General features: G+C 33.0%; 8 protein-coding genes and 1 long non-coding RNA gene across 11 annotated transcripts; 5 read left to right on the top strand and 4 right to left on the bottom strand.

Moving 5' to 3' along the window:
- Positions 1–298: 298 nt before the first annotated feature.
- On the bottom strand, positions 299–7,589 carry LOC122578805. The gene is made up of 12 exons (XM_043750849.1): positions 7,403–7,589; positions 7,176–7,274; positions 6,503–6,587; positions 5,075–5,144; positions 4,867–4,927; positions 4,208–4,261; positions 3,663–3,825; positions 3,479–3,575; positions 3,162–3,271; positions 897–1,003; positions 608–718; positions 299–507 (listed from the first exon to the last, which is right to left on the bottom strand). Exons 1-12 carry the CDS (start codon positions 7,502–7,504, stop codon positions 391–393), a joined length of 1,176 nt encoding a protein of 391 aa, XP_043606784.1. The 5' UTR covers positions 7,505–7,589; the 3' UTR covers positions 299–390.
- Positions 7,590–8,828: 1,239 nt separating this feature from the next.
- On the bottom strand, positions 8,829–10,501 carry LOC122578806 (auxin-responsive protein IAA32-like). The gene is made up of 4 exons (XM_043750850.1): positions 10,228–10,501; positions 9,772–10,059; positions 9,379–9,487; positions 8,829–9,181 (listed from the first exon to the last, which is right to left on the bottom strand). The coding sequence occupies exons 1-4, from the start codon at positions 10,436–10,438 to the stop codon at positions 9,136–9,138; spliced, it is 654 nt and encodes a 217-aa protein (XP_043606785.1). The 5' UTR covers positions 10,439–10,501; the 3' UTR covers positions 8,829–9,135.
- A 7,688-nt stretch (positions 10,502–18,189) lies between these two features.
- On the bottom strand, positions 18,190–20,614 carry LOC122579248 (putative uncharacterized protein DDB_G0274535). The gene is made up of 2 exons (XM_043751372.1): positions 19,458–20,614; positions 18,190–19,365 (listed from the first exon to the last, which is right to left on the bottom strand). The coding sequence occupies exons 1-2, from the start codon at positions 20,546–20,548 to the stop codon at positions 18,444–18,446; spliced, it is 2,013 nt and encodes a 670-aa protein (XP_043607307.1). The 5' UTR covers positions 20,549–20,614; the 3' UTR covers positions 18,190–18,443.
- A 2,865-nt stretch (positions 20,615–23,479) lies between these two features.
- On the top strand, positions 23,480–27,989 carry LOC122578917 (lipid phosphate phosphatase 2-like). The gene is made up of 8 exons (XM_043750969.1): positions 23,480–23,665; positions 25,296–25,516; positions 25,612–25,699; positions 25,794–25,903; positions 26,011–26,104; positions 26,925–27,113; positions 27,212–27,271; positions 27,537–27,989. The coding sequence occupies exons 2-8, from the start codon at positions 25,301–25,303 to the stop codon at positions 27,737–27,739; spliced, it is 960 nt and encodes a 319-aa protein (XP_043606904.1). The 5' UTR covers positions 23,480–23,665; positions 25,296–25,300; the 3' UTR covers positions 27,740–27,989.
- A 2,894-nt stretch (positions 27,990–30,883) lies between these two features.
- Positions 30,884–35,118, top strand: LOC122580302 (amino-acid permease BAT1 homolog). The gene is made up of 7 exons (XM_043752578.1): positions 30,884–31,188; positions 31,305–31,565; positions 32,631–32,649; positions 32,753–33,154; positions 33,617–33,906; positions 34,281–34,410; positions 34,591–35,118. Exons 1-7 carry the CDS (start codon positions 31,094–31,096, stop codon positions 34,948–34,950), a joined length of 1,557 nt encoding a protein of 518 aa, XP_043608513.1. The 5' UTR covers positions 30,884–31,093; the 3' UTR covers positions 34,951–35,118.
- Positions 35,119–35,489: 371 nt separating this feature from the next.
- On the top strand, positions 35,490–38,636 carry LOC122580563 (amino-acid permease BAT1 homolog). The gene is made up of 7 exons (XM_043752834.1): positions 35,490–35,581; positions 35,692–35,952; positions 36,518–36,536; positions 36,627–37,028; positions 37,374–37,663; positions 38,005–38,134; positions 38,277–38,636. Exons 1-7 carry the CDS (start codon positions 35,490–35,492, stop codon positions 38,634–38,636), a joined length of 1,554 nt encoding a protein of 517 aa, XP_043608769.1.
- A 660-nt stretch (positions 38,637–39,296) lies between these two features.
- On the bottom strand, positions 39,297–40,205 carry LOC122580618 (serpin-ZX-like). Its single transcript, XM_043752885.1, has one exon. It carries the CDS (start codon positions 39,996–39,998, stop codon positions 39,417–39,419), a length of 582 nt encoding a protein of 193 aa, XP_043608820.1. The 5' UTR covers positions 39,999–40,205; the 3' UTR covers positions 39,297–39,416.
- Positions 40,206–41,777: 1,572 nt separating this feature from the next.
- Positions 41,778–46,138, top strand: LOC122579447. Of its 3 annotated transcripts, none has more exons than XM_043751627.1 (7): positions 41,778–41,919; positions 41,994–42,075; positions 42,179–42,246; positions 42,507–42,643; positions 43,142–43,349; positions 43,469–43,641; positions 45,830–46,138. In XM_043751627.1, the coding sequence occupies exons 1-6, from the start codon at positions 41,917–41,919 to the stop codon at positions 43,634–43,636; spliced, it is 666 nt and encodes a 221-aa protein (XP_043607562.1). In that variant the 5' UTR covers positions 41,778–41,916; the 3' UTR covers positions 43,637–43,641; positions 45,830–46,138. The 3 variants fall into 3 exon arrangements, with proteins under 3 accessions (XP_043607562.1, XP_043607564.1, XP_043607563.1); XM_043751629.1 differs by having other exon boundaries at positions 42,182–42,246; XM_043751628.1 differs by lacking the exon at positions 45,830–46,138 and adding an exon at positions 45,384–45,777.
- A 7,993-nt stretch (positions 46,139–54,131) lies between these two features.
- On the top strand, positions 54,132–54,768 carry LOC122609665. Its single transcript, XR_006325363.1, has 2 exons — positions 54,132–54,267; positions 54,537–54,768. It is a non-coding gene; the product is annotated as an uncharacterized LOC122609665 (long non-coding RNA).
- Positions 54,769–64,504: the final 9,736 nt, after the last annotated feature.

Genomic DNA, 64,504 nt, shown 5'->3' on the forward strand with positions numbered 1-64,504 from the left:
TCAACGAACAGTGCCAGACATTTGAAAAATGTAATAGGGTAATTGGCAATCCTCCATGTCATTCCTTATCTTCTCATGTACACATGTGCATCCAAATACACCTAGAACCACCACCAGTGGTGGCAGACTGGTGCGAGTTGCGGTCAATAAATCTCAAATCGACCATCCAGACAAGATTAAGAGCATCAATAAAACTTAGCAATGTGTTTATAAATCAACAGCCATAGAAATGATTTTCGGGGGGGAAGAATTAGTTGTAGCTTATGATTTGCAAACAGGAATGCCAACACAGTGTAGATAACAAAAAAAACATTCATCAATTAAAAGTGGCAAAGTAACTTGGTCAAGTGAATGTACGTATGATATGATTATTTCCGAGCATTTATTTACTTACACTCCACGACTGTTCCTTAATTCTGTTGATGAAATGTCCATACGAAACTTATCGACCGGTATTGAAATAAACATGTCTTTTAACTCATCCGGGATGTCAAAATCCTCCAAAACCTGCAAAAAGGTTGTGATTTAAGTGGTGCATTCCAAACTTTGGTGGGATAAGGGAAGGACACTATGATGTTCAAGAAGGTTTCATGTGATTTGGAAAAACCTTAAAAACGCCATCCATGTTACGACCACCTACAAGAAAAGTGCATCCTGTTCTTTTACATCCTTGGAGTGTCTCTATCATGTTCTCGTAGCTACCACCATAGTACTTAGGCTGTATAAAAGTGTACAGAATAACACAAAGATCATTAAAACAAACAAAATATATGTAATCCTCATATCATATAAAAAGTTTCCAGTATCACATTATGATTTCTTGTCACGGGATAACAACAGGACTAACATGAAAGAATGTGTTGCATGGTCAGCAGATTTAGACAAAAAACTCTTACATTTATTAGCCTCGCTGCAGTATCTGCACCAATTACAAAAGCACTGCCAGGAAAAAGCTCTGCTTTCTTGTAGAAATATGGCTGATTAGAAATAATCACCGTCTTCCCTACGTTTTCAAAAACTAAGTTTATGACAACTTCTAAATCAATCTTATAAAATAAAATAAAATTTTAAAGGGTTAAATGCAAATTTCGTCCCTGTGGTTATTTGAAAAACGGTTCTTTCATCCCTCTGTTAGTTTTTGAGTTTTTTTCATCCCTGTGGTTTAACTTCCGTTAAAAACCACTCGTCCCTGTCGTTAAATCTCCTCACATGCAGGTCACGTGAGGGACATTTTTGTCTTTTCGTCTCATATCATCCTTTTCTTTCAAAACCCGGAAATATATTCATACACCTAAATGAATCTATAAATATGAACCACAAATATATATATATATATATATATATATCAGGCCTATATATGATCTATATCTATATCTATACCTAATCAAGATCAAGATCAAATCATATCTGTATGTTCATACACATCAATCTCAGTCTATATCTACATCTATATCACATACAAATCTATATTCATACCATATCTAAATCTATATCTACATATCTTTTCTCACACACAAAAACACACATATATATCTATTGTATATATATATATATATATACAGTAAAAGAATCATCATCAAATCAGTCAATCGATCAATTGATGTTAGCAAAGGAAGAAGAGATGTCGATAGAAAAAGATCGATGGTACACCTTACGGGGGTTCTTGGATTGTTCTACAGCATCATCAATCGATCGAATTGATGTTTTCTGGGTTTTGTTTTGAAGAAAACTTTGGGTTAACCATTCTTTTTTGGTGAATGGAAGATTTGGGTTAACCACCACAACCGGATTTTCCCCATCGCCGCCGCACCACCATCACTTGATTTCCTCATCGCCGCCGCACTACCACTTCTGGATCTCCCCATCTTTGCTGTCAAATCGAGGTAAAATCCATTCTGTAGTAGTAGTGGTAGTTGACCAATGATTTCAAACATCAAAATCGAGAAGATGCGAAGCTTGTTGAGATGGTGAATTTCTTGAATGTTTTTCACACAGTATTTAGTGTGTGATTATATATATGCATATCTATATAACTTCATAGTTGAAGAAGTGACATATGTATTTAGTTGATGCTTTATGTTTATTTGTATATGTGTATATGTTTGTGGTTTGAAGTGTATTATTTATATGTATGTGTATCTGTACACTTTCATAGTTGCAGAAGTGTGAGATCTATACTATGATGATTGGAGTGAAAATTAAGAAATAGGATATATAGATTAAAAAAATACAGTACGCATTTATTTGAAAGTGTTTGAAGTTATATTTAATGGATTTCTAAGAAGATGAATGAAGAAGTAAGGTGTTTAAAGGTTGAAGAACAAAGAAAAGAGATGGGTAAAATGACAGAAATGCCCATCAGGGACGAGTGTATTTGACGGAAGTTAGACCACAGGGATAAAAAAAACTCAAAAACTAACAGAAGGATGAAAAACCGTTTTTCGAATAACCACAGGGATGAAATTTGCATTTAACCCAATTTTAAATCAATCTTGCAATTTTTAATAATGTCATGTACGGGAAAAATCTGTTATATTTGTAATTGCTGTTGACTCATCACTTCCCATTTATCAAGTGAAATAGGAATAACCTAAGCTTTTACAAGCTAAAATTCACTCCATTATCAATCCTTACCCTATTCTCCCTTGCATGTGTATTAATATTAATCTGAAAAAAGAAATCACCCGAACTAGAGGTAGAAAGATGAGCAGGTGAGGCGGATTTAACAGGTTGGGCTCAATACAAAAAACTTTTTGGTACTAGTCGGCTCACAATGGGCTGACCTGATCACTATTAGCCCTTACTTTTTAAAAACTTTATAGAGAATTATCAGCGATTTAGATATGAATAGAAAATTCTACGGAGTATAAAACTTTAATAGTAATCTAGCATTTTGAATAATGATAAGAGGTTTCCATGCATCAAATGTACACTTTGAGCAACTTTCAACCCAAAAAATAGCAACCCATTTGACCTATTTTCATTTTAGTTCACTTTTATTTATTTCACCTATTACTCCATCAGTAATAATAACATAACCCGAATCAGCCCATTCATCAGTAAATGATCGAAACTGCCCCCTAAAAAAAACCCAAACTAACAACCATGGTCCATCATGAATTTAGAGAACCGTAAAACAGACTTAGATGAAAGGAACTCACCAACTTTTTCAAATTGTTTAACACGATCTTTAATCTGTGTGACAGTGAGTGGAGGTTTGTCTGCATTTATGGCTGACAACTCAAAGCATGGATACCCATCTGTACAGAGGCTGCACACATTAATCAGCCATCAGAATTTTCTTATGAAAACGCCATGGCTAGGTAACAAGGTTCCAGGCATCCATTTAGAAGCATAAGTAGAAAGGAGGCTTAAGAGTATGAATAAGAGAAAAAAAAAATAACACTTTTATGAAAAAAGTTTAGTGCATTAAAGAGTAAGCGGAGTATTGTTACTTGTCAAACAAACATCAATGTACCTCATTGCAACTTCCAACAGCTTAAGGTGGCCATCATGTAAAGGATTAAACGAGCCAGAAAGAATTACTTTCCTTTCTCCAGTTGAAAATTGTGTCCCTACAAAACACTGACTTCATAATAAAGATTAACAGCAAAAAATGTTTCAATCTATGTATATCCAGGAAATCATACATTGAACCTTACCACTTGAAAATGGAAAGACTTTGAAGCATATTTTGCCATGTATTAGTTGTTCTAGCTCCTGGTTTTCGTCAAACAACTCCTCACTTACATCAGAAACTTCACCTTCAGCCAAATCAGAAACAAACACCATTGAACTTGAAACGTTGCAAGCATCTGCAATCGCCTGTTACATAAGCAAAACAAAGAAACATTTAGTTATTGATAGATGCACATAAATTAACTAAGCAACCATAAATTCTAATACTAAGCTATCATATAAGTGATCTACAGGCATCAAAGATCTACAAGTACTGTTTATTTAGTTTTATACTATCAAAAGTCTGCCAATTGAATATACTCTACAAAACTGAGACGTTATGTAGCCTATAAACAAACAATTTTGAAGTGGTATCTTGGTATAGCTTACAAACCAATGACAGGTCTCTTACTTTAAACAAATTGTGGTGGTTGAAATTAGGCTCACTGAGCATTTTCTAATCAATTGGTTCTATGAGAAGTTAGAATCACAATATTTAAAAAATAGTTCAACTCTATTGATCACATACCTTGAGTACAGCTTGACTTGATACTTGTTCTTCTTGCTCTCGACTTCTCAAACCCTACAAGTACCAACTACCAACTGAAATTAGAAACATTTCTGGTAACTTCTTTAACTCTTAATCACCTATTCCTATACATTGATTAAAGATGAGATTTTAAAGGTACATGAGTACATCCCAAAGCTGCACTATACTCAATGAGGAATTTAAAGCACACTCGACTAGATCTACATCGAAAAATGGATAGCTTTGGTAAAAGTCAATGCAAAGACCTTCTGGTTTTTGGCTACACATTTCTACATGTTCACGGTAGATTTTTCTTACTAGCAATTACGTGATCAGTACTATTTCTTGTTGTTATAGGGTGGGGTTCAGGTATCGCTTTTCTTCTTTCGACTAAACAAGGGTATCAATTAATACTAGTCATGAAATTTATCACCAAAGGTGGTCCTCTCATTCCTAAGTCTAGATCAATGCTTTTACTGATATATAACTGATGCAATCCCATGATTGGTATTATTGATCTTAAGTTTCTTTGTGCTGTTATTCTTTTGGCCAAAAGTAGGATCCTCTGCTAAATTGCTAATAAGTAATAACAAGGTGAGGTTTGGTTCAAAGAATGGCAGGTATCCTAATAATAATACATAATATATACTCAACTTTACCTTTGTCAAAGTTACTGAAGAAGCCCAAAGCTGGTTAGAAGTTCGTGTTGACAAATGAAACCTATAAATAAAACAAGAAAGTGAATAAAATTACAAACTATAATACCAATCTAGCTATTACTTGCTAGAGTTCTGTTTGTAGCACTTAACTATAGTATATAGACAAAAACATTTGAAATACATAACGGAGTACATTATAAGGTCATACCTATGATCCCCAAGTTTTGGGTGTGTGGTAGCTAAAGAACCAGTAAATCCCACGCCTACCACTGGAGAACCTGTAAAAGAAAGAGACACTACATATTTCAGAGGCTAAAGTTTTTCTCAAAGTAAGATTACCGAAGGCATTATAGCAGCAACGCACACACAAACAAGCACACGAACAAATATGCAAAAGAAGCTGAGTGATTGGCTTTAAGTCTTTAAAATAATATAGGTCAAGTCATTATACAATGGCATACAGTTCTTCATAGTTGTTCTTAAACTAGACTATTATATGATAACTTCTACTGGTAGCTGGTAAATATCATGCTATAAGAAATTATTATGGTTAAGCAAAATATTACAAAAAATAGTCAAATATATATAAAACTTACTAATTCTTTAACATTTTTGATTACTTACAGAAAGTTCACAACTTTCTTTACCAAACACTTCCAGCATCCAAGAATAAGCTGACTAGCTAATTCCAGTCAAACAACAATATTGAGCAGGAAGACTAGTTTACAGGTAGTGTGTATTTGTTTGAAGTTACAAATTTATCCGGTTTCCCATTTGCACTCTTAGATAATCAAAAACAGCCGCCTTATGTCAATGCCAAGTTGAAATGATGCTTTTCTTCTTTATCCTTATATATCCCACCAATCATGTCCATTTACAGTTTTTGATATGTATAATTTATTATCCAGGAAATACAATAAAGAGTGGATTATAAGAAAATGTTGAGTTTATAATCAATCAGCACTCTACACTCCAGAACAATGATCATAACAAAAACTTCGGCCAACTCACGAAAAGCATTCAAACGCTAAACACATAGAAGCATTGCTTTCTATAAAGAAAAAAGGCATAGGAGAAATCAAAGCATCATGCCTTCTTTTATGTTGAAAAGGCATTCAATTTATTTCCTGAGATCAATTCAACTTTAAATGTTGTTCTTGTGTGTGTATCCAACTTGCAAATGTTTCTGTTGTATGCATATGCTGATACTTTTGTTGATTTGGCAACTTGATAAATAGCTAAATGCGACAGTGGCAACTTATATGAATGCGACTTAAAAATGCCAAATTGCCAATAGGCAACAAACACATATCTAAGCAACATCTATGAGTTGGATACACTCATACACACAATAGATTTTGGACTAAAGTAGACTGCAATCCTAAACAGTGGCCAAACACCCATCTACTATGAAAATGACTATCAGCAAAGCTACAACTTCATACTAGTCACAAACTTTGACTTCAAAATACTTGCTCAATATCTAAATTCAAATCAACCAAGAATTTATCACTTGTCTCCTACAAAGTATACACATTTCATAAAAAAATAAATAAAAGAATCTAACAAAGTTACAAAACTTATAAAAAACACACATAACTATTATTAAAAACAAGATATGATGATATGAAAGTACCTGGTTTAGATAGCTTAAGGGCACGATTATAAGCTAATAATGCCATATCGTCAGCAGTCTCCTTACTAGTGAATTGAAGAGGCACCTACTAACAAATTAACTAATTAAACGTCACACACACGCACACACACACACATATATATATACATATATATCAATATACTAACCATCCTAATGTCATGGGCATACACACACACACATATATACATCACGTCGGACCTTTTGCATTCTACGTTATATCTACTTATATGTATGTATGCCTTGCTGGGAGGGTAATAAGGGGAGTTTTGTACATGTCAATTGTTGCTCCAGTCTCACATACTTGGCTTTATGCACAATATGTGCATAAAGCGAAATCAATTTTGGGGGCCTAGTTTATTAGTATAATAATAGATTAAAGTAAACAGAAAATCCAAAAAAAAAGGTAGCTCGACTTATGTTATTGAACTACTAATAATAAAAAGATGCATATGTTGATGCAAAAACCAATAAGAGTGTTACTAAAATGCAAATTATACAATGATACTTAGTCCAAAGTCCAAACATTAAGTCTGGTATGCTAAATATTGAGGCCCTAGATCTTTGGCACCTATGTGCACATGCCTATGTTTATTATAATTTTCTCTACCTTGGGTACTATTGTTGTTGTTGTTGTAAGAAATAAGAAAAGTACCTTGCCGAGCAATTGGACCATGGACATACGAGAATAAGGAACAATAACTTCAAGAAGAGTGTTTGATGCTCCAGGAACTGATGCTAACCAACCTAACGCCTGATCATCATATTTCATATATAGATATAGATATAATTATTATAATAATAACAGAATATTAAAGAAAGAGAGAGAGAGGGAGGGAGAGATGAATTGAATTGGGTGTTTGGAGAAGGAAGAGAGGTGACCTGAGAAGCACCACCGGAGAAAAAGAGGACGACCTGAGTAGGAGTGGAGTGAATAGCTTCAACTAATGTTCGTATCTTCATCATCATCGGATTCTCCATCATCCCTCTTTCCAATTCAATCCAATCAAATCCCGTCTTCACTTTTCCTTTCTTTTCTTTTATTTTTTTGGATCTATCTGTATACACGGATTTCTTTATTTATTTAAGTGATATTTTAAAATTTAATTGGGCTTTCCGGGCATATATGAAATTTTTTTCTAATTTAAAAATGTAAATGACTTTCCATAAAAAGAAAAGGTTTATATTGAAAGTTTATATTGTTGTGATATGTATGTATTTTTTTTTTTTTTTTGAAAGTAAGTGTAATATGTATGTATTAAGTTTACATTGTTTATGGTTTAACTAATTGTAATTATTAATATTTATTTAAAAACATTTTTTTAAGTTTAAAAATCAACAAAACATCTTATAAGTTAATTCTCAATCAATAGTTAAAGTTAGAAATCTCTCCATCTCCGATCAAAAAGACGACAATTAAGGGCGGAGCCACCACCACTTCCGATCAGCCCTGCCATCACCAATTCAATGACGATCCCCAACATTCACAATCCCGCCCTCTATAAATAAAACTCGAAACGCGTACCACACAACACCCTTTGATCACCTCTACTATCGCCGCTTTGTAAAAAGACTAAAGGATGAAATCGTATGTATCATTATCAAAAAAGATGCCAACGCAATAATGGTGGTGACATCAGGATTTTCGCCAGTTCCACCATTGTTTTCATCTAGATTTAGTGGTGGTGGTGCCATTTTTAAAGTGATTTTTTTTAGACTAAGGACTAAAAATGAAGAATGGATAAATGTCAGTTTTTAACAAATTTATAGTTTCAAAAGATTGCAACCATTTAAAATGAAAATGTCTTTGTCCTTGTATTTGTTTTATATTAACTTGCTTATCATCACTTTACTATACATTTTTTTAATCTCATTTCAATAAGCTAACGTTATTTTTTCTCCAAGATATATTGAAGCACGTCAGTTCAATTGTAATTGTTGTTTGTAAAGATTTATTTGTAATTTTAACATTGTTCAACTTGATAATTAATACTCGTATATTTTAACTTTAAACTAAGAATTTCATGTATCACATGGATATTAGTCATGATGTTACTGTTATAGAATTAAATTTCCTTGCCAAATGTTACTGTAATATGTGTTGCCATATTGTTATATATGCTATAGCTAGTTCTCTCGGATGATAAGGGCCGGAATTGGTATTATCTCAAAGGATTTTTCATATCAAAAGACAAATATGATAGAATGTCGATTCCCTTTTAGTTTGATCTAGCTAGTACATATATATTTTCTTTTCTCAAATTAACATTTATACTTCATGGATGAATATATAATAACAGTAGGTACAGGTACAATATAATTGCATTGCAGTTAATAAATTAAGCAAACTCAGAGCCTACAGTAGTTAAGAGAAAATCGAAAGACAAATATAGCCTTTTCGAATTGTTGGAGATCATACTATATGTATATAATAATTAGTATGACACTGTAAGACGCGACGCACAAAAAAAAAAAGCTAGTCTCATCAACGTCCCATGTGTTATGTTGCCTTCATTCAACTTCAAGTTCCAGGAATGGAATGGCCGGGGACATTAATTAATTTATACCAATTAGGTTACATAGAAATTAATTAAGAAGGTTTCATCGATCCTTAATTAATTAAGCATGATCCGAATCCGCTTTACACCATCTACAAACTCCCTGTTTGATTCATAGAAATTAAGATGTATGTTATTCGTGATCCATGAATATATACGAGTATATAATTTTTATAGACATTTTCAGCTGATCATTAACATATATATACTCGCATGGTATCTAGCAATTAATATATCTCATGACTAGCTAGGTATAAATTAACATATCTTTTGGGAGAAATTAAAAGAGCGAAAACTTACTTCCATGGGACATCACCAACCATCCTCCATTGTCCATCTCTATCTTTATACCATAAGGAAAACTCTGAACCACTTTGGAATAGTCTCAAACCACATACAGATTGTTTTCCTAAAAATCAACAACGTACCCACAATCTTTTTTAATACGAGTATATATTATACGAGTAGTACGTAATCATATATGAAATCGTGCGCAACGGCGGTTGTAAATTTAATTAAATGGTTATTAGATTATTGGACCTTATATCATCCCTTACCTTTTTGTGCTATCATCTTGCTAGCTAGCTAGTTAATTTATCAATAAAATAAAAAAATTGTTTTTGCTGATAAATAAAAATAAAAAAAGTAATCATACATATGAAATCATAAATCAAACGACATTTAATTACTAACCAAACATTTCTTCAAGTTGAGTTGCAAGACTCAAGTAACTCGAATGATTAACAACACATATCTTTCGACCAATGAGTACTCCATCCATGTTAACCTTCACAAATTCGCTTTGTTGTAGTTGTATCCTATGGAACACATCTCTTTCATAAATATTGACAGCATGGTACTTGTTATCTGTCTTCCTGCAGCTAGGATAAATAATGTTGACATCGATGTCGTCTGGACTGCCTTCGTAAGGGTGCATTGTTATTGGGTGGTGGTTCCATTCTACCATATCACGGTAGTCATCTGCAAACAAAGTAAAACAAATCACAATTCGGTTATAATACTTAATTGGATCACAAATTAATTAAACTAACTAATTAACGTAATGTATCTATGTATAAACAATATCGATCGACATGTAATTAAGGAAGTTGAAAAGATATATAGTATCGAATTAGTAAATAATCATACCATGATGTGGATTTACGGAGCCATTAATATACGAGTAATTATTAGTTGGTGGCTGCAAAACTCTAAGGCTAAGCCCCAAGTCAATGATACCACCATTATTATTTTCATTATTATTATTGTTGGCTTGATAGTATATTGAAGGAAGATGATGATCATTAGCATTATGCTGGTTGAGGAGGTAGGTCGTTGAAGATGAGTCGGAATTAGCCATTGATGAATTGAATAACTAGCTAACTAGTTTTTGATAACTTACGTCCTATTTTTGAGCACTTGGGTTAGTTGTGTTAATTATAAACAAGCAGAAACAAACACATGCATATTTATATGCGTATGCATCTTATTAAAATATTGATATCCACACACACTATAATATGTGTTTGAGGTAATCATTACTACTAAAAAAAAAAATTATACGGTTGAAATGGTTATTTTATACAACTTTGGTTATGTGTAAAAGAGTTAAAATACCCCTTTTTTATACGCTTTTTATCAGTACTACTAAAAAGTAAGTTTTTTACAGGGGTAGGTCAAGTTTAACAAATTAAAGCTTATACTTAATATCTAAAAAAAGCTTATTTCAGAACGCTTCCATATATGGTGTTGCAAATTAGGGATCCTCAAACAGTCTAATGTATATAAGAAAGAAATTAAAGAAAACTACTATAATCGTCGATGAAGCTTAGATTTGAGTCAATTGAGATGGTGATATTTAGTTTTACTTACTACCTTCGTGTTAATTGTGTGAGGATATATCTCGTTTCCACATTTTCTGAACTAATATACTACTCCCTCCGTCTCATCAAAAGTGTTCATTTTTGAATTTTTAAAGTTTTTGCTTCACAACTTTGACCTTAAATATTTTTATTTATAATGTATAAAATTGATGAAAGTTATATGAGTTGATAGAGGTTTCAATATGTTTACATTGAATATAACTTTTATCAAATATTATATAATGCAATAAAAAATATTTGTGATCAAAGATACAAAAGAAAGACTTTGACAAAATAAAAGTGAATAGACAGAGGGAGTAGATACCAACAGTGATTAAAGAATATATAAAGGTATAAGCAAAACACATACTTCTGGTAAGTGTCTTATTTTGAATTTTTAAAGTCTTTTTCTTTAAATTTTAACCATAATTACTTTTAGTTGTGTTATATGATATTTGATATAAAATATGTGAACGGACTTTGTTTTTAATGTATTTTTTAATTATATAAATTTCTTCAACGATTATATAATACATAAAAAAAAATATTTACGGTTAAGATTAAAAAAAAAATACAAACTAGAATATTTAAAATAAAACGGAAGAAATATATATCTTAATTGAAATTTTCTATGATATTAATTCGAGTGGACAATTAATTTGTATGTTTCTCATTTGAAGTACCATATACAATCATGATTTGATGGGTATATATAAAAACAAGTCATATTCTTTAAAAGTTTGTTTGCTTAGACCTAGAATATGGGGTCGTCAACATGGTCCCAAAATATATTTTCATTGAATATTACTTTACTTATTATACTATATTATATTAAGGGATATAATAAGTACGAGATTATTACTCGCGCAATACGTAAATGATATGTTAAATTTTTATAATATCATAAGTTGATAAATATTTAATAAAAAAAAATTAAACCACTAAAAAACTTGAAGTTACATTAGTGGTCGTTTAAAGTCCGGTTAACAGTGACAAGACAGTTAAAAAATGGATACATCATCTATTAGAGATCTCCTTAAGTAAGGTTTTCGTTTCTTTTGATGTTTTTCATTCATCCTGATATGTTTGCATTGTCATTGTACTTGTGTTTTAACGTTTTGCTCAAATAATTTGGTTATAGACTAAAATTACTAATCAATTTAAATATCAATCTATATATCACATGTTGTATTAATCTAAGTTAAAGTTATGCATGATATCATTGCAATTTTCATACAATTACTTTTCTAGATATATAATTGTGATAGCTTATTATAGACTCCATATTTGTTTTCCAGTTTTCAAAACATTGATTTAAAAAAAATCTTAATATGATAAAAGTCCTAAACAAAAACCCTTGCAACCAAAATTTTCTGTTATATGATAAAAAAAAAAAATCCTATACAAAAATATAATTTAATAAAAACGTATTACATTAAAAAAGAAAATTTTATTGTAAAAAAATTAAAAACTAATTTTAAGGATAACAAAATGATGTAAAATATAAAATATTAGTTTCCATAACTTTATCATTAAAAACATTACTCACTAATGTCTACAAACTTAAATAAGGAAATAATAATAAATTTACATTTATTAAGATAAAACTAAATCTAAAAATGTTAAATAAGGTATATGACATCATCATTTGATCTAATTGCTCTAATTAAAAGTTAAACTTCATCTAAGGGTTCATATTTCTCCAATTATAAATTAAGATTTTTCTTTTTTATATATTTAGACACTAGAATATTATCTTGGGTATAATTTATATTTGTGACTTTTTCATCGTAAATAAATTCCACAACGACTTTCCTAGTCATCTAAAAGCACCTCCAATAATTGAATAGAAATACTCTGAAGTTAGAATCAAATTAAAAGGTAAACCTGGATAATCCTTAATCTCTTTCATTTTGGAATATGAATCAAAGCTGGCATAACAAGGTTACACGATACTTGTTAATTAAAAACATGAATATGTTATACCTATTTAACACGAACACGATCTGTTAACTAATAGTGTAATTTTTTTTCAAACACGAAAACGACACGATACTTAACATAATAATTCTTAAGATTGCAAAAGTTCATATACATGTTAACTAATAGAAATCATAATATCAATTCTTAGTATTCTATTTAGATAACACAAAACTTGTTAAAACAAGTCATGTCGTGTGGTATTATGTTAATAGGTTTCGTATCAAAATTGTTGGATCTAATATGGATGTTTTATTAACTTTGGGCACTTAAGTTCCCTGTCGGTCGTTTGGTTATCCATCTTTATGGCTCATTGGCTTCAAACTTGACAGCCTTGATCGGTTATTCTTCCATTCACCACCCAAGTATTTTCCTTCTCGAAAAATATATAATGTATAATCGATTTAACTTCGTTACCATTAGGGTATCATTTTGTTCTTGTTATCCTATAAGAAAGGTTGCCGTTGAAACTGAGAACAAGAATCTGTGAATCATATTTGTGCAGCAAAATCCAAAGCAACTTTTGAGCCCATCCTTTGTTTTTGTTTGTTTTTATCCCTTTTGGCTCCATGCATGTAAATACTTGCCGGAAAAAATACATTAACTTTCTTGAATAATAGGTAATGGGATAAAAGGTTTTATGTCTTCCATGTTCCCTTTTCTATTACCAATTTAATACTGAATGTGGGTCCATGGTATATCGTTTCACATAAGATGTCTCCTGTTACGAAGAATCACATATGTTACAACATTCAGATACAAATAAATAAACCAATTTCAAACATATATCATCAAAAAGGTATAGAGTGGTTCTGCGCATAAAAAAAATTAATTATAAATTAATTAATTAATTAATGTTATAAACTTTAAGTAGGGCTAAATATTAAAGTCTTCCTTGATATTCTCCAAATCAACTTAAGCTTCAAGACTTTGTGAAAGTTCGAACGTTTTAGTTAATTACTTACGTACATACAACCTTCTTTTTTTTTAACAGCAAACTAAGATTTTGATGGCCGACCAGCTCATCTTCGCTCCCAAGAGGAAAACTCACCATAAGAGAGGGAAAATCTTTGTCCTAACATAAAACTCAATCTTTTGGTCGCATGACTTGAACCGAATGAATGACCTCCCATTATTAAAGTTATTGAATACATTTACCTCAACCACTTGGATTGAGGGTCATTAACACATACATTATCTACCAATTTCACTATGCATAATGTGATAATGAATCATAGTTAATAAAGGATTAGATAAATTATCAAATTTCAGTTTTATATGGGAAAAAAAAATATTGATGATAGATGCATCATCAAATCATATTACTCTGTTTTGTACTAGTACATGTCTGATGTCTCATAATGTTTTAGCATAAAACCATTTCCCTGCCGTTTTTTTAATCATCATCATGCTTTCCTCGATCCCACTACAAAAAATATCATAAAAATTGAAACCAAAAGTCTAGACCCAATTAGTGTAGAGATCTAATTAAAAACTGGAGTTTTAACAAATTTTTTTACTTTTATATGGATGTGGTTTTTGAAGTTGAATATCATAAGATTACTCACATCGGTAAACCAACTCAATCCAATCTGGAATGAAAAAACTAATTTCTTTCACTTCCATCTATACAACTCATCCAAACTATTTTTTTAAAAATAATAAAAAAAAAAAAAGAAAACAAAATATAATTAGCTTAGGGGTATCTGAGTAATTTACTTCTACAAATAAGCCAAAAGCTACTTCAAGTAGCTTATAGAAACCATAAACTACTATGAGCATGATACCCGCGCGTGAGGCGGATACTTCCTAAGTGCCTAGCTTTCTTTTTGGGTTCCAAGTGGCAGAGTAGCTTCAACGGGTGTTTCATGTCATGATTAATGTCTCAAAAGTCTAAGCTTTTGGTATGTATAAAATAGATAAAAGTCTAAGATGGAAATAGTGATATACAATAACTATATGTATAAGGGCAAATAAATAAATTTGCATGGTCCAAATTTATAAACATTCCAACACCACCTAAGAATCTTTAATAGGAAGTAAAAAGTTTTGGTATCCAAAAAAAACTTATGGGAGTAAGCTTTTAAATCATAAGTTCAAGCTTCCATAAACTCTTACAAGGTTGTTGTCAAAAATCATACCCAGTAAAGTTCTATGTGTTTTATATCTTTGAATATAAAATTCAAACCATTTAGTCCATTCTTATGTGTTATAAGACGGCAAAGCCGGCTCCAATGGGTATATGGGTCAAACAGTTGCTTTGGGCTCACAAGGCCTCCATTTTTTGTAAAGTGGACTTAAGGTTTATAATATTTGGGCTAATATTATACTAAATAGTTAGAAATAAGCCCTAACTCTTGAAAAAAAGAAATAAGCGAATGGCAAAAAAAAAAAAGGAGGGGGGGGGGGGGGTCAAGAATTAAACAACCACTAAAAAAACAGATAAACCAAGTGACCAGCAGAGTAATGAGCAAGAGGTGTTGACAACAACATAATGTTGTATGTTAATCAATTAGGTCTCCAAAATCAATCTCGTTTAAGGTCACAAAAAAACTTGAGCCGCCTCTTACTTATTACATTAGGAAAAAAGTATAGAGTTCAAAACATTCAAGCTCTAATTAACACCGAATTTTATATGTTTATTTAGTATTAGTTCTATAACAAATTAGTTTCAAGAAGCGGTCGTTCATGCCAAGAACCGAAATTGTCAATGTAGTTTCTATTCTTACTTTTTTTTCATGTCGATTAGGAGAGGAAATTTTGCAATGAGTGAATCAAATGTTTGGGCTTGACCAACGATATGAGTCGACCAATACATCAAAGCAGGTTTTTACTTAGGGTGTGAGCCAGACATACGGTCATTAACAATATAAGAAAACTAATCGGTTCTAAATCAACTACAATGATCAAGTATTCAAGTGAGGTGGAATTTGAAAAAAACCCTAGTCAATGAAAGTCAATATTTGCTTATGGAAAACTGCTAACGAAAGACTCTTTACACTAGTTAATCTTTACAATTTACACCTGTTGAATTGTCTTATATTCATTGAGATGTCCACCAAGAAACAGAACTACACCCTTTCATGATATGCCCAGTGTCGGTAGACTTGTGAAGATTCATCTCTAATTGGTGGTAGCTAGGCAATATAACATCACTTCGATCAATGATTTGTTTAATGCATCAAAGATTCAAATACGACGATAATCACAAGTCGAAAAAGTCAGCTTCAGTTTCAAGAACCGAGGAGGTGTCATGGTGACATGATTAGTGACAACATTCAGGTTTTTTATTTTCACATAAATGCATAATGACAAGTTTGGTAAAGATAAAATAAATAGAATGATTTCCATTGTTTGGTAATAACATAAATTTGACCAAGTAATTTAACTAAAGTAATCAATTTAGAAAAATTGTTTCATATGTTTCATAACTAAAACATTGAACTAATGGAGGCATCAATTCAGAGCCTGAAGACCCGGAAAAAACATGAAAAATTAAGTAAATGTTACTATTTAATAAAATTAAGGATATACTAAAGGTTTCTGATCCAATATCATTATAACTTGGTGAATAACTTTATCATTGATCCTTACATATTCTGTTTACGTGCTTATTTATCAATTGCTATCATAGATAGAGTACTTTATACTTTCAAGGGCAGCTAATGAGACGTGCCAATTTTTTTTCTTACTAACCATAAACGAGAACCAAGGCTCAATCCCCGTTACTTGAGATCCACACCCCAGGTTCTTACCTGAATCTAAAGTCTCTACTCTCTAATAAGATACACATTAATAACTGAAAACAATATACGGCATTATACATTATGAAAGTTGATGGTCTGTCTGTGCTCTGATCCACGATTAGGTGATTAAACTAAACAGAGAAGGTATAATGATCATTTTAACATTAATGTGATCTAGGGAGGGCTTGTTTCAATCAAAAGATCCTTGAGTAAAAAATTTCCCACCATAACATTGTTTAATCACAAAATACCCTTCAATCATTACAAAAAAGGAGGATAGGATAGGATTAATTAGCCTCATTAACTATCTATCACCAGCAAACTATCCTACTATATGTACTTAATTAAAAAACTGTATGGAATCTGAGAAAACCTAATAAACACACAAAATAGATGAACCAATCAAATCTGGCCCATCCGTTGGATTTCAGTTCCATTTCAAGGTCAACAACTATGGGTGAGAATCTATTTCACAACTGTCATTAAAAAATTCAAATAAGGTTCTCAAAACAGAACCACCAATGATGCTTTCATCAGAAAGGTGCAAAGATAAGTTCTGTGGATGCCCCACTTGCAATGGTCCTCTTTTGTGGGGTTCCTGCAAGATGGAACACTGTTTTTGATCCATTTTGATACTTATTATCCCCTTCTTCCTATCAGAATTCAGAGATGATTTGTCCAACCCTAACTACTTCAGACGCCATCGAATACAATATCAACAGATGATACAGTAGCAAATGAGACTTAGCGAGCGACGTAATTTGGTGTACATGTTACGCCCCTGTTCTATTTGGGTTCGCTTAGAATAGCATCACGATCTAGTAAGCATACGGTACAACTATATAAAATGACCAAACCACTTGTGCCCCAGTTGCCTTAACCGAATCTTTGTCGTAAGTACCAGATTAAGATATTCGTCAAGCAAAAGAAGATTGTATACGCCTTTCAATAAGAAGTTGCAGGCTTTCTAGAAAGGGAGAAATTTGAGGGAATTCTAGTAAAACTCATGCAGAACCATCAATTGCAACCTCACCCTATTGTAGATACCAAAACTTTTGACTCACAGAAAGGGTGCAAAGATAGCCCACTGGTGTTATACACATTATTACAATATTGAATGAAAAGAAATGACTAAGCATGCCAAGTTTCAGGAGAATGCTGATAAGCGTTGAACAGTTTCTTAGAAATACTAAACATAGGACTTCTAGGTTTAAATTCAATCCAACTCTTTAAGATCCATGTGCACCTATGTGCTAATGAGCTTCATTCAGACTTGCTAACATGAGTCACTCCTTCATACCAGCATATCGAAAGATTATCAAGATATCAATTCATATAACATGACAAGATGCCTCATGAATGTACAAACTTTGTATAGGCATCACATGGACAGATTATGAAAAGCAACTAAACTATCTAAAAGCTTTTGACATAAAAATAACATTACACTCTAAGTCTATACATACACAGCAGAAATCACCAGCAAAATAAACTATAAATTTTCGGGCTTTTACAGAATAAAATTCATAAGGAATCCAATATTCATTTTCACCAATGTTCACATCACATGTACTATATAGATATAGATGTAATTTAACAGATGAATACACAAGTAAAATGAAAGGAACTATTCAAGTTTTTCTTATTACCTACCCACATAATGCATACCAGCAAACCAACCAATACAAATAAAAAGAAAGACGACATATGATCAAGAACACAGAGAAAAGAAAAAAAAATATTACTGCAAAACTTACGCATAAATCAAACTGACCAATCAAGGCTGTTGACCTCTCCCTTGTTGTTGTTGCTGCTGCTTTATGCTAGCATCTGTGGGAAGATAAGAACCCTGTTCACCAGTCACAGTTTGGTATTGTGTAGTCGATTGAGGTGGCAAAGGTTGAGCTGCGTAATAAATATGCTGTCCTTGTGCAGGATCCGTGAATTCATATCCATAATTAGCTCCAGCACTAGCACCAGAAGCAGAAGAAGCAACAGACTGCGAGGGGTGGTGCATCTGTGAATACCCTACATATTGCGGTTGAACTTGAGGCTGATGTTGGCTCGAGGGAACTTGAACAAACTGAGGATTCCCAGAACTCGTTGTTGCATAAACTCCAGCAGGCAACTCACTTTTAGTACCAGTTTGAGCAGGCCTACTAGTGGTATAACCAGTCTGCGGTGCTTGACTATGTGAAAGAGGCATAGCGCCCGCATTAGACACCTCAGCATAACCACTACCCTGCTGCTGCTGCTGCTGTTGATGCATTTGCATATTATACCCCTGGGGCGCCTGCCTAGCAGGCACAGGTGCAGGCATATAATACACAAAATTCTGCTGGTCAAGTGGCGCATGATGAGGATGATGTTGACTCTGCGGCGGATACATTTGATAATAAGACGTCATTGGAACCGCCCCAGACGGATGATGATGAATATACTGCGGTTGTGGAACACCTGTATGAATAAACTGCGGTTGTTGGTGAAGCATTTGTGTATGCTGCGAATCACCAGCTTGAGTATTCCCCATCGACATTAGGTAAGCTGAATCCGCCATTTGTTGTTGCTGTTGTTGCATTTGTATTCTAGCATTCTGATCTTGTAAATTACTCATTTCAGGATTCCGATTATTGTTACTATTAACTTGCATTTGTACTAACTGATCCTGATATATCATACCCGGCTTCTGCCTACCATCACTGCAAAATGTATACTAAATTACACTCTATCTAGTATAGTATCTACACACTTATAACAAACAAACAAACACGATATCGTACAAAAAGCATACCTCAAAACCGAATCCTGAGAAGCCAAATCATACGCTGTCTGTGCAAGAGGAGAATTCGTACTCATCGGGACACCGGTAACAACCACAGGAACCGGAACGGCAACACTTTGCTGTTGCTGCTGCAAATTCATCTGAACAAACTGCTCCTCAATTCCAGGAACAGCTTTATTCTCATCAACGTGTACTTTAATTGGGGGCAAGCTAGCCAAAGACGGCGAAGACGACGCTGATCCAAACGACGACGTTCGCTCCAAATCCGGAACCGAATGAACATCCTGTCCCAAATTATTCCCATTACTACTACTGTTATTATTATTTTGATTATTTGGTTTTTTGACATCTTTTTTATCATTAACCAAAACGTCGTCGTCTAACCCTAACAAACAATTAACAGAAGAAGTATCGGAAAATCCGGAAGTAGTTCCATTCAAAGCATTTAAAAACCAATCTTCAGATTTAGTAGTGTTTTCCAAAAGCGATCCAATAGAATTAACAGATTCCGGTTTTAACGGAAACAGAAATAACCGTAATCTAGAAGAAGAATTACTAGAAAGTAGTCTTTCATACTCATCAATCATATTTTCTAAATCTTCATCAGTAGTAACGGAGATCAACGAATCGAGGTCTTCAGAAGGAAGCTGATACTTGAGAGTAAACGGCGTCGTTTGAGAAGTAGATACGGATATAGATACAGTAGATGATGATAACGAATTATTTGATGAAGATCTGATAAGTGTTTTTGATAAACGGTTAGTCAGGTCAGATAAAGTTGTGTGACGGTCAACAACTACGATCCGAGTATCGCCGCCGACGTAGCAGAGTGATTTGTCGTGTGGCCGAGGGACTATGTGCCCGCCGTAGCTGCACATGAGTCGGAGCTTGGTCAATTGTTGCGGCGGTGGTGGTTGCATGGTGGCGTTTTGGTTGTTGTTGTTGTTATTGTTGTTAATAGTATCCTCGCCCCATGAATCGGTGTTGCGAGAACGAGGGGAAGAATCGAGAGAATCGGGGTAAGCGGCGGCGGTGTTGGTGGTGCCGGCGGTGGTGGTTGGGATGGATGGTGGCGGTGGAGCTGCAGTTTGGTGGTCCATTTTTGGGGATGTTGTGAAATTCGGGGAAAGTGGGTTGGAATTGAGCTGTGTTGTGTAACGCTTGGTTTTATATACTTTCTATTTATTTATGCTTTCTTTTTAGTATATTTTAGTGTAATTTTATGTTAATGATATTTATATATGGTTTTTATTTTTTTAATTACGTGGCTAAGTGGATAAAGTGAAGTTTGGTACGTTCGTAGCTACATTTTGATGACTAGGATTAACTAATGTGAAATTTTATGTTTTGTTTAACATTACTTGTGTCATTGATATTTAGACTTTTGCTTTCTTTTTTATTTGTTTAATAACTATAACTATTGTTGATATTTCGAAATGACACTACAAAGAATTCTATGGATATGATTTTGATATTTCTACACATCAACTTCATCAAAATATAAAAGTCACATATCTATTACGCTACTTTCTTATATTCATTCAGAAATCGGAATTTTCATCCAAAATCATTGCATGTCCTAGTCAATGGCATTTTTTTTTTTTATTTTTTATCATAAGTAATGATAAACAAGGCCAAAATAAAGACTGGAAATAATATTAAATATTTGGTGTCGACAATACTAAAAATTGGTCAATTGTAGCATCAAATATTCAAAGTTCAAAAGGAAAAATAATATCAATACTAGTGACTGATTTAGTCATTTCTTAAATTTATTTTTTAAGACAATCATTTTAGTGCAAATAGGGAATCGACCACTAACAACCTTGTATTAATGGCCCATTTGACTTGCTACCTGATCCATCACATAAAGTTTTGCAGTTTTGCTAGAACGTGAGGATAAGAATTTCGGTAAGACATATTTGTTTTGTTGTAAGTTTGATTTGATGTAATATTGTGGTGTATATTGTTGCCCTCCACTAATTGGTGAGTTCAGACTAACGTGAAAACTAGTAAACTTTCTATGGAAAAAAAAAAGATTAATTTTGATTATGTGTTTTCTTCTTAATAGGTCAACTAGTCGAGCTAAAGGATTTGGCTAAAGAGATGTTAATGAATCAAAGATCCAACTGATCACTGCGTCTGTATTGTAAATATGAAGTAAAGTAATTGAAGGGAGTCAAATAGGTGAATGTCATGTGAAATTCATTCTGTTTATAAAACCTTGTAATTGTCATGATACAGTTTTATAATTGTATGTAACCTATTAATCAATCCAAAAGAAGTAAAATTATATTTAATAAAAAGAAGTTTAAATTGTCAAGCTATCAATTAAGTTTTGATTTTTTTTTTTCTTTTAGCGTTCAGATTTTCAAATATAAAAATGCCAAAAAAAAATCTAACTACAATTAAGAGTCATACACATAATGATCTTCCTATTTCATTTAGAAACTGATTTATTGAAAACCGGACTGGACATTGAACCGGTTTCACATTATTTTACAGGTCAGACCGGTCGGACCAATCGGACCGCGGTCAGATCGGGTATATATAATAAATAATATATAAATTCTTTTGATAATTTTTATTCAATAATACAAAAATACATTAATATATAAATTAATGATAACAAAAATTATATCATTTAGTTATATACATGGTGTCATCTAATCCTAATCCATATACAAAAATTTTCATTTTACTAGAATTTAAAAATGATAAAAAAAAAAAAAAAAATACTGATAAAATTTGTTCTCTTATTTTGTACACACAAATGTATCATATTCTACAAAAAATAAAAAAAAGAAAAAAAATAAGTAGACCCATGATTAGCACATCCCCTTCATTTTCTACATATATAAAAAGATTGATAACTCTGACGATATAGTCATCTCTGACGACATATCTTACTCCGGCGATCTAGCCTACTCCAGCCACTTTTTACCGGCTATCTCCGTCGACCTTTCAACTTCACTTTCCACGGGCTATCTCCGGCAGCGAAGCAATCTCTAGTGTATCGACCCTCAGATCTACTTTTCATCGGTTATCCATCTCATTTTCCGGCGAAATTCAATTGTTTGACCGGTTCATGACGGTTTAATTCCCGAGCCGGTTCATCCGACTCACTCGGTTCTGTCCGGTTCATTCCGATTAGGTTTTCGCATTTGGGCCGGTGTCGATCGGTTGGGCCGGCCGGTTTAAAAACATTGGATTTATGAATTTTGTGAACTTTTTATTACACCACAAAAAATACTTTGTATAAAATTACCCAAGGTCTATTTCAAACAAGTATTTTATTTTCTCGGGACTACATTTATGATTTATGCTTCCATGTTTCATATGTCTATAACATGAACTTTAGGTTGAAGAAAGATGAGATAAATACGTGTAATTTTTCGATTTTGACACACATTAATATACAACATGATAAAGCAATATAAAGTATGTGTTTATGTACGTAATTAAATATTTTAGATGCTAAACAATTAATTCATGGGGAAAAAAAAAAGATTATCCATAGCTGATCCGCTAATAACATTGGACATCTATATCCAAATTCATTATATCTATAATCCTTTATAAAGAGGATTGAAATTAAGAAATTAAGCAAAAAATTTCTTCCCAAAATACCCTTACATAAAACATAAAACTCTTATATATTTCCCTTTCTCCAATTCCCTCTAATCATTACACTCTCTTATCGACCTAGCTTCTATCACCCTCCGTTGTCGCCCCTTTCTCCACTGTCTCCGGCGATATCCACCACCGCCTGCCTTCCTCACTTTCTAACCGCTGCAACGCGCAGTATAAATTTATATTGATTGATATTGAAAACTCGAATAAGTAAACACATTGTTTACGTATAAATAAACATGATAAGCGTGTGAGAATCTTTTTTCTTTTGCGATAATAAAACTAAAATAAAGAAAAACAAATAGAATAGAATAGCACTTTTTAAAAAACAAAAAAATAATAATCTGAAATCCTTTCTTTGATTGGGAGGCTGCTTTAGTAAAGTTGCTTCAGGCCTTCCTTGATTGTGCATGCCATTGCCTTTCAAGTCTCTATCCGTCTCTTTTCTTTTTCTGCCCGGCCTTTTTCAACAACACATATTCTCCTCCATTTCTCTTTCTATCTCACTCACTTACTTACACACAGTGAACGTACGCCTCGTTGCAGAGTCGCTTCTCGCTCTTTCTATATTTCTCTCATTTCAGGTATATATACCATATATATATTTCACTATTTTTATGATTATACCTTGCTACATTATTTACTTTAACAGATTGAAATCAGTTAGGTGTTTGAATTCTTCTCTATAAACGAACATTTTATATACATAACTTCATTATCGGACTTGAATTTAGGTTTTAATAATTATATATATATAGAGCAATGTTAACTGTTTCTCTCTACTTTTAATCGTACGGAACTACCTGAGCGTTTCTTATAGTAATCTAAGAGGATCTCATAGTAGTAGTGGTATCTGCATTTTCACTTTTGATGTTATCGCTCCACAAGTCTAAGTCCTGTCTCTGTTGGATTGAACTTTTAGGTTCTCAATTTTGCCGCCACATATCAGTTTATATGTATTTCTGTATATATGTATATGGTGAAAGGTTTAAAATGTCGACAAGTGCGACACCTATATGCGCTTGTTAATGCATATGCATTCAAAAGGAAAAATAAGTTGATAACAACAAATTGCATTTTAACCTGCTCAAATCTGGTTAGACGGACCATTCACATGTGAACGAATCAACTAACATATGTTTTACCGTATATTGAACCTTTTTTTATTCTCATTTAAGTCTCCATCACTTTTTCACTTGTACTTTTGCATTTTTTTTTTAGTTCTCGGTGTTGTTGTAATTTTAGTTGTGTGTGTATGTATTTACGTACTCAAGTGTGGGTGTATCTATAATCTATATGTTCCTTAGGAGATAAACTTAGATCAATACTCGGTGAACCGGAATATATAGGTCAAGCGCTTGTTGTATTGATGAGCTGGTTGTATTTTCATATCGGATGATACTGTATTAATATCCACATCGTAGTAATACAGTTATACAGATATTATTTTAGCTACTGTGGTAATTCAAGTTCTATATGTTCAGGTTCACTATTGTTTACTAGTCATTGAGCTGAGAGTAGAACGAAATTAATGCTTAACAAAACTCCGATAGAACACCAAATTATCTTTTGGAGCATTATTTTGGAATGTATCTTAATGTTTACATACCCTCTTCCAACTGAAAGGCATGACTCGTGTGATATGCTTGTGAGCTACAACAGTTTATGGTTGCCGTTACTGTTATAGAATGGCCAGTGTTATTCACTAATTATGCTCTGTAGTACCTGGAATTTAGATGTTCATATAGAGTAGCTAGCTGAATCAAGGGACAACGAGTCGGTGTCTTCATTTTCTCGATAAGTAATAAGCATTCTGGTCAACAGATTACACACTTTACCAATACTGTAGCATCTCTAATCCTTTTGGTGAAAGACTGAAAACCACTTCTGGCTTTACAGATGTTTTCACCATTTTGTTTGCCTTATAAGTTGAATTCAGAAATACTATCATCAAGTAAGACATATAAGGGTTCGCATGCCTGCTTTGATGCATATGAGTAAACATGTTGGTCGCTAAAATAGATACAACAATACTATAATTTTCTCTCTTTAAGTCATTGTCTATTCCATTGGATCTTTTAGGGGCATAATTTGATGACTGCTCATAATAGCTTTCTCATCAACAAGTTCATGCTTAAAGTTGTTTTTGTGCCCTTTTATGATCATGACCATATGCATTCATATCATGGCTAATTTTTGGTTTGCATAATTTAGGGGAGATGCCAGAAATCCAACTGGGGGTTCACACTATAAGGTCCCATGGAGCTCAAGTGGCAAGGACTCACATGCATGATTGGCTTGTTTTGTTGTTTCTTGTGGTCTTGGAGATCGTTCTGAATGTGATAGAACCATTCCACCGCTTTGTTGGGGTGGGAATGATGGAAAACCTCAAGTACCCTTTGCAAGAAAATACCATTCCCGTGTGGGCAGTTCCGGTAAGCAGTCTTTGATGAATGTTTAGCAGGAGTCAGTGTGACACCTTTAACTTTAATTGTCTAGAATGAACTGTTTCTGATTTTTTGTTTAACAGATTATTGCAATACTGGTGCCTCTTGCTGTCATACTCATATACTACTTTGTTAGAAAGGATGTTTATGATCTGCATCAAGCCATATTAGGTTAATATATTATACGTAAGATACATATATATGGTTTTAATTTTTAAATGATAATATGACAAAGTGAGTTATCTATCTCTTCATGTTTTATCAGGGCTTCTGTTTTCAGTACTCATCACAGGAGTCTTAACTGATGCAATCAAAGATGCAGTTGGTCGACCTCGTCCAGACTTCTTCTGGCGTTGCTTCCCTGATGGCAAAGGGGTGAGTTCTCAGAATCATTTGTGGTTTTTACCTTTTTGCAGGTTATGAGGCCAAGTATCTATTACTAAGTTTATTCTGTTTCTACGACGATCACATAACACACTCAGGTTTTTGATCCTGTCACGAGCAATGTCATTTGTACTGGATTAAAGTCTGTTATTAAGGAAGGACATAAAAGTTTTCCGAGCGGACACACATCCTGTAAGCTTGTTCATTATTCTTATTTAATTGGTTCAGATTTTAGACTCGCACGAGCAACTTAATTCATGATGGCAACATTCCCATTTCTCTCCTGATATTAATCTTTAATATAGTTTACCTGACTGTTTAATGTAGCACCTCAAAGTTTAGTAGGTTTTAGATGTAATATGATAGGTGATTTTAGTTGCATCAATCTCTCCATGTAAGAGTAAATTATTCTGTGACTATACCCAGTCACCTGTAGCTAGAGGAGTAGAGGTAACAATTTTGTCCCATTTACCAGGTCAATATGTTTTATCTCTAATGGGTCCAATAAAAGAAGTAAAAGGGGAATGGGTCAAATGGGTTGAATGGGCAAAAAGTTACCCAAGGTCTACTCATAAGCCATATTGCATGCTATCTCCTCAGTCGTTTTTCGTCTGACAAAAAAAGAGTACAATTATTACTGTGATCCTAAGTTCTTAACGTTTTTTTCATAATCAAATTTAATTGATAAAGGTGTTTGCTTGTCAACTCTGCCAGTAACAAAAAACCTATATCTTCCCAAATCTCATTAACGGTTACCCAACCCACCCGAGCTGCCCATTTTCCACTTTTGCCTGTCTTGTAGCAGGTGAAAGAAAAAAGTTAGGTGATGTTTGTCATGTACTCTAAGATCATTCAGCATGCAAAATTCATTTTATTAGCAGATGTATACTTTTTCACGGTTCATCTCTATTTTTACCTTTTCGCCGTATTTATATGCCATGGCCTGTTTAAGTGTGAGAGTCCTAGATTTATGCTATCACTGTATTATAATATTTCTTTCTTCAATATGTAGGGTCCTTCGCTGGTCTTGGTTTTCTTTCCTGGTACATGGCAGGAAAGATCAGGGTATTTGATCAAAGGGGACATGTTGCAAAGCTTTGTATTGTTGTCTTGCCATTACTGGTTGCAGCTTTAGTTGGTGTCTCACGAGTTGATGACTACTGGCATCACTGGCAGGATGTATTTGCCGGAGGGCTTCTAGGTTTGTGTTTGTCCAGTTCTTGCTTTTGGAAACCTAATACTCGGTTATCTAAATATTTAATTATGAGCATTTTTAACGTCTATTCTTGTGCTTTGCAGGAATGGTCATTTCTTCATTTTGTTACTTGCAATTCTTTCCACCACCACATGACATTGATGGTACAGCTTCCTTCTTATCATTAACCGATGACTATTACATGACAACAATCTATGCAAATTTTAAAAGAGATAAACATTTTATTTATATTAAATAACAGTTTAATAGAAACAAATGTCTCAAATTTAAATTTGCTTTTGCCCAAACAAAATTGACATTTCCTTTTGGGTCAGTTTCTAAACGTATAGAACTTTATGCTTTCTAGTGATCATTACTTGAATTACTAAATTGAATTGTGCCCCACGAGTTGTTTCAATCAATATGCAGGTTGGGGGCCTCACATTTATTTCCAGATGTTAGCAGCGTCCAGAAATGACACTCAGCCGACCAGTCTCAATGTTTTAAATGTACCACCATCAGAGATTGAGAACGTGTATATCCAATCTCACAGTGGCATGGGCATGTCAGATAACAACATCCATGACAGAAATTCGACCCTCAGTGAAATGGAGAGTGGCAGAGGACGTTAGTCAAGGTTTTATCATCTGCTTATCCTCTTTATGTTCTGCAGAATCATTTAGCTCGTTGGATATATCATCTAGCGTAGTAGTATTTCATTTAGAAGAAACACTCACAACTCATCATATGCCCATATGTGTCTACACTCTACTGACTAGCGTAGTAGTACATTTTGACTTTGAAGGAAAAACCTATTACTTCTCGATGTTTTAAACTAGATATGTAAACAACTATTATAATTTAGTTGCTCTTTAAATCTCACATACTTATTGCTTTTAAATTGATGTGTATCAATAAATCATCACCCATATGCCCGTCAGATGATATATGTCACCTTGAAACAATTGAATACAGAAATTTTTGCTTTAGATTTATAGTGTAATTTTACCTAAGTTACTTTGCCAAAGAAAGTGATTCAAGAAGAATAAAAATCTTAACTTGTCGTCATACAAAACTACCGGTTTAGTTATAAATTAGACATGGAAGTACGCTTCATCAAAGATAGGTGTCAGCTTATCAAAAGAAGCTTGTCTATTCATTTAATTTTAAAAATTATTTTTTAAGCTAATATTTCAAGATGATTTAACTTTTTTTTTCTTTATATAATATATTTCTTGTAGCATTCGCCAAGTTTTAATCTTTAATATTCCAGTTGGTCCAAATTCTAACTCCAAACTCATAAATTAATATAATAACAACTAAAGTTACCTAATGATATTAATGTCAATTTCGATGTAAAATGACTGACTATGAAAATTTGACTCGCTAAAAGTATTGAAAAAGCATATGGTTCCATTAGACAATAGTAATGAAATGTACGGAGTATGCATCAGAATAAAGATGAGAATAGTAAATTAAGAATTATAGATGATTAGGGAGATCGATTTGTGGTTGCTAGCACTTGTGTAGCTGTGGAATACCTTTTCTTTTTGAACAATACCAAAAAGTTAGACAAGGCATCTTAAACTAATAATTCGATTGGATAATTACATGGCTCCATGGACAGAGTTACCTATACGGTATACCCCATGGCCCATACCCGAACGAGTGCAGTCGAACCATTAAAAAAAACTTATTCCATAATTCTTGATTTTGTGTAAAATTCTTGATAATTCTGATGATGAACTCATTAGACAAGAATTTAGTTTCGCTTCTGGCTAAATTAAAATATAATTTTGTTTGGTTTCATAATAGTGATTTAGATAATGACTTGACGTAATAGTTAAAAAGTAGTAATCTTGAAGGCTAAATTTACCAGATCGTTATTTGAATAAACTACCTTAACACTGTATTCTTGAGTTTTTATTAAAAGAAAAGAAATGAGAAAATTGGATAGGGGAGAAAGGATAGATAATTACATAAAAAAGAGGCATTATCGAGTTGAAAGAAAAGAAAGTTGATAGTTAAATGTATTCTTGAGTTAGAAGGGAAGGAAAAGAAAGGATAAAAATATACAATTTTACATTTATAGCCTTGTAGTAATTAAAACCTTTATATAAGTTTGAGGTTATAATAATAATTTCACCAATTTTCCTTCCAAATCTTGCCAAAAGTGACAAGAAAGTTTTGGGATCCAAACATCCTATTTTTCCTTTTCTTTCTCTTCCCTTTCTTTTAAAACAAAAACTCAAGAATACAAAAATTAAAAGTTTTTTACTCTTTCTTTTCTTATTTCTTCAAAATAAAACTTAAGAATGTACTCTAATGTTAACGTACAAGTAGTTCGGTTTACTTGATCTTATCGTGCGATAATATTTGAATCGTCAGCTTAAATGATCGATTTAATGAAGCTCTAACAAATGAATAGTACTGTAATACTAAAATAGATATCAATATATATCATTATTACACTATCTAAAAACCAATTGGGGTAGGCAAGTTATATGACTTTCACATACAATAATACTAAATGATCTTTTAATGGATAGGGATTTTTTCAAGTTAAGACACTAACTTGCAAGGTTGGAGAACTCGTGATTCGGGATCGGATTGGCGAGAGGGAGAGTCACGAGTTTTTAAAAACTCAGATCGGAATCCGGGAGAGCCCGGATCACGTATAGAAAATTTATAGTTTTTGAAATTATATGAAATAAACTTTAAATATAAAACATAATTGTTAAGAAATTTTAATATAACATTTCAAAGTTTATACTTCATTCATTAGAAACATAAACTTAAGCCAATTTAGGATTTTTTTTTTTTCTAAAAAATAACAAAACAAAAAATTTTTAATTTTTGACCAAAGTTGACCCGAGTTTTGACCTGATCCGACCAATTTTTGACCGATCTGGACGATTTTTAACCGATCCAGGCGAGTTTGGCCGAGTTTTAGAAGCGACCAAGTCGTTGGCCGAGTTTTCACCCGATTCTAGCCAACTCGACCCGTTTAACCCCTGATTCCGATTCCAATTCCGAGTTCCCGGCCGAGTTGGTTGAGTTTTACAACACTATCCATTTTGAGTTAGTAACTTGTCAAGTTAGTATAATTTTGACCATTGAATTAAAATGAAATACCAAGATTTAATTATTATCTTTGAATTTTGAACTTTGATTATCTATACTCCTTTATAAAGAGTATTGGATTTCTTAAAATTCAACACTTCTTTTCTTCCCAAAATACCCATATTTAAATATAAAACTCTTATATACCCTCATTCTCACTCTCTCTAATCATTACACACTTTCATCGACCTTTTATCACCCTTCGCCACCGCCCTCCTTTTCCACCGCCTCCCTCGATCTCCACCACTTTCTTTTATATTGACATCACTTTTTAACCGCCGCAACGCGCGAACACTACACTCATAAGCTTAAGGATTATGATTGTTCTAACTTTGATCTCTTTCAAATCTCTATCCTTATTTAATACCCGTAATGTCCCGTATATATAAGATAGTCAAAAGTCAAATATATAGACCATAGAGCAATATACACATGCGAATAGAGAATTAACAATTAAAAAAAAAAAAGAGAATAACAATTCAAACCTCAAATCTCCCACGTATGTGGTGTACCTCTCTCCTCTCCTCTTGTTTGTTTGACCATTTTTTGTATCTCACAATCACAGATAATAAAGATTCCATACCTATTAAATATGCATATATTCACATCATATCATATCATATATAATATGTAGCTTATACTAATAAAATACAATTAAAGAAAAAAAGAAAAGAGAAAGAATAAAAAACAAAAAGATTGACGAAATGAGATTCTAATTTTCAGAGCTTCACACTCACCAGAAAAAGATCATTTCAAAGAAAACCCACCAAAACCTCCAACTAATTAGTAACTAACTAGTCAAATATATCACACACATACACCAAATTTCTCTCAGGATTTTGGTGTTTGTGTAATAATAAAAAATGGTTTCAGTGGTAAATGGAAAGACGCCACAAGATTCAGGCCATTCTCGCTTAAATGAATTGGGTTATAAACAAGAACTCAAGCGTGATCTCTCGTACGTCATCATTCTTTCTTTCTTTCTTTCTTTCTTTCCTATATATATATATACATAGTTCTATAGATATAGATATATTGATACATGCAATTTGTTTGTTGTGGTGTGGTGTGCAGGGTGTTGTCAAATTTTGCATTTTCATTTTCGATAATATCGGTGTTAACAGGAATAACAACATTATATAATAGTGGGTTGAGATTTGGGGGGCCAGTAGTGTTGGTATATGGATGGTTAGTTGCAGGGGGGTTCACAATGGCAGTTGGTTTGTCAATGGCTGAGATATGTTCATCTTATCCAACATCTGGTGGTCTTTATTATTGGAGTGCTAAACTTGCTGGTACTTCTTGGGCTCCTTTTGCTTCCTGGATCACTGGCTGGTAATTTCATATTTATTTTATTACTAATGTTTTTTTTATTTATATTAGTTTATCATAACTAATTAGTATATAAAATTATACTCTGTAAATATATATTAGTATAATAGTATATAAGTATGGACATGGTCCTCAGAATGGTAGTCGGGCTCGGGTGGGTAGCGTAGTGGTAGGTGACATGCAGCATAAAAGCAGAGGTCCTGTATTCAGATCCGGACCCATGTCTTTTTAATCGTACTATTTACCTTTTTCGGCTAAAAAGTGGTGGTGTCCAGATGACCACCCTAAGTATGACCAAAGAACTAGTATATGGATGGACTAATGTGTGCATGTGTATAGAAATGTTGTTTATATAAACATAAACTCACTAGTTGCTAGTATACAACATTAATGTGCATCTATGTAAAAGAATATTTGATAAAGTACTATTGGAGTATGAATGAATTTGAGGCTGTGGGGTATTGTGTAACAAAATATGAGCAAAATTTGGTATGGGAATTCTAATTCTAGATATACATAGAGACACACACCTACCTTTTGAGAGAATTTGATATTTGTACTTTTCAAGGCATGTAAAATGTAAATGAGTCCTTACAGATGATGTGCTACTTTTGGCAAGTTTGGCCAAAAATTATACAAGTCTTTCTGGAAAGGGATTTTTCTGCCTAAGATAGCACATGATTGATAAAATATTCAATATCGCTCAATTTACACATAGAATAGAAAGAAAACTGTAGAAGTCTCTAAACTCAGGAAAAGATTTAAAGGAAAACCCAAAATGATGGAACAAGACCCGAGGGATGGGACACTTCTGCATGTAGCGTTCGAGATTCGTTTATGTACTTGTTCGTGGAGCCTGTAACTCTTTGCAGTTCAATTGTTACGCCCGATTAAGATAATTAACAGTTGGTTACTTGAAGGTTTCAGGCCCACCTTAAGAAGTTTGTTATTCTGCAAAAATGGAGTTCTTTGTTGATAAACAGATAAAAAAAAATGATAATCTATACAGTTTTTTTGTGATCATATACTAACTACAGTGTTTTTTTCCGCTGTTTTTGCCTTTTGCAGGTACAACATTGTAGGACAGGTACGGAAAAAAACCTTAACTATTATGGTTCCTACTCTTTTCTAATCACATAGGATAATCTCAACATACTACTAATTGTTTTATAAACATTATACCATTGCAGTGGGCTGTAACAACGAGTGTCAACTTTTCACTTGCTCAGTTAATTCAAGTGATCATTCTATTAAGTACGGGTGGCAAAAATGAAGGTGGATACGTTGCCTCTAAATACATAGTTCTTGCTATCCATGCCGGCCTTCTTCTTGTACATGCTATCATAAACAGCCTTCCTATCTCGTGGTTATCTTTCTTTGGACAAGTAGCAGCGGCCTGGAATATTTTAGGTGTCTTTTTTCTAATGATTTGCGTACCGCTAGTTGCAAAAGAAAGGGCTAGCGCGGAATTTGTGTTTACACATTTTAACACTAATAATGAAGTGGGAATTAGTAGTAAACCGTACATATTTCTTATTGGATTGCTTATGAGCCAGTATACATTGACAGGGTATGATGCCTCTGCTCATATGGTTAGTTTTCTTTTCATTCGTATTTGGTTATAATGAAACATTTAGTAGTAAAGGTTCCCAATTGGGTGAGTTGGGTAGCTAGTCAAAACCTGTGATTATAGTAGTTCAGGTTGTTAGTTAATCTATCAAGTATGATTTAATGCATGAATGTTGAATTTATAAAATTCTAGCTTTTTGACTACACTGATTTAGGAGGGTCATTCATTTAATATTCTAGCTTTCTTCTTGTTATTCATTTTTGATACTTTTTTTTTTGGACTAAAATGATAGGGTTGGGTATTGGTGTTTTTGTTACATTCTTTTGAAATACAGTTTGAGTGACTTTTGGCTCATTTCACCCGTTCTCATTTTCGCTTGAATGTTTATGTATGATGTCGCGATTGTCATATCCACTTGGTTGTTATTTTGGAAAGTATAATTTTCATACCCTTGCTTATGTGTTGGCTAATTTCTTGTTTCCAGTCGGAAGAAACAAAGAGTGCGGATATAAATGGCCCAAAAGGAATCATTAGTTCCATTGGCATATCCATAATTGTTGGATGGGGTTATCTGCTTGGTATAACTTTCACGGTGACCGATATCCCAAGCCTTTTAAGCCCGGATAACGACGCTGGAGGTTATGCCATTGCAGAGATATTTTATCAAGCATTTAAGAGTAGGTTTGGGAGTGGAACTGGAGGCATCATTTGCTTACTTGTTGTTGCTGTAGCCATATTTTTCTGTGCCATGAGCTCTCTTACAAGCAATTCCAGGTAACTATTAAGATCAATACTCACACATAGTGTAGTGCATACTAGCAATATTTAGGTAATTCAACAGTCTGCCTAATCACCCTGGTAGAAGTGCTGGTTCTGGGTTCAGGCCAGAATTCCCCATCTCTTCAGCCTGATTGAGCCTGTTGGTTATATTATAATCCTAATTTTCAAATATAAACCCCGGTTAGGATTGATCCCAAGTCTGGTTCTGGCAAAGCCCGGTAACTAGTTTACATACAAGACCATCCCAGGCCTGGTTATGATCAGGCCTTGTGCTGTTGTGCACTTGCTATTTGAATTTTTTGCATGCGTGTAACTAGTTTACATTATGTCAATATATCAAGATACTAACCAGGGAAGGAATTTGGCAGGATGGTTTATGCATTTTCAAGAGATGGAGCAATGCCATTTTCATCAATATGGCATAAAGTGAACCAACATGAGGTCCCTATATACGCTGTTTGGCTCTCAGCTTTCATAGCATTCTGCATGGCCCTTACAGTATGTGATCAAAAGCCATTCTCCTTATCTCTTTAGAATTCTCTTTATTTTTCTAACAGTTGATGAAGTTTGCCATAAAATACGAAACATGTGATGTGACTACAATTCTTTAATACAATGGCCATCTATCTGTAGTTTCTTCCGACACAAACTTTAATCTTTAATGAAATCTTTTTGCAGTCTTTGGGGAGCATAGTAGCATTTCAAGCTATGACATCAATTGCTGTGATCGGTTTGTACATAGCCTATGCGTTACCGATATTCTTTAGAGTTACTTTGGCACGTAAATCATTTGTACCCGGGCCTTTCAATTTGGGCCGATATGGTATTTTTGTTGGTTGGATAGCAGTTCTTTGGGTTGCTACCATTTCTGTGCTCTTCTCTTTGCCAGTAGCATACCCTATTACCGATCAGACTCTCAACTATACACCTGTAGCAGTTGGTGGTCTCTTTATCATCGTGGTGTCCTATTGGCTAGTGAATGCACGATATTGGTTTAAAGGTCCCATAACCAACGTTGATACCCATAGCAATGTATAGACCATCTTATTCTGTTGATGCTACGATTAATTGTATATGAACTCTTGGTATCGTATTTGCAGTTATATATGTATAGGGAATCAGTAATGACAATCAAGAATTGGTTATTGCCTTTGTATTACGGAGTACTAGTTAAAGAAAGAAATAGACAAGTATTTTTTTTGGCCATGTTATTTGTGTCTTATATATTTTCTTTTGTTGGATTGTTATCTTGACATACAAGTCAACTTTGAGCCAAAACATGTGAAAATGAAATTTAAGTTTCGTATTTCGCGGGTCAAGTTGGCATGTGGTGTGAATATTCCAATGAAACCCATATAAACAATAAGATTCCATTCATATAAAATGCATATATTTGTTACAAGTATGCTTATTATAATGCAACACAAGGTTGGTAAAATGGGATTTTGAGCTTCTTAAATCATACTCAACGTCACTAATCTAATTCATAACTTCGCCACATACATAAAACTACATAACCATACAAAAGAAAACCCAAGAAGGCCTGGGTTAAGAGTATAGAGGAAATCTCTCTAATAATGGATTTGCAAAATGGCAGACTCCCACAAGATTCAGGCCACTCTCGTTTAAACGAACTGGGATACAAGCAAGAACTCAAGCGTGATCTCTCGTAATCTTCTAATAAACAACTTTTTTATATGATTGACTTTGAATATTGGATATTTGATTTCGAAGATTTAAAGGTTTCTGGTGTTGCGGGTGTCTGTTTGGAATTTGCAGGGTGTTGTCAAACTTTGCATTTTCGTTTTCCATTATATCCGTGTTAACAGGTATAACCACACTTTACAATACTGGGCTGAACTTTGGTGGACCTGTTGTGTTGGTATATGGATGGCTAGTTGTTGGTGTGTTCACCATGGCTGTTGGTCTGTCTATGGCTGAGATTTGTTCTTCTTATCCAACTTCTGGCGGTCTCTACTATTGGAGTGCCAAACTTGCTGGCCATAATTGGGCACCTTTTGCCTCTTGGATTACTGGATGGTAAACTATTTTACTTTTTCATTACATTCGTTTATCACTAATCATCGTCATATATAAGTATATATGAATATATAATATGATTTAATCATTGATAATAAGATCCTCTTAAGCTACACAAGTTTGAAGTCCCTTCTATTTTCTAATGCAGTTATCTAATATGCCCTGCATCGACATTTTATCATTTTAACATTTTTTTTATTCCAAATGTTATGTTATGCAGAAGACTTTAGCAAATCCTACACATGGTCAGGTTTGGGTTTGGCGGGTTGAAATTACCCAACCTGAATCTGACCTGCTATCATAATTGGGTTGGAAAGCTCTACGCCTAACCTATGATCTACTAACATGGACACGACTTGTCACCTCATAAACAAACGGGTTGGTGGATTGGTTTCAGGTCAAATGGGATGGTGTGTTGGTGAGTTGGCCGGTTGGCGGGTTGGGAATTCACAACATAATGTGTTTATTTTGCTTTACTCCAATTGCTATAACGATTAGCGTTTGAGGTCCATCTTAATAAATAATATATTCTTGTTCCAATGACTTTTTCATCTTCCTTTTGCAGGTACAACATCATAGGCCAGGTACATCTTGAGGATCCTAATCTTTTCAAAATCCAAAAAGAAAGAACCTTCGAACATACTAATCTATTGATAAACTTTTAACCTCTTCAGTGGGCTGTGACGACAAGTATCAACTTTTCACTTGCTCAGTTGATTCAAGTAATCGTTCTTTTGAGCACGGGTGGTAACAATGGAGGTGGCTACAATGCATCTAAGTACATAGTTCTTGCTATTCATGGAAGCATTCTTCTTGTACTTGCTATCATAAACAGTCTTCCGATCTCATGGCTATCATTCTTTGGACAACTAGCAGCTGCCTGGAATATTTTAGGTGTCTTTTTTCTGATGATTTGCATACCCATAGTTGCAAAAGAAAGGGCTAGTGCAGAGTTTGTGTTTACACATTTTAAAACAGATAATGAAGCAGGAATTAGTAGTAAACCTTACATATTTCTTATTGGATTGCTTATGAGCCAGTATACATTGACAGGGTTTGATGCCTCTGCTCATATGGTAAGTTATATTTGCTTCGTTATTTGGTTAAATATCAAATCATATGTTGCAAAATGAGCAGGGTGGGTAAAAGGTCAAAACCGGGTTGACCCATAATGCTTTTTGTCCTTAAAATCTTATAATAAATGTGAAGTTACTTTAAGAATATTCAACCCATTTGACGCATTTTCCTTTAAGCTAATCTTACTTGTGCAAGTGTGTTACCCTTTAGTGGTATTACAGTTCCAGAATTGACCAAATTCGTATGTAAACGGGCTGATAATGCTGCATCTTATTTAGTTTTATTGGAGTATTTTATTTCAGTTTCATATTTTCGCTTATGTTTTGGCTAAATTATGTGTCTAGTCAGAGGAAACAAAGAGTGCAGATATAAATGGCCCTAAAGGAATTATTAGTTCTATTGGCATATCAATAATTGTCGGATGGGGTTATCTGCTTGGTATAACATTCACAGTTACTGATATTTCACACCTTTTAAGCCCGGATAATGATGCTGGCGGTTATGCCATTGCTGAGATATTTTATCAAGCTTTCAAGAGTCGGTTTGGAAATGGTACAGGAGGTATCATTTGCTTGCTTGTGGTTGCTGTCGCCATCTTCTTCTGTGCAATGAGTTCACTCACAAGCAATTCCAGGTAACCTTTAGAGCTTTAGGATTAATAATCAAACTCACAACCTAAGAATTTACATGACATTTCAACTGCTTACACACAGTAGAGATTCACAATCGTCCATGGGTGCGGCCCAAAATATTTCAGGTCCATTTTGGCTTGGACCTAGGCCCAGTTGAGCATGGTGCTTTTTCTTCATCCAAACAGGCCTTTTTTGAGTCTGAGGACCTGACTTAAGTGGGAGGGGTTCTTTTAGTGATTGGGGATTATCCACCTCTAGCAATAGATGCGTTCCCAGATTTTGATATATGTCGTGAACTAGTGTGTATATTGTGAGAAACTAACAATGGGAAGACAAATGGCAGGATGGTATACGCATTCTCAAGAGACGGAGCAATGCCATTGTCATCGCTATGGCATAGAGTTAACCAAAATGAGGTCCCTATATATGCTGTTTGGCTATCCGCTTTCATAGCATTCTGCATGGCCCTTACGGTATGTGATCATTTCAGAAATAGTTATCTAAATAACCCAAATCGTGCAAGAAAAAGAAATAAGCAGTAACATTTGTACATATAATGCTTACTGCTTAGTATGATTTGTTTAAACTCGATCGTATGATGAAACCTTTTTGCAGTCTCTTGGGAGCATAGTGGCATTTCAAGCCATGACATCCATAGCTGTGATCGGTTTGTACATAGCCTATGCATTACCTATATTCTTTAGGGTCACTTTGGCCCGCAAATCATTTGTACCCGGGCCTTTCAATCTGGGTAGGTATGGTGTCGTTGTTGGTTGGATAGCAGTTCTTTGGGTAGTTACCATTTCCGTGCTCTTCTCTTTGCCAGTAGCATACCCTGTTACTGATCAGACTCTCAACTATTCTCCTGTGGCTGTTTGTGGACTCTTTATTATCGTGGTGTCTTATTGGATAGTGAACGCACGATATTGGTTTAAGGGTCCGATAACAAATTTTGGTACCCAAGGTGATGTATGAGCATGTTATCTCTTATTGGTTTTATAGTTATCTGTATAAAATCATTAAAGCCAATAGCTTACCCTTCATATGACTTTTCTAGTATTGTACTAATGCAGTATTGACACAAATTATTGCATATACATGGGCATTCTGTAAAACATTCCTACATATAAATGGGGCAAAGTTTCCAATTTGCATAGTAAACTGAGGTAGTTTACAAAGATATCCTTAAAACCCAAAATCTTAATACATGCCTTCGGCCTAGTCATATCTTAATTAGGTGACCCAAATATACAAAAGAATGTTAGTCCAATTCCCGTCGGTAGTTGGATATATGTGTAAGTGTTTATTTGGTTCCTGGAGACTTTGACTCGATAACTTGGTTGAGGAGACAAACTGAATGGGTCAGACTAACAGCTCTCCATAACTTGCTTGAGGAGACAAACTGAATGGGTCAGACTAACGGGTCGGGTCAGGTTCTTAATACAAACATAAAACTGGCTACCAATATCATAGAAACTTCTAATAATAGTTTTGACAACTTTGTGCAATACAAGTAAATAAAGGATCCACTTAAAACTAAAGCTTTTCGGAACTGGCTTAAACAAAAGCTTCCTTTTAATTTGTATTGTCTTGTATAGAAACATGTCACACCTGGTGAAATAAACACTGTGGTAATGTTCAATTGTATTCGGTTTTCCAAAAGATAAAAAAGCATATAAAACATAAATCCAAAATAAAGATATCAAAATATTCCATACCAAAATTTGGTCTAAGAAATTGTTTCAAGATGAAAGGCTATGCAGAAGAGTCTATATGAGGATTGAATACCACACCGATAAACAAAACAGCTAGAGACTTGTCTTCTCTTATCATGAACATGAAAGGATGGTCTGCCACAAACTTTGCTGGTGGAGGTGGGCGTGGACGTTTTGCTGACGCCATCTTCGCATACCCGGTAGTCCAAGCGGCAGCTTCTGTTCCTTCTTCGTTGATTTCAATAAAAGATTTCTGAAGTATTTTCGAAACATAAGGCATATCCTGATCAGGAACTCTAGGCTCTACTATGCGGCTAAGCTCCAAATTTGTTGGTTCGAAAGGCAATGTCAGTCCCATTTGTTTTATAACTTCATGAGCTTCAAATTTATAAGATATCTTGAATTTGGGTATCCATAGCTCATCCAAATGCCGCAGTGTAAGGTTAAATCGTTCATGAAATAAAGCAGGATCAGAATGAAAAAGTTGTAAGAGATCCTGCAATCCATCTTTCGTATCCGGAAGAAAGATATACATGGAGAATTGGTCTTTACTTTCATATGGAATTCGGAGGATCTTAACATCTTCAAACGAACCGTAATTGAACTCTTGACTGCTACTCATAAAAGAGACCGAAACAGTCTCCCCATTTATGAGATGAAAGTCTTTCGTCTTTGTGAAATATGCACTGAATGGTTTATCAGCCCATAATCCTTTGAAATACAATTCGCAAGGGCTATCACCACGCCATTCAAATTGGGAGTATCAAGCTTCAAACCTTTAGTCTCCTTGGTTACCCATGAATTTATTTTTCGGGCTGATTCATCAGGCTTCACCCATATAAGCAATTTATAATCAATAATTCAGTATACAGTACTGGCTTTTGATAAAAGAAAGAAAGTGAAATATAAAAGAGAGGAATATATAAGGCTGTTAGGTATTTAAGTTAGGTGTCAAAACTCACATGTTAATTTTTTAACCCATTAAATTCATGGGTCACAAACATTTATTTATTAAATAGAAAGTATCAAAAAATTATTATGCGAGAATTCCACTGTAACGACCCGAACACAAAACGACAAACTTATTTAATTTGACTTCTTATTTTAAAAAATTTTTGGCATATTTTCCCTTAATAACAATAAAAATATGATATCATAACTACAATATCAATGTTGAAACATTGGGGTGTTACATCCACACCTAATTTTAGATGTCATATTCACTTTTCACAATATAAAAACCTTAAGTACCTTGTTTTCAAAGTCAACAGAGTTGGCTTCCATTTTGTAAACACTTTTAAGAATCTCTGTTGACTATGATGATGATATGAATCTCTGTTGACTATGATGATGATGGGGTTATACTCGTAAAATTGTGATTATGATATGACTATGATGATGATGGGTTATACTCGTAAAATTTATAAGTGGTTTGTGCGACTTCTTTTCTACGCAACCAAATACAGCTCCAAATTAATCGAGCTAAGGTAATTAAGTTGCTTAAAATATACGAGTATTTTGTTTGGTAGATTTGGACATAAACCGTCGTGCTAGGTTTAAGTAAATATGTTTTAGGCATAAGATGCGATATTTTTAGGATGAACTGAGATGAATGAAAGTGTTAAACTTAAATATTTTTACACTAACATATATACTAGTACTTTTTTTCTTGTATAATTAGATAATATTTTTACAAATTTACTTAAATATTTTGTTTTAGACTTTTCTATTAACCATCAATAATGTAAATAGAAAAAAAATTATATATTCTTCATATCAAAAGCTTAGATTTTAAATATTATGATATAAATACAATTAATTTGTACACGTTAATAATAACCCTTAACAAAATCTAGTTTGGATTTAGAGGGAAATTTTCATATGAATCCATTCTAAAATCTAAACCCCTAAAAACCAATCACAAGTTTTAATGTGTCATATGTGTATGATGGTAAAAAAACATAGAGTAGGGCATGTTTGTTTTCTAACCATTAAATGACTGAATTGATTAAGTGACTGAATGGATAAGTAATGTTTGTATGAATTAAGTCAATACAGTTGTTTTTTATTTATTAAGTAAAAAAAGTAAACACTATTGATTACTTAATGGATTAAGTATTTTTGATTAAATCATGATTTAATTTATTAAGTTTCAAACGTATAGTTAACAATTCGAGTTTAGTCGGGTAGACTCGACTCGTCTAATAATTAGTTTAGCTTGACTTGGGCCTTGGGGTGAATATTTTTAAAAATCAACAAAGTGCGTGGAAATTAGGATAATTAAGCCCATGATAGTATATACCCTTGTGGTTCAGTTTGGGCTTTATGGCCCACTAGCAAGCAAGATCCCGGATAAAAACCGAAAAGCTGACTCATGACTTTTCAAAACTTTGTGCGTGCGTGTGTGCGTGCTCTGGAAGTTTTTATAAAATCAAAAAATCCCCATCCTTTGAATTCCCGCACAGAACACTACAACAGCAGCAGCAGCAGCAGCAACTGCCTAACTTCAATCAATCCATCAATTTAATAATTACAAATTAATGGTAACGATTCTCCCTTTCTTTACAAATTCAACAATATTTAATTGATTCTTAGGGTTTCAAAATTTTGATTATAGGCAGCAGAAGGGGAAATCGAAGAACTTGATAGTTTGTTTGATTACACTCGTAGCTGTTTAGAAATCATTCCTCTCGATGACGGTTCGTAAATATATATATATATATATATATATATATATCATTATTATTTAAGTTGCATGATCAAATTATTTGAATTTGAATGATTTTTTATTCTTGTTTACTGAAGATGATGATGATGATGATTCTACTCATCTTATTCCTTCGAAACGCAGAAAATCCACTGATTCTGTTGTAAGTCATTTTATTAAGTGCCTGAAAGAGTATGTTAAAATCATCTCGCTTTGCTATTGTATGTATCGAACTCTGCAAGTGGCACACTTTTTGATTACTAGTTTTTATTTCCTGTTACCTTTTGGTGAACACGTTCTCTTTATTAGCGGTCGCATACACACAATAGCAGAGATTAGAAGATGAGATTTACTTAAGTGTATATATATATATTTAAAAATCGGAAAGGATTTATGTGTTTGATTATCTAAATTGGATACTAGGTGGAAAAGGGAGGTGAAGTAATCAATATCGGTGTTGATGAAGACAAGGATGATGATTTGGAATGGTTGGAGCCACCACCTAAGGTGGCCATTGACAAGACGAAGATATGTGAGAATTCTGTTATTAAGGAATTACGGTAAAGTTTATTGTTAACTTGTTTATTTTGGTTTTATTGGTTGTATAGAAAGTCAACAAAGTGCTTGGAAAATAGGATGAATGTTATTTGCTAATATAATGTGTATAAGAACCATCCTACCGCGTTATCTAAAGTTTTGGCTTTTAGTTTTGAGATGGAGATTTAAATATTTAATGTGTGAAATTAGACGAAGAGGGTGTTTGCGAGTGCAGATTTTCATTGCTTATGGTTTAGAAGTCGTTTTCAGAAAAAGCGAGTACTCGTGTTTATTAAAAGTAACTGCTTTTTCTTCTTAAAATAAGCTAAACACACCCAATAGTCAAATACTGCAAAATGCATATTCGCGTTCAAAAGATGCAATAAGCCATATGCATTTGAACTACTCTCCCCCAAACAGACCGAAGTTGCCTTTTGCTGAGTTGGTTGATTTTTACATTTTTGCTTTCCACGCTTCTCTTTTTTGGTAACTGGTAATTTGGTATGTCTTTGTAATAATAGGAAGAAGAGGCAGGAGTTGATGTCATTTACCGAATCAGCTAAAGATGTGCTTCAAGCTGTTGAAGAATCTGTAAAACGAGATCTTGAAACATCGAGTTTGGCTCCTGAAACTAATACTGAAAAGCCTTCAAAAGCGGCTGCAGAAAGACCAAAGATAGTTATATCCATTCAAGATAAAGACGGTGTGAAGCAGTTCCGCGTCTACATGGTACAATCTCTCATGATTAAATAATATAAACTAAATTTTGCACATATATGTTGCCATTTATCATTTTAATGTTGTTTTACAAGTCTTTCGGATCAGCTCAGGCTTTTACATTTTTGTAGGATGATAAATTTGAGCGGCTTTTCAAAATGTATGCTGACAAAGTGAACAGTAAAGTAGAAAGCTTAGTGTTTTCTTTCGATGGGGATAAAGTCAACCCTACAACTACTCCTAGCAGTCTGGGGATGGAAGATGAGGACTTGATTGAGGTCTGTGTAAAGTCAAGTTGACCAAGGTAATTAATGTGCAATATTTCTCGTTATTCTTGTTGGTATTGCTTTTTGCATTCTGTTTCTATCATCAAGGTTTTTAGTTTTTCGTTTCTCTGAATGGTTAATAGATCGTTGCATGTTCTATAACAGCTAGTTTCTGACATTTTGATCATAGAACAAAAAGTAATACATTTCAAATAAAAGACTAAATGGAATTATCCCTTCTCACCAGTCACCATAAAAAGCTCTGTATATATTATTATTATTATTCATACTAAGAAAGTAATTTTAAATTAGATTATTTAAGGAGTAATAAATTCATTAAGAAATTGAAGAAATACTGAGTTAATTGATTGAATGTTAGCATATGCCTTAGGGGCACAAGTTAGCAAAACTCTTGATCTTTTACACTTGATATTTTAGGAGAGATGCTTTTTGAGAACCAAAATTAATAGTTACAACTTGAGACTATGGTAAAGCTCTGGAACAAGAAGATGATAATGATGTTAAGTGAATAATCGAAATGGAACCAATGGATAATTGTTTCCTGAATCTATTGTTCTATTGTCTAAATTTTTATGGAAAACCTATATCTAATATCCAGCCAAATGGTTGTTATCTGAATGTTAGTGTTTTTGAAGTAAATGGGTAAACATGCAATTTGTTTTATCGTTTTGGAGATGCTATAGATGGTCATTTTGAATTCAGTTTATCTAATAATTTTTAACATTAAAGATCTAACATCTCAGTATAATTTCAAAAGCTTTAAGAAAAAGAACTACAGTCAAGAGAATCTTCTACAAACAATGAAGGTGGGCATGAAGCAATATCTAGAGCTTACATTAGGCAGCTTGGTGTGATTATGAAGTTGAATGAGAAGCGTTATGAAATAGAGAAGTCAGCTAGTGCACTTAGACAGGTAGTTGATAGTACTAGGAAGTTGAATTTTAGGAAGGGCAGCAGGTCAGGTAGCCTATAGACCTTTGAGCGAAAATCTTGGCATCCCCCTCTAATGAGGGGATAGTAGTATTATCTTTGACCAACGAACATGGTAACATTTATTTTTCTCCGAAAACTATCCTTCTTTATGCAACCTATTATTCGTATTACTTGTAAGGCAACTTGATAAGACTGGAAAGTAATGTAGTAGTAGTCAAGTGAGTCTTTAGGTAGGATAAATAAAAGCAAGGATTTTATGTTCATATCTAAAAGGTAGGATAAATAAAAGGTTATTGGGTGTTCATCTTTTTTTTATAAAGAATCTTGGGAGTATATTCTCTTGATATATTACTTGTAAGGCTATTTGATAAGACTGGAAACGGCAAAACTATGAAAAACAGAATAGTACAACCAAATAAAAGACAGATTAATCAACGTTTGAAAGTCTAATTGTATATCCACCCTAACATGATAAGTTCACATTAACTTTGAGTTTATAGTTGCCATCAAATTTGTCATATTTTGATAAACATATGTCTATATATGCATAAATAGAATCTAGATTTGAAGACGCCGGTTGTAAAGTTAGATAGGAAATTGCATAGGGAACAAACTGTGTGATAGTGTAAGTGTGCGCAACAATATGGTTTTGTTCGAGAAAAGTTGTGTGAAAGCATACCTTACTTTTTATCATGAAAACATTGTGGAGTTCAAAAATATAAGTTGATAAGAGGCAATCAAGATCTATTTATAATTTCTCATCGTATCCCGGATTTCCCAAATGCAACCCTTGAAGTCTTCATTAACAGCCTCTGTAATTTGCCAGTTACTTTGCTTTCGTGGTTGACCAACAATACACTGCTAGATAGACTTCCAACTGACACGAGCTGTTGTGAGACTCCAAGTGTAAAGTCATACTTTCTAGTAGACCTTTGCTTGCCTGAATATCCGCTATAGTCTCAACCACAGTAACCTACTTTCCGCTTATTATCTTTTGAAAGTACCAATCCAATATATGGTTAGTTTTGTAAGATCTATTTAATCTTGACATTGTTTTTACTTGTAATACCAATCTAGAATATGTGAAAACCCCAATTTTGTTTTCTTATATATACGGACTCATCTTCTCAGCTTAATTATGTTGAATATCTCGTTTGTTTGTTTCTTCTTTACTTTTCTAAGGTTTCCGGTATTGTATCTAGTCTTTAGTTTTCTCGGATTGTTATTAAACAATCACCTAAGTCTTTTGGATTGTTTTCGGTTCTTTTTCAGGTTAGCCTGCAGACACTTCCTATATTTCAGCAAACATTTTTTGCTGTCAGCTCATTGTTGCGGCTTTGATCCAAGTTAGTTTTTGTTGACTTTTCTTGTTACATTTTGCCCAACCTCGTCTCAACTGTATAGAGGCAAATGAATGTTCTTGGAACGTACAAAAGCCATAATCTACTTGGTTGTGAAGTATTATTCTTGAAATGCACGTTTCTAACATTGTAGTCGCATCGTTTAGCTAGGTTCTGGCACATTGTAAAGAAACTGACCTTTTTAAAACAGGTAAAGGTAAACCAAGCAGTTTCGGAAAAATAGTGATTTTTACCATTATGTTTGAGCAAGCTATGTGATGTGGTAATTAAGGGTGAACTTATAAAATTTGAAAATTATATTTTTGGCTTCTTACAATTAAGATTGCAGGGAATATGACAAGTGTTGAGTACTAGCTAATTAACTGTTCAGTTTTTGATGTGTAACTTAATTGCTAATTCCAAATAAGCATACTAGAATTCCTCTTTGAGCCTCAGTCTTTTATTTTATATCAATATCTGTCACTTGTTGATTAATACCTTAACTGCTTCAAATCTAGAATTTCGTTGATGACCAACAGTAGTAAACTAGTAAACAAGATGTATCAAATTCTATGTACCAGTTTGGATGTTAGCAAAGATTAATAATGAAGTAAACTACATATATTTGAAAAGGGAAGTGATATTCGTACCACCCAACTTGATCAATTTACCATATAATACAAATATTACAGCACATTGTACTAACAGTTAATGCATGATTGTGGTAAATTAATCAAGTTGCGTGGTACTAATATCACTTCCCATTTGAAAAACTAAGATAAGTTTATAAACAAAAAGTGTATATATTGGGACGTATGTAGAATAGCTATACAAGGTTTACCACTTTAATAAGGAAGCATTCGATCAAGCAAACACCGTAGATTTTACATCTAAGAATGAAAATGGAATAATATTTCTTCAAAATAAAAGCCAATTATCATCTCTCTTTCTCTCTATAAATACCCCTCATGAAGCAGAGAAACCATAATCATAATCTCACTTTCTCTCCCTGTGACCCTGTCTTTCTTCAACTTAAATTCCCACCTCCTCTCCATCCTTCTCCTCTCTACTTCCAGTGGTCCATCACCACAGCCATTTTCCCTTTCCTTTTTGAGTAGAGGAAAATAAAGAGATGAATATATATGTGGGATACTGGTAGAGTACGATTAGCTTGTGGAAGCTGCTAGAATTGTGGTTTTGGAGGAAAGATAAACAAAAGATTAAATCAATTTAAGTTTTCTTTCTTATAAATTTTTTTCCGAGACCACCAATTCTAACATCTTCCTCGAACTATCATACTCTCCCTTCGTATCCCTTTTCTTTCACAGATTTTGTTAGTGCTTGAATGGAATAATGTATACATGATAGCATTTTGTTAAATTTTTAGTTCATAATTTTCAAGAATATATACATGGTGAAATTTTTATGGTTATATATATGAACTTGCTTTCGCATTTTAATTAATCACGAGTACTTTGTTTTGTTTAGGAAAAAGATCTAAGGATATTTCGAATGAGTTTTCCTTACGATGTGATATACGAATATACGATGTTACTTTGAGATTTCTTATAAGCCAGCAATTTTACCCTTTGTATTTTGAAGAAAGCAAACATTTGGTTGCATTACTATCAAATAAAATACCCTATCCCAGTACTATGATTTGATATTGCTGTTAAAGAACACTTCGATCATTTGCTCAAATAAGATATAATTTGTCGCCAACAAGCTGTCATCTTTACCATACAAACTTGTTTCAATAATGCAATTTGACGTAAAAATAAGACGGCTTTTTTCCCTTACAAAGACAGCAAATTAAATACAAAGTTCATTTGTCTTTTTTAATTAACATATACTGTAAAAATTTTGACAACTTATATGTAAGCGTAAGAGCGACAAAATCAGGACATCCATTTCCATTCTATATATTACATTAGTTATCTATGCCTCAAATATAGAAGCTACACAAATAACTATAGAAATTTTGACACTTAAACCAAAAGGTGATCAAAATCGATCGGGACCTCAAGAGAACTTTATTTAAATTCATAAAGTAAGCTAGATGTACAATAATAGAATATAATTACCTCAAGATAAAAACTTCGAAGAAAAAGATATACATCTCTTTCGAAATATCGATCTCTTATGTCATGAAAATAAGGAATAAACAACTAAAACACATCGATTGATAAAATACGACCAAATCAATTGATTTCACATGTTGACCAAACAACCGACGTCTAATTCAAAAGGGCCAGAGGCATGAAAACATTTCCATAAGAGAAAGGTTAATAAAAATGCATGCGCGAGATTAGTTTCTTGCAGTTTAATGCGCTCGGTTAAGAATCAAACTATGAATGTTGCAATTGTATGACATTTCAAAGTTACTCGTCCACAAAATTGTGGATAATATGATAAACACAGTTTGTCTTGTTTAAATTAAAACAGGTTAGTAGTAGTTCAAAAAATGTTGAGTAATCATGTATTTGGAAAACCCTTGTGTGGAAAAATGTTATCGATAGGTAAGGGATGAAAACAAATACGGGTACGTACGTACATGTGTACCAAAAATGTGTCAAGTCATTTATTCGCTACTAGTGTACTTTGGTATTGTTGCCGGCTTTTCTTTTTTCGGTTGACAAAATCTGTTTATCACTCAAAAAGGAAAGCAGAACAATAACTACCAAATCCCTTGGATGGTGACTAGTGTTTTGTCAAATAAGTTTTCGAAAAAAAAAATTTATAAAATAGGGTAAACCGGCTTTTGAAAAGCCGGGTTCAAAAAAGTTGGCTCGAAACCGGCTTTCCAAAAACCGGCTTCAAAAAAGTGACTTTGAAACCGGCTTTTCATCAGAGTTTGTCAGATTGATGTGACGAGCAACAGAAATGAACAGTGGACGACGGCACAAACTTCGAAACCGGTTTTTCAAAAGCCGGTTTCGAACTTTGTATATATATATCCTCTGCAAACCATATATGTGTATGTATACGAACAGAAGAAAAACAAGTCAATAAATTCAAAAAAAAAAATGACAGGTCAAACATCTTTTGGTAGTGGTGCATACCCAAATATCACTAGGACTGGAGCATGGAACTCCATTGAGTCTCACATGGCTACTGATTTGAAAAAGAGGAAAACTTCTTCTTTTCGATGGATCTCCATTTTGAAGGATCCCATTTACGAATGATACACGGTTATCCCATATTAACTGAACTACAATTGGGTTGAATGATGATGAAGATGTCATTTTTCTAAAATATAACTATGAAAGTCTTTGAAATATTATCTGAAAATATTTGTTGAAATACTGATAATCATTCAAGATACATCACATATACTATATATAGATAAATAATGAATTAGGTTTACAAGGTGGGATTAGGGTTTCACTAGCTTTTGACACGTGTTAGGGTTCGGCCGAACCCAGCTTTTCAAAAGCCAGTTTCAAGCTTTAGTCACATCACCACTGTTCGGTCAAAGATTCTCTGCAACTTGTCAGGTCCACCTGAACCCGGCTTTTGAAAAGCCGGTTTCAAAGTAACTTTTTCCAACCTGGCTTTTGAAAAGCCGGTTTCGAGCCTACTTTTTTGAACCCGGCTTTTCAAAAGCCGGTTTACCCGGTTCTATAAATTTTTTTTTTGCGAAAACTTGTTTGACAAAACACCCTCCATAAATTACTATTTCAAAAAAATTTTCGAGTTACACTGTATTCTCATTAACATGTTACCATGCATGTATATATCTTGTTGGTTAATTAGAAAAACAAAAAAACATGTATCTTTTTGGTTGCACGAAACAGTTTTTATAACCATACAATAATTTTCATGGCATATATTTTAACTAGCTAGCTTGTATATATCCAAAAGATCGAGTGTTTTAGTTTCAAGTTCTCTCAATATATATATATTCTACTCCATGACTAGCTACATATATAACATTATTAATTAATTAGAAGCTTGGAATGGCTAAGAGCTAAGCACCAATTCAAAGACATTATGAAATCACGTAATTCTCTGATCAAATTTATACTCAATGTACGCATTGCTGCATTTATTGTCTACCAATTTAGTGTTATGTCAACATCCCTTTTTCCTTTTGAAACAGATAACAGTATCATTAGAATAGAATAATGGTCTTTATTGTTAATTAGCAGGTTTTATCGATCCGTGCATTGGACAACGGTGACAATATATAGTCTGTTACGACGTCAAAACTAATTATGTGTGTATGCGTATATGCCAACGGTGTGATTTATTGGAAAATTGAGGAGAGAGATATTGGAGGATGCTTGAAAAGATTGAAAAGGAACTAGTGGGAGCGAGAGATTAATTGAAAATGTTTTAATTTGTAAAATTAGTGATCTTGACTTAAATTTAGAAGATTTTAACAAGTGGTTTATATACGAGTAATATTTAACGGGATGGATATTCGTGCAATGCGGTGACGGTGACGGTGACGGCAACATGTGGTGGTGATGGTAACGATAAGGTTATTAATCTAAAAGTAATTGATATAAATGTTAGTGTAGTAATTTTATGGTTAAGGCCGAGATGTATTTTCTGTAAATAATTTTAGGTATTTCAAAGATAGAAAGTTGAAAAGTGAAAAGTTTGTTTTAGAGTAAAATATAGAAAAGGTGGTAAAATTTTCCAAATACAACCTTTTCTTGGGAGCTTGGAAGTCTTTTATATAGTAACAATAGTCTAGCAGATAACCAATAATGTCATGTTTATGGTTGTTGAATTGTAGTTTTTGACTCGACTCGATACTTTGATTTTTTGACTCGTGACTCAAAATATAACTCGAATTGTAAGAGCTCAGATATTTTTTCTCGAGACCACCAATTCTAACGTCTTCCTCGATCTATATATCATACTCTCCCTCCGTATCCTTTTTGTTTCATGGCTAATTTTGAAACTGCTATGAACCAAGTTGGTTTTTGTTGAATGTGAAAAAAAAAAGAAAAAGAAAAAAGAGAGATAATTGGATGGAAACCTCCTATCCCATGTAGCATTTGTTACCCACTAATCACTCAGCCAGACTGGTGTTCAGATGATTCTTAACCACTTAATAATCTCATGATTATCTTAAGTTTGCCTTTGACAAAACTTGAACCCAAGACCTCCCCTGGAAAGTGACGGCTCGTTAATAAGGAGACTTGAACCCATAACCTCCTAGTTTAATGGATGACACTTTACCCATTAAGAACAACCATCTTTTTTCGCTTCTTATGTTGTGTCGCATCATTCAGCTAGGTTCTGTCATATTGTAAAGAAACTAACCTGATTAAAACAGTTTAAAGGTAAACCAAGCAATTTTGGAAAAATGGTAGTGATTAATTTTTAACATTATTTTTGAGCAAGCGATGTGATGCCGTAAGGGTCAATTTATAAATGTATATTTGAGGGGAAGAATTGAAGTGTGTTAAGTAATAGTACATGACTAGTACTAGTACTAGATAATGAACTATTCAGTTTCTGATATGTGTAACTTGATTGCTAATTTTAAATGAAGTATACTAAAATCCTTCTTTGATTTGAACTTCAGTCTTTCATTTCACTTAAATATTTGTAACCTGTTGATTAGTACGTAAAAAATAAGGAGGAACCTTAACTGCTTCAAATCTAGAATTTCATTGATGACCAATAGTAGTCAATCAAGTTGCATCAAATTTTATGTACCAATTTTAATTATATATATATATAGCTATTATAGCATAGAGAGAAAAATTAAGCTAACTTTTAATCCTAACCATTAAAATTTACAATCCTTTAAATCTTGGCCTTTAAAATTCAAAGTCAAATTTCTAAAATTATAAAAGTCAAAATATATAAACATGGTAAATTTTCAATTGTATTAAACATACTAACTAATTGCTTTAAAAAATTTAAGTACATAGTCCACTAAAAAAAAAATCATACGACAATGATAAGAGTGTTTATGTATAACAACATACTTTAATTAGGTATTCTTACACTACAGTAGATAAAAAAAAAAATTTTGAAAGGTGAATTTCTCTTAAATATTTCGTGTCATGATTCGACAGCGAGAGGTCTAGCATACGTTGTCTTAACCATGTCCGCGCCAGAGAGCTCATTCGAAGTAGAAATGTCTATTTCAAATACCCAATGGGGGGAAAAATTTAATTAGTTTTGAATTATATATGATGAATAATGTTTGATATTTTCACATTTTTGATCGATTTGTTTCAAATTAATGGAAGTTTTCTATTTTAATTAATTTGGTAAATGGTAAACTTATAAACTCTCACACCAAATTTATAATTTCTAAGAAAAAAAAATACTATAAGAAAGAATACGATAGATTTTTTTTGAACGGCGGATAAGAAGGTCGTTCCATCGAGCTGAGCAGTGACATCCAAACGGGCAGTATGTTTAGGGTTCGAAACGCCTTACACCGCTGGTACCTCCAAAGGGAGCCCATTACATGCAAAATTTTGTAATCATAGATTCAAAAATAACTAGATGTTAGAGTTTTTACATAGATTAGAAGTGTGCTCGTGTAATATATGGCATCCAAATATTTTTTAAATGTTATCGTAAGGACATGAAGTTAAAAAGTAAGTGACGGTTTCTGGATGCTGGCATCCGTGAGGGTTGTGTAACATAGAAAGTTTAAGGTGTATCATACTACAAAGTTGAAAACCTTTGGGTAATAGTCCAGTAGCCACTAGCCACCACTTTACAGGAGAGGTCAAATTTGAGATAATCAAAGGATTATTAAGTGACTGAGAATCATCTGGACACTAGCCTGACTGGAGGATTAGTGGATACCAAATGGTACATTAGATGATTTCCATCCAATTACCTTTTTTTACTACAAAGTTGAATTTTTATTTGTATTGTTTTTACATTACCATTTGTTGTTATATTGACTTTTTAATTACGATAATATATAATATATAAGCACGACCCAGTTATGTTGACATGTTGCACTCTCTGATCTAACTCTAAACATTAAAAGTTTCATGTTCAAAAGTTCAACTCATGATCGACCCGGTTTTACAGAGTTGGCCAAGTTATAGGTTAGCGGGTTGATAAGTAAAATAAGTTGATTAAATTATAGGTTAGCGGATTGATAAGTAAGATAAGTTGGTTAGTCGAGTATGCTTTTATGTGGATTGGTTTTGATTAAGTATGTCAAATCAGTTGTTTTTAGGTCAATTTCATAACCCGATCAACGACCGGGTATTGGTCTAGTTTATCATGGGTTTATTCTTCAACAACAAAATATAAGATCACGTAAGTTCATCTTAAAAACTTAACCCAACACATGTTAACCATTATCTACTATTCATGTTGTGCATGTATGGACTGTTTCGGATTGGAACAACCCGAAGAAAATCAAGGCATTCGATATGGTCTTTGTTGATAAATTGATATGTATTTTTATAATTTGTTAAAACTTTCTACTATATCTTTGATTTTTTTTCTAAACATGTTGCATATTTGTTTTTGGGCTTATTTTCTTTCTTTGTACACACATATAAAAATATAACCAAAGAAAAAGGGATAAGAATTAGTATTTGGTTACAACTTCAAGAGATCAAAAGCTTCAACTGATTTTCTTCACCTCTTTTATCATCTAACATTTTTTTTTTTTTCTTTCTTACAACTTCAAATTTTTTAATTTAACTAGTTATTATAAATTAATAAACAAAAGTAATAAATTTGCCAATAAAAAATAAGTTGAAAAAAATGAGTTAACTGGAATCGTATTGATATGGAGTTAATCTTCATATGTTTCGTTCTTTAATTTATACTTTATCTATTTAAATTTTATTTAGTTTTTATTTAACATACTTTGATTATTTTTAAAAACTTTGATTTATATATTTTGATACTGTCCAATGGACGGAACGGAAGACTAGTTAAATAATAACACCCATTTAAGCCATCTCATCACGGTAATGTTATGTTCCCTTATGAAAACACGAATCATATTTTCTTACATTCAATTACAAGACAGAGCCCAACCCTTGAAGGCCCATGAGACAAAAAAATTTACCCAGAAACAATCTTACATTTTGGATTCGAACCCCATATTTATATTTACTGGTTTTTAAAATTGAACTACTCGTATAATTTACATTTCTTTCTACCTAATACGCAGATATATAATAATATAACCAAAAATAGTTTACAAAATAAGAATATTTTTTAGGAGTGGTTCTATGTCTTGGTTGACTTTTGTACTTTTATAAGGCTGTTGAATGAATCATATGTGAACTCAAAGAAGTTCACTTTTGATTTTTGTCTCCATGTCGTCCATTAGTATGAGAAGCGTTTCAACTGTCTTGATATTCATCATCGTTGCTATTTTCATTGTGCAACTAGCTTTGATTAATGCAGGTTTCTATCAACTAATATCCTTTTATTTCATATATATTTATCTCTCCCCTAATTATAATCAGTTTATTACTCTATATATGTATATGCCGGCCCTTACAAAAACAACAAGAAGAAAAAAAAAAAGTTTAAGAAAAAGTTTATGGTCTTCTAATTAAAGTAGTATAAGTGTGTTAGTTATAATTATAAATTGCTTTTAGAAAAAAGTTATGATTAAGAGTTCACATATGGAAGTAATGGATTTATGTTGTGACATTGGAATAATAATGCAGATCAAGGTGGGGATGAGTTCAGAACCGATCGATATGATCCAAGAACACCACCAGCACCACAGGGAAACTTGAATCATGGCATGATTCCTCCTGATTCGAGCCCGCCACCACCAATTTATACTTAAATCTTGTCGTGTTTACGAATTTCAAAACTTATATACCTACAATATTGGATACATTTTGTGTGTTTAAATTTGAATATGCCAACAAAAAGAATACATTGTGGTTGTTATATTTGATGTGGCTGTGATTTAGTAGCTCAATAGTTTTGAGAATACATTGTGGTTGTTATAATTGATGTGAATGTGAAACTTTAATTTGTTTGAACAAAGCTAGTTACCATTGTCACATTAAAAGAAGTTAAGTGAACCAAGTAGGGAGAGCAATGGGCTAACCCACGCTTACTAGGCCAACACTTGTAAAAAGGTTAATTAAAACTTAAAAGGCGACATATAGATTAAGCCCTAAAATACCATGAAATACCAGCTTAGTCCTGGTTCCTTGTACTGCTAAGTGTCTAAGCCCGTTATGGTGCGGACCGAAGAACAACACTACTACAACCCGCAAAACTCAATTGCAATATTTTTTTTCCAACTTCTCTTAGATGGTGACTTTATATCTTGAAGCAAGTGTATCGATCCAAAAGACAATAGGTAGAAGTTCAACCTTAATTAAAGATTCAATCAAAAGGTTTTAAAATATGGAAAATAAATTAGTCAGATTCAGGCTGCTTCAGTTTAAAATTTCAATCAGTTTTGGACCTGACTAGATCAAAAAAACCCAAAGCAGGAACTCGGTCAACATAGAGCCCAAAAATAGGCCCATTCGATGTTTACCCATTTAGTACCCTATCAAATTATTACCTCCGCAGCATGAACCATAAAGTGAATGGTCAAAGTCACCTTTTTTACAAATCCACAAAAAATCAAACTTATAAAATTTTCATGTTTCCAGCGTGTTATAAAACTCACAATCAATTAAAAAAAGAGTATGTAAATTAGATTGGTTGAAAGTTTATATGAATATGTGTGTGAGAAAATTGTGGTCCAATAGTTTGACAAATCCACTAACTTCACACACACACATAGAAGCAAACAAAAAATGAAAAAAAGTTAATGGAAATCAAATATCGAAAAGAATTTTGCGCACTAATGCGGGATCCGATGTTTGGCGTGCGTAGGGCGTTGTTCCTTTCGTATTCATATTCATACTACGAGTATATCTATCACAATTCACAACGTAACTTCGATAATTGACTTGGTGTCATACTGTCATATCAACTTTGTTTTCTAAGGAGCTTTATTTTTTTTAACTAATTTAATTAGTTCATTGACAGGTCGGAGTATAATTAAGGGCTAATATGTTCTAAAGGTATCTTACTCGTCAACTTTTACTATGTAAAGTATCGTCTCAAAAAACCTCCTATTCTAATGATAAACAGTGTAATATATTCTTAATTAGGGGATTAAGAATACCACTTAAAAATTTAAGCGGTTTTATCCGCCGGAAAACTTCAAATGCAGATCACGGCTTCAATACTTAGATATAGAACACGAACGTTTCACCAAAATACTCAAAATCATACCGTGAAAAAACCCTCAGCAACAGAAATCAAAAAAAAGATCGCCAGAAAAAATGGTGATTCGCCGAAAAAGTTCAAATGCATATAACAAGTTCAAATGCGAATCACCATTTTTTCCAGCAACCTTTTTATTCGATTTCTGTTGCTGAGGGTTTGTTCACGGTGTGATTATGAGTATTTTGGTGAAACGTTCGTGTTCTAATTCAAAGTATTGAAGCCGTAATCTACATTTGAAGTTTTCCGACAAATTTTCCGGCGAATCACCATTTTTTTCCGGTGACCTTTTTATTCGATTTCTGTTGTTGAGGGTTTATTCACGGTGTGATTCTGAGTATTTTGGTGAAACGTTCGTGTTCTAATTCGAAGTATTGAAGCCGTAATCTACATAAAACCATTAGGAGGTTTTTGGGACGATACTTTACACAGTAAAAGTCGACAAGTAAGATACCTTTAGAACCTATTAGCCCTATAATTAATCGTCATGAGTGGGGAAAAAACCCTCCAGACTTAACATGAAAACCTTTTTTGTATTTCATATGAGATTTGAACTCACGACTTATCCATTATCAAAATCATTAGATATATATAATTTTTTCCGATTTGTTTAATATCATTAACCTAATACTAGCATTGTACCCGCGATATGCGGCGGCGGCGACGACGACGGTGGTTTAGTGGTATCGGTGACAGGTGGTGATCGATAACATCGACAATTAGTGTCGAGTGGTCTAACCGTGTAAGTTGATACAATGGTGATAGTGATATTTTACAAAATAAGGGTTTAAAGTGTAAATTAATTTATTAAGGGTAATTTTGGTAATATCTAATAACCCTTTCCTTAAGGGTTGTTTATTAAGGACAATCTAATAATTTTCAACCTAACTATTTTCTAACCCTCTCCTAAAATAGGGAAAAAAACCCTCCAAACTTAACATGAAAACCCTTTTTTGTATTTCATATAAGATTTGAATTCACGACTTAATCCAATATCAAAATCATTGGAAATATATAATTTTTTCCGATTTGTTTAATATCATTAACCTAATATATGATATGATATACTTAGTTGAAGATTAAATTTGGATGAATTTTCACGGGAGCCAAGAAAGGTGACAAAGTTCGAGGTCAGGCTGCTCAAAACTTTCCGGTGTCCAACTCTGCCTTTGTTGGGAAGCCATATACAACATTTTTGTTCACTAACTGATAAATAATTTCTCATTACTAAAAAGAAATAAAATCAATGATAATATTCTTTTTAATACTGTATTATATATGTATCAATGAATCATAAAGTATACAGTACGATTTTTTTAAAAAAACTTTTGGACCCTATATCCAACAATACATGTTATCTATACAAATATATAAAGTATCGATTCCTCTCTCATTTTCTCAAATTACAACTTTAAACTATCAAAAATATCATATTTCTTTATTAATTAAATTAAACATCTTTACGTATATACCTATAATACCCTTAATGAAATAATTTACAACATAAACCCTTCAACCTTTAAATAACTACACTATCACCTTTAATATCAATTATTTTAATTAACATTCATCACACTACAACAAAAATGTCAACTATTCACAATTATTTCCTCGCATTTTCAAAATGTGTGAAAATATATGTTAATTTGTTCACATTTGAAATTGTATAAAAAAAATTCACACTTACAATTGTGAAAAATTTTAAAAAGTCATACTTTTTTTCACAAGTATAAATGTATAAACAAAATGTTCACATTTAGAAGTGTAAAAAAATGTCAAACATTTTCACACTTAAAAGTGTGAGAGCTAATTTGTCACACTCAAATTCCTCGCACTTCCTCTTGTGTGAAGAAATTTGGTGTCACAAATTACTTTCACACTTTTAAGTGTGAACAATTATATATTTTTAAATATTTGAAAATGTGAACTTTATGTTTTTTACATATATAATTGTGAAAAAGTTTTAATTTCTTTAACTTTATTTACACTTTTAAATGTGAGTTCTTTTTAACACATTTATAAGCGTGAACAAATTAACAATTTTTTTAACATTTTTAAAAAGTGCGAAAAAATGAATGTTAATAAATAACATATTTGTTGTAGTGTCATCATTGTCGCCTTACCACCGACCCCGACCGCCACTTGTCACCGCCACCACCGCCGCCGCCACCACACCCCTCTATTACCAGCATCACCGTCGTATTGCATGAGCATACATTTCGTAAATCTTAAAATTTCAATCTAATTCACGTAACATTACAACTTTCAGATTGATACACATACCTTAATAAATAATAGGTACCGGTTTTTGATGTCTAAGTTAAGGCCTAAAAGCCAACAATACAACATGATCCAACGAACCAGATACCATCGAATTAAGTAAGACAATATAGGAAGAAATTCGTATATTATTAGATGTAATACTTTAAACTTGTTTTTTTTTCTTCAAATTAATATACAGATAAAACTCATATAATATGCATTAAAATAATATTTAAAGACTTGTTTGTAGTAGTGTTGCCTATATGGGCATTTATATTTATTTCTTCTACTGAAATGCCTATATTTATAGTCTAAAAGGGTCCAAAACGTATAGAAAATTGACGAATGCATTAAAAGGAGGCGGCAATGAATTGAAGATGGGGATGGGCCGTATGGTAGCCTAGGCGGCCTGTGATAAAAGATACTGTAGATAGGAAATTAATCTCGAGTTTCACGAGCCGCTTGGGTGTCTGCAGATATCCGGGCAGCGATTGGACACTTGGGACATGTAGAATCCGGCCATCAGGCCTTGAGTATCTAATGATTGATTTTTTCCCAACTCACTTTTATCCTATCTTTACTCCTCTGCTTCTCCAACATACTTACCGTTTAACTTATACCGTATGGATGTCTGCACAATGCGATAATGATGGTGATAAAAACAAATATAATGTCTTTTGAATTTAATATATATGATGATGATATGTGCTAGTATATTGTAACAATTCATTAACATATTGCTTAAGTTGTCAATAATGAAAGATCTTAGCAAGTGCTATATAAGACGTGAGGAATAGCCTATTAGATTTTGTTTTTTTCGGCCGTAATGCTCAGGAACGCCCCCGGAACACCCCACTTCGGTCCCGGAGTTGTTCCGCCTCATTAATTTGCGTGACCAGTGACTTTTGGAACGCGTCGGAAGGTTTGGACTTTTGTGGCCATATGGTCGTTTGACTGCCTCGTAGAAGGTAAAAAAAAAACATAATTTATTTTTTTTAAACCATATATATACATATTTATATTTATACATATACAAATTTAGATCTATCTCTTTCTCTATCTATCTATAATCTATATCTTCTTCTATCTTAAAAAAAAAAACATATCACAATTCCACCATTACAAACGAAAATGTTTCCCAACCAATGCGGAATTTGCAAGAAGTAGACAAGCAACGCCAAAAGATCGAACTGCATAAGCTTCAACTCAAGACAAAAAAAACTACGAATCAAAGATATGAATCTCTTGGCTAAGAACTTGTCTCATTTCCCACCGAGCGAACGAATTGTTTTGGAGGAAATGAAACAAAAATTTCGCGCCGAATACGGATATGATAATGTCTAGTTTTAGTTTGTTTTATTGTCAACTTTTAGTTTTTTTACTTTTTATTGAGTACTTTTAGTTTAAATTTTTATTGTATTTTTAGCTTAAATTATTATTAACTAGTTTTGAATGAAATTAACTTTTATTTAAGAAATATAAACTTTATTCTATAATATAAATACTATATATAATAACATTTAGAAATTAAAAAGAAAAAAGAAAACAAATGCCTTAAGGGCATTCCCTCACCCCAAGGGAATGGGTGGAATGCCCCTCATGATTGGGGAATGCCACATTTCATGTTTTTATTGGACATGAGATATTCCCATGAGGGACTCGCATTAGTCTAAGGGCTTCAACTTTAAATGGGCCCCTGATTTTTAAAAATGGTCAATTATATATTAGTATTAACAAATATTAACAAATATTATAAAATTAATATTTTAGAGATTTATGGATATTAAAAATAAGATTTATTGCATAGAGTTGTTGACGATTCCGGTAACCCAATAACTATGATCGCCATGTCACAATTGAGGCTTAATGGATCAGAAATGGTAGAAATTGAGAATGATAGATATTATTGTTATAACCTTTTTTTTACACCTATAGCAATTATTGTTAATCGTTATATAAGTTGATCTTGCACACGGACTTTAAATTTCACTTGCCGGCCCTGTTTTGCATACGGACTTTAAATCTTAGTTCCCAATATGCATGAGCATGATATTACAATTGAAAATGAACTAAATGAGAATCTCTTGTGTTAATTGAAAATGTTTAGTTACTGCCCTCAACTTTCATATTTTTTCTTCACATAAACTATGTTCATCAAACTTTGTCACGATATTCTATTTCACATAACCATTGCCATTGGGGCATGACTTAGATTATCATTGCAATCAGTCTTGAAGTTGTACCAATATGCATTCTTAGCCTTCCTATACCCGCTAGTTGAATGCATGCTACGAAAAAAAAAAAAAAAAAAGACTTTAGTCTAATATATCAACAGTTTACTTAACTTCTCAACACAACCCTTTGATGATTGTTAGTATATGTTGTTGAACTTTTTAACGTTAAACTTAAAACTAGTACAGAAAGTAGTCCTGATTCTATGACGTCAAAATGGGCGTACAAATGATGTAGTTAGCCGTAGAAAATACTAAACCGACGGCTAGGATTAAATGGCGTGTAGCGCCGTGTTTGGCAGGTTAATGTAGCATTGCAGCAGTAAAGTTTTCTTTTCGCAACTTTTGGGTTTTCAACAAGTAGGTCCCTTTTACTTTATTAAAAGTCCAACTTCCACCCTAAAAGTCAACTATCATAATAAAACCAACTCAATCAATCATAGGATATAAATAGGATACCATAAATAATAAATTATACTAAAAACTTTTTTTTTTTAATTTTTTCTTTGATTTTTTTTCACATGACATCATCTAATATTTAAGAGAACATTTAAGCTATTTTGTTATGAGGTTTAATCATTTCCCTCATATAAAACATAATATAATTTTTAAAAAATAATAGATTTTTTGAAAAGATTAGCCTATTAATCTTTTAAAATTGAAACATATTATAATTCGTTCGAATTCTAATTCATTTAGATTTGACAAAACAATATTTTATGAACCCATGGTTTTATATTGCTAGAAAACAAAAGTAATATAAGTATCAAAAGGATTTATCTTTAAAAGACGGAAAAAGAAGAGAAGAAAAACTACAAGTTGAAAGTCCCACCCAAGCCAAAGCCCCATGCCCACTCACTCAATAAAAGTGGGCTTTCTAAACCCGAAACGCTTGCAAATGCACGCTGTTATGAAATCTAACACTATGCTTTTTTAATATCCTTTTATTCATGGCTATAAAATAGCTAAGTTAACTTGTTAATTACTTTGTTAGGATAAACAATCATTTTATTTTTGATGGTAGATACATTATCATTATCATCTAAAATATACTATAGTAGAAAAAGTTTTTAGTATTAAAACTCACAATTGTATTGCATATGCATCAATATTGAATTCATTTCCATGTAAGAGCACCTCTAATATATTCATTAAAATCTTGTAATTAATGTTATGTTATAAAAATAACATCATTGCATATAAATTAAGTGATCTTCCACGTATTTCACAAAAGATATTGAAAAATTGTACTCGTATCAAATAACTATTTGATTATGTACACAGTAAAACTTACCTAATGTTATTTCATAATTATACTAACTTAAATGGAATGTCTTAGAGATTAACTATATTATGGTATTAGATAGTTTTAGTATTTAATTAAAATAATAAATAATTGAAAGAAAAATGTTAACTTGCCTGTTGTTAGTGTGAATAAAATAATTATATATTTTATATTAAAAGTTTACGCCTTAAGCTTTAAAAGATCTCAATGTTAAAGTTCGTCCATTAATTACCTAACACGTCATTTAAAAAAAAAAAACAAAAAAAAAAACTGCTTTTTAGTTTTATTCGTGTTAATAACAACTCATAGCAAAAACCATAGTTGAATACTTCTTACCGATCGACAAACAGTCGAGACTAATTCCCTTAATTCGATCAGTCAAATTAACTACGAATTATATTATCCAAACTCACTAGCTACGAGAAGCCTATAAAAGAAAATTAACTATGTAGACATTCTAAAGTGTGTATCGGAGAATAAAAGCCGCTTCCGATGCACGTATATGGTTTAATCTAACCCTTTCTTAAACCTATAAAAATTAAGTATCTCGAAGAACTCCAAAAGTTATTTTCTTTAAATAAAAATTAACTATTTCACCTTTATATATAGAACATCTAATCTCCCTCATTTCTCTCATTCACTTCCCCCCCTATAAACCCACCTCATTCACCTGCCTTTGTAGCATGTTTAACCACCCTTCCTCTCCATTTTAATTAACCTTTTACTATTATTACCAACACCACTATAAATAAAGCAATGTGTCTTAGTGGTGGTAGTCACCGGAACTTGTCCGGAGAGTCCGATGAGGGAGGCGGTCGGCGGGGACGGCGGCGCAACAAAAGTGTGCCAATTTTTCTTCATTGAAAATTGAAAACAATATGCATGCATGACACCAAAAAAACAACAAAAGCATTGCAATAAAATTTCTTCTCCTAAGTTCTGTTTTTCTTCATATGATTTGAACATTAAGTTAAAATGAAGAAGGGCAAAAATGGAAGAATGATATTTTATTGCATTTGCTTTGAGGAAATGAGGCCAACGGTCCGATATTATTTACCGATATAGTTTACTATATAATGACCTTTTTACCCCTTATATATTAGTTAATGTTTTGTACTTTGTAACATGGGGATGTAAGAGATGCATACTGGTTGACATTATAAGGTTTGTTATCTGGGGTTGTTTTGTTTGTGGTTTTTTATTTTGTTACTACCGGGATACTAGCTAGGTATGCATCGCTTACAACATCATGTATGATTACTTTTGTTATGTCACGAAATATAAAAGATTTGATCTTGTTAGTATTTGTGTTTGTTTGTTATATCTTTGTTTATACAAACGTTTTTGTTTGTTAAGTTGATCTACTAACGTAATTGTAAAAATGGGTTTGTGTTACTGTTTTGGAGTAACTCCAGATTTTTACAAACAAATGAGAAAGTTAAAATAAGATAGTGCAATTTTATTTTTTTCAAGAGACTTTGTCAAGGACATACGAGTATTTGTGAAGCAGCTGTAGTTACAAACTAGGAGACTTTAAGGTGTACAATAGGATTTGAATGTTAGTTTCAGATTAGACAAGAATCAACTATGTTACTTCAAAAATGAAACTAAACTTACTCCACCAAACATGGATAAAGTAAGATGTATGTTTTGCGGCCGGAGTCCGCCGAAACCATTAAAAATATTTGATTTTTCTTATTATTAAGTGTGATCTTAAAAAACCTGTCAACAAAAAGTGTGAATCTTAAAACAATAGCACAATCTTTCGTTATATCTTCTAAAAATACATTGCCTTATTTCGTTGATAACTCATTAAAGTACCAAAAAAAAAGAACTTAAAATGAAGGTTGAAAACTATGAACCAATTATTGTATAATTAAATCAGCATACATTCAGAATTTCAAATGAGACAACAAAATGCATCGTAAGTAAATAAATTAAAAGCTACAATGACAACGAATTAACCGCAAGTGCACCGGAAGAATCGACGAGGAATCTAGACTAGAGAGAAATATAGAACATCAAATCGTGAATGAAAAATAAAAAGCATGAGGAGAATGATCAACTCGATATGTTAGAAGGTGCAAAACTAATAGGGGTCGGAGCTGCTACAATTGCTTCAGCGGGAGCTGCTATCGGTATTGGAAACGTCGATCTCGAAAGGCGAGAGGCTTTCATAAAGACGTATAATAAACGAGGGTCGAGAGAGGCTTATTGCACGATCCGCCCAACCCAGCTAAGCTAATAAATGTTGCATAAGATAAGAGAGTGGGAGGTCGGCCTCCGCCCATCTGGAGGTGCACACCCATTTATGAACAGGCTACAAAGTTTGTTACAATGTTATTCGGGTATATTATGTTTGGTATATTATGTGTGCTCCGCAAGATAGTCAGAAATCCGATCCGAATAAAAAAAATAAAAAGCAGTTTCATTATGGTAGTATACCAGCCACCTGAAGTTCCAATAAGAGCAAAAGGTAGAGTAATGATAAATCCAAAGTACTAAAAAAAAAAAAAATCAAGTTTAGTGAAGCAGCATGAAAAAATCAAGGGGTGGTGTATGAAAGTATTAAAAAAATAAATAAATAAATAAATTAAAATAAAAATCCAAAGTA

This window comes from Erigeron canadensis, chromosome 8, assembly GCF_010389155.1.
Source record: "Erigeron canadensis isolate Cc75 chromosome 8, C_canadensis_v1, whole genome shotgun sequence".
Lineage (NCBI taxonomy): Eukaryota > Viridiplantae > Streptophyta > Magnoliopsida > Asterales > Asteraceae > Erigeron > Erigeron canadensis.

Coding starts and splice junctions, on each gene's coding strand:
- LOC122580302 (XM_043752578.1), top strand. CDS start 31,094: ATGGTTTCAGTGGTAAATGGAAAGACGCCACAAGATTCAGGCCATTCT. Junction 31,189..31,304: donor GAACTCAAGCGTGATCTCTC/GTACGTCATCAT, acceptor TGTGGTGTGCAG/GGTGTTGTCAAATTTTGCAT. Junction 34,411..34,590: donor CATTCTGCATGGCCCTTACA/GTATGTGATCAA, acceptor ATCTTTTTGCAG/TCTTTGGGGAGCATAGTAGC.
- LOC122580618 (XM_043752885.1), bottom strand. CDS start 39,998: ATGAGTAGCAGTCAAGAGTTCAATTACGGTTCGTTTGAAGATGTTAAG.
- LOC122578806 (XM_043750850.1), bottom strand. CDS start 10,438: ATGGCTAATTCCGACTCATCTTCAACGACCTACCTCCTCAACCAGCAT. Junction 10,060..10,227: donor CTCCGTAAATCCACATCATG/GTATGATTATTT, acceptor CTTTGTTTGCAG/ATGACTACCGTGATATGGTA. Junction 9,488..9,771: donor TCAACTTGAAGAAATGTTTG/GTTAGTAATTAA, acceptor GTTGATTTTTAG/GAAAACAATCTGTATGTGGT.
- LOC122578805 (XM_043750849.1), bottom strand. CDS start 7,504: ATGATGGAGAATCCGATGATGATGAAGATACGAACATTAGTTGAAGCT. Junction 3,576..3,662: donor AGTCTTTCCATTTTCAAGTG/GTAAGGTTCAAT, acceptor AGTGTTTTGTAG/GGACACAATTTTCAACTGGA. Junction 1,004..3,161: donor TAAACAATTTGAAAAAGTTG/GTGAGTTCCTTT, acceptor TTGAAAACGTAG/GGAAGACGGTGATTATTTCT.
- LOC122579248 (XM_043751372.1), bottom strand. CDS start 20,548: ATGGACCACCAAACTGCAGCTCCACCGCCACCATCCATCCCAACCACC. Junction 19,366..19,457: donor TCTCAGGATTCGGTTTTGAG/GTATGCTTTTTG, acceptor TACATTTTGCAG/TGATGGTAGGCAGAAGCCGG.
- LOC122580563 (XM_043752834.1), top strand. CDS start 35,490: ATGGATTTGCAAAATGGCAGACTCCCACAAGATTCAGGCCACTCTCGT. Junction 35,582..35,691: donor GAACTCAAGCGTGATCTCTC/GTAATCTTCTAA, acceptor TGGAATTTGCAG/GGTGTTGTCAAACTTTGCAT. Junction 38,135..38,276: donor CATTCTGCATGGCCCTTACG/GTATGTGATCAT, acceptor ACCTTTTTGCAG/TCTCTTGGGAGCATAGTGGC.
- LOC122578917 (XM_043750969.1), top strand. CDS start 25,301: ATGCCAGAAATCCAACTGGGGGTTCACACTATAAGGTCCCATGGAGCT. Junction 25,904..26,010: donor GCTTCCCTGATGGCAAAGGG/GTGAGTTCTCAG, acceptor TAACACACTCAG/GTTTTTGATCCTGTCACGAG. Junction 26,105..26,924: donor TCCGAGCGGACACACATCCT/GTAAGCTTGTTC, acceptor TTCAATATGTAG/GGTCCTTCGCTGGTCTTGGT.
- LOC122579447 (XM_043751627.1), top strand. Junction 42,644..43,141: donor TCTGTTATTAAGGAATTACG/GTAAAGTTTATT, acceptor TTGTAATAATAG/GAAGAAGAGGCAGGAGTTGA. Junction 43,350..43,468: donor AGCAGTTCCGCGTCTACATG/GTACAATCTCTC, acceptor ACATTTTTGTAG/GATGATAAATTTGAGCGGCT.